The sequence below is a fragment of the Alosa pseudoharengus genome, unplaced genomic scaffold, assembly GCF_046254945.1.
Source record: "Alosa pseudoharengus isolate Yale_2024_CS ecotype anadromous, Long Island Sound unplaced genomic scaffold, YU_APseudo_1.1 YU_APseudo_1.1_scf_12, whole genome shotgun sequence".
Taxonomy (NCBI): Eukaryota; Metazoa; Chordata; class Actinopteri; order Clupeiformes; family Clupeidae; genus Alosa; species Alosa pseudoharengus.
The window spans coordinates 5,301,558-5,372,773 of record NW_027468587.1 but is presented as its reverse complement, the minus strand read 5'-3'; the positions used below and the strand labels follow the sequence as shown (position 1 = coordinate 5,372,773).

At 41.7% G+C, this 71,216-nt stretch overlaps 5 protein-coding genes across 7 annotated transcripts in view; all 5 read right to left on the bottom strand.

Annotated features, from left to right (window-relative positions):
• Positions 1-14,014, bottom strand: part of tbrg4 (transforming growth factor beta regulator 4) — a 14,691-nt gene extending 677 nt beyond the window's left edge. The window contains exons 1-11 of the mRNA XM_076279852.1: positions 13,951-14,014; positions 12,750-13,234; positions 12,062-12,409; positions 11,422-11,596; positions 10,136-10,293; positions 9,502-9,612; positions 8,789-8,933; positions 6,435-6,665; positions 5,578-5,689; positions 5,178-5,292; positions 1-1,681 (exon numbers count right to left, since the gene is read on the bottom strand). The exon at positions 1-1,681 is cut by the window's left edge and continues 677 nt beyond it. Of these exons, the coding sequence (XP_076135967.1) occupies positions 1,580-1,681; positions 5,178-5,292; positions 5,578-5,689; positions 6,435-6,665; positions 8,789-8,933; positions 9,502-9,612; positions 10,136-10,293; positions 11,422-11,596; positions 12,062-12,409; positions 12,750-13,166 (1,914 nt within the window). The 5' untranslated portion in view covers positions 13,167-13,234; positions 13,951-14,014 and the 3' untranslated portion in view covers positions 1-1,579. The remainder of the gene's footprint in view (positions 1,682-5,177; positions 5,293-5,577; positions 5,690-6,434; positions 6,666-8,788; positions 8,934-9,501; positions 9,613-10,135; positions 10,294-11,421; positions 11,597-12,061; positions 12,410-12,749; positions 13,235-13,950) is intronic.
• A 6,418-nt stretch (positions 14,015-20,432) lies between these two features.
• Positions 20,433-28,947, bottom strand: LOC143118754 (fatty acyl-CoA hydrolase precursor, medium chain-like). The gene is made up of 13 exons (XM_076279844.1): positions 28,807-28,947; positions 27,982-28,171; positions 26,792-26,930; positions 26,561-26,694; positions 26,332-26,485; positions 24,961-25,065; positions 24,759-24,857; positions 24,480-24,623; positions 23,841-23,918; positions 23,222-23,366; positions 22,693-22,842; positions 21,352-21,424; positions 20,433-21,140 (listed from the first exon to the last, which is right to left on the bottom strand). Exons 1-13 carry the CDS (start codon positions 28,877-28,879, stop codon positions 20,951-20,953), a joined length of 1,674 nt encoding a protein of 557 aa, XP_076135959.1. The 5' UTR covers positions 28,880-28,947; the 3' UTR covers positions 20,433-20,950.
• Positions 28,948-29,690: 743 nt separating this feature from the next.
• Positions 29,691-42,622, bottom strand: LOC143118756 (cocaine esterase-like). Of its 2 annotated transcripts, XM_076279847.1 has the most exons (13): positions 42,466-42,622; positions 38,385-38,574; positions 35,047-35,185; positions 34,567-34,700; positions 34,099-34,252; positions 33,503-33,607; positions 33,311-33,409; positions 32,793-32,936; positions 32,534-32,611; positions 32,285-32,429; positions 30,848-30,997; positions 30,533-30,605; positions 29,691-30,008 (listed from the first exon to the last, which is right to left on the bottom strand). In XM_076279847.1, exons 1-13 carry the CDS (start codon positions 42,536-42,538, stop codon positions 29,819-29,821), a joined length of 1,674 nt encoding a protein of 557 aa, XP_076135962.1. In that variant the 5' UTR covers positions 42,539-42,622; the 3' UTR covers positions 29,691-29,818. The 2 variants fall into 2 exon arrangements, with proteins under 2 accessions (XP_076135962.1, XP_076135963.1); XM_076279848.1 differs by lacking the exons at positions 29,691-30,008; positions 30,533-30,605; positions 30,848-30,997 and adding an exon at positions 31,007-31,217.
• Positions 42,623-43,349: 727 nt separating this feature from the next.
• LOC143118755 (cocaine esterase-like) lies at positions 43,350-55,614 on the bottom strand. 2 transcript variants are annotated; one of them, XM_076279845.1, is made up of 13 exons: positions 55,509-55,614; positions 52,044-52,233; positions 48,706-48,844; positions 48,226-48,359; positions 47,758-47,911; positions 47,162-47,266; positions 46,970-47,068; positions 46,452-46,595; positions 46,193-46,270; positions 45,944-46,088; positions 44,507-44,656; positions 44,192-44,264; positions 43,350-43,667 (listed from the first exon to the last, which is right to left on the bottom strand). In XM_076279845.1, exons 1-13 carry the CDS (start codon positions 55,579-55,581, stop codon positions 43,478-43,480), a joined length of 1,674 nt encoding a protein of 557 aa, XP_076135960.1. In that variant the 5' UTR covers positions 55,582-55,614; the 3' UTR covers positions 43,350-43,477. The 2 variants fall into 2 exon arrangements, with proteins under 2 accessions (XP_076135960.1, XP_076135961.1); XM_076279846.1 differs by lacking the exons at positions 43,350-43,667; positions 44,192-44,264; positions 44,507-44,656 and adding an exon at positions 44,666-44,876.
• A 12,723-nt stretch (positions 55,615-68,337) lies between these two features.
• Positions 68,338-71,216, bottom strand: part of LOC143118579 (fatty acyl-CoA hydrolase precursor, medium chain-like) — a gene marked incomplete at its 5' end in the record, with an annotated part of 8,876 nt that continues 5,997 nt past the window's right edge. Inside the window, 4 exons of the mRNA XM_076279610.1 lie at positions 68,338-68,507; positions 70,366-70,513; positions 70,705-70,782; positions 70,973-71,116. Coding sequence (XP_076135725.1) covers positions 68,338-68,507; positions 70,366-70,513; positions 70,705-70,782; positions 70,973-71,116 — 540 coding nt within the window. The remainder of the gene's footprint in view (positions 68,508-70,365; positions 70,514-70,704; positions 70,783-70,972; positions 71,117-71,216) is intronic.

The window sequence follows — 71,216 nt, the reverse complement described above, 5'->3', positions numbered from 1 at the left end:
GAAGATGTGAATGTCAAGCCGAGCATACTAGAACCTAGAGTTCCCTGCTGGACATCAGGCCTCAGAAATCAGAAAATGAATTTTAATTTGCTTGAAGCGTTTCATGACAGATTGAGATGAGACTTTCTCTCATCATCGCCGCTCTACTGGTCATCTGTGATATTGCTCAATACGGGATAGTGCAAGTGTGGGTGGGGTAATTCCTTAAACGTCAATATTAAAGAGAGAAGCTTCTTTCCTTACATATATGCGCGCAGTCGCGCGCACACACACACACACACACACACACACATTGGATTTTATACTGCAAAAATACTGATGCACAAGGCTTCTGTGGTCACATAACTTGAGTCTTCAAAACACTAACAAAACTCATTACTTTATCCTCAATTTAATGGGCTAGACCAGTTTTGCCAAACAGCACTGAAACAGACTGTAAGCTCAGGGCTACAGAGAGCGACTTTAGAGTGCTGAAATTCTGCCCGTCAAACCAATTCTGCCTTTCCAGACAAAATTACCTTAAACTACTGTACACACCAATATTGTCTAGTTCTGCATTCAGACCACCACATCTACATCCAACACATGTTAATTCACGCATGTTATCCAACAAATGAGATGAAGGAAAACCTAATGATAAACATTTTATTTACTCTAATTTCCATGTATCATTTTCAGTAAGTTTCAGTGAGTAAAATGTCAACATTTTTTTTAAAATACCAAGTACCACAGAGTGCATCCCAATATGAGCATGTGCTGCAGGCCACCAATGCTATTAAATACATATATTCAAATAAAACTGATGGGCATATCGACAGGATGACCAGGCACAACTGCTACCTGTGTAACCAGAACAGGTGCAGTATAAGCCAAAGTAGTTCTTGTTCTGCATCAAAATTGTGTGTCCAGTTTAAAAGTCATGTTTCCAACTTCATTATATTTTCAGAGATCAAAAGCCAGAAGCATCTGACTTTCTCCTCTCCCCAGTCCTCTTCAGTAGTTCTGTTTTTTGTTTTCAGCTCAGTTTCTCCCTGTCTTTGGGTATCCCAACATCCTTCAGCATCTTCATCGAAAGCTTCACAGCAGTCTCCTTGGTAACAGGGAAAGCCCCAGAAGTGTTGTCAAGGCAACAAGATTAAAAAATATATAAGGAGCCTTGTGTGTATCTTAACATTTCTAGAAATGTCTCTGAAATATGAATAACGGCTGTTAGAGCTTTGATAAAGCTGCTTGGGGTGTCCAGTAACTTGATTTGTTGATGATAATTTAGAGGCTCTTGGCTCTGATGAGGCTTATGACTGGAATGGTCTCACAGTTATGGTGGTTTGGTTCAATGGGTACAATAATGATGTAACACACAAAAAAAGTCCTGCTTCTGCTTCAGTGCTGTAGTATTTGGCATTCTGTTTGCTTTGTTTTTTTTAAAAAGAAAGGTTTCTGATGGAACACACTGTGGGGTCTTGTGGGCCCCTTCTGTAGATGGGGGCCTTTGATGGCGGTGCTCAGGGTCACTCCTCCGTGCTGAAGCCCTCGGGTCTGATCCCTGGTCAGGTGAAGCAGGCTCTGCGGTCACGTCCGCTCACTTGGCCATCTCTTCAGCCACGGCCTTGCCCATCTTGTCCCTCAGGTAGGCCACCCTCTGCCAATCACTTTTCAACTCCAGCCATTCATAGTATGGCACCTGCAAAATGACAAAAAAGACCCCAGTATAAGTATATATACTCTTTTGATCCCGTGAGGGAAATTTGGTCTCTGCATTTATCCCAATCCGTGAATTAGTGAAACACACTCAGTACACAGTGAACACACAGTGAGGTGAAGCACACACTAATCCCGGCGCAGTGAGATGCCTGCAACAACAGCGGCGCTTGGGGAGCAGTGAGGGGTTAGGTGCCTTGCTCAAGGGCACTTCAGCCGCTTCCTACTGGTCGGGGTTCGAACCGGCAACCCTCCGGTTACAAGTCCGAAGCGCTAACCAGTAGGCTACAGCTGCCCCGCATCTCATTTGACAGGATATTCCTAACCATTATTTCCACTGATAGAAATCTCCAAACTCTCAACTATCTTGAAATATTCAGTCATCAGATTTAACAACTAATCCTCATAATTCACTTCCTAATCCACTCAATTTAGTTCTTTATTCCGCCACATTTGATAAATGGAATGGTGCGTGTGCAGCACCATGTCTGATGTTTACTGACCCAATCAGCCCTGATGTGGGAAGGGTTTGGGAATTAGCCACGTTTGGGAAATTACAGGCAGTTCTTTCTAAGTGGCCCTGGCTGGGCCCACAGCGTAAGGAGATTGGCCTACTTACAGCGGCAGACATCACAGGACCCTGTGCAAAAACTGGCTATATATACACACAAGCTCGCCACCAAAATGAGTGTGGGGAAAAAAGCGTCTCGTTTTAGCATGGCTCACGGCTCATCTGCATTAGCAGCACGGCTAACTAAGCCGGATTAGCAACACAGATCATTAGCATGCAGACAACTCTCCGTGGCAGGCTGAGCACTTTTGACTATTAACCTAACTAGTAACCAACCAGAGACAGGGAAAAAGTGAAAAAAAATTAGGTGATTGAAACAAATTGCCCACTAAACATACATTCATCACAAAACAAAAATAGCAACCTCTCCACCTACAGACGACAAATACAAACTGTGGGCAATCACTAACAGATACATAATGCCTGTGTTTGTTAGGTGTATGGTTTGCACTGTTTTTGCTTGACAAAACTTAGTGACTAAGTGCAGTCTTGTCATACAATCAGTTTTAGAGTATTTACAACATACTATGGACTGACTAAGCATTAGTGAGACTAAGCTTCTAAGAATACCTGGGCTGCCATCTCAAGAATTAAAGACACTGAGGACTTAAGCCACTCAATTTGATTAACTTAGGAATAACAACACCATGGGGGACAATTGGAAAGTTTCCATTTGCTTAAACGTGCAGTCTACAGAGAAAGCCTACGTGCTGTCTACAGAGAATGCGTTCTTGCATGTTGCGTGCGTCACGCATGTTGTGTGCGTCACGTGTGTGCCATTATTTTGAGCATTTTCAGCATGCTGTCTCATTGCTAGTGATCTGTGAGCCTTGCAAATTTAAAGGAGAAGTCAGCGATTGCACAAGAAGCCGCAATTGTTCATGTTTATATTTAAATGTATTAGTATACTGCAAAAACTGATGAGACTCCTTAAAATAAATCAAACTCTTCTTAAATGAGGTCAAAATTATCTTTCGAGAGAGGGCTTGGTAAGACTTTTTGTACAAAAAGCAATACCAAATAGATTTAAAAAAAAGATCTTAATGAGATTAATAACACTTAGTAAGATTTGATCTTTTGCAGCGTAGACACTGTAATCCAAAACATACATTATATTTTAACCAAGGACCAAACAAAACACACTAGAGGAAGCTCACACCTCCCTTCAGTATTCCCAGAGACACTTCACACAAGGTTTTGTTTTTGTTTGAGGGACAGGCTGCCCCCACTTTAATTGTTTCCAGTTTTCGCTGGGACAAAAAATAGCAGGGGCTTGAAATCGCATACAATCGCTGACTGCACCATTAAAGTACCACATAATAGCCCAACTTGGCACCTCCTGCCATAGTTGCTACCTCCAGTTAACACTATTTCTCACTATTTTTAACCAAACCTCTCTCGCCCAGCTCAGAGGACACACAGAGAAGCATTCGATTTAAAGCCTTATTTATGTTCCCCTTTTGTATGAAAATGAGTTTGGGTTTGTTTCAAGCGTTGCTCCATTTTGACCTTATCTGCAGGCTTTCAGAAAACCTAAATACAGACAAAAATGTGTACCGGAATTTCCCGACTAATAACTGGTTAAGGTTTATTAGACTGATTTTTGGCTACACATGGGGATGCATTTCTTTTCTTCATGCTTCTTTATGATTAAAGCACAACCTGATTCTAATTCATTGGGCTGTCGAGCACTGTGGTTAAATATTTATATATTTTAATAAAACAGTGTTCTGCGATTTATACACAATGCGGCTAATACACAGGAAATTACTGTATGTACAAAAGGCATTGTCTGTGTCTGTATTTAACATTGGGAATAACGAGTCTTTCGCCATGATGTCATCACACACACACACACACACACACATACACACACACACAACACAAGCCAAAAAGAGGTTAGCAGAGACTTATCTCGGTATCTTCTGCAGGTCTCTTTATGTGCGTGTCATCAACAGGAAAGTGTTGATTGTGTGCTAAGTGCAGGCTGTAATAGGCTGTTAAGCTAATTCTATGGACAATCTACTACAGTGCTAACAACATTCGCAGAATCAGCATGTCCTGCAATGCACTGAGATCTGCTCCTACTGCTAGCAGCTAATGGGTGAAGAAGCGCAAGCTGGCTCATCATGTCTGGACTGCTACAGGACTCCAGGCCTAAAATGTGTGAGGACACACACACACACACACACACACACACACACACACACACACACACACACACACACACACACACACACACACACACACACACACACACACACACACACACACACACACACACACACACACACACACACACACACACACACACACACACACACACACACACACACACTACAGCACAGCTGTGGTCTTAAGGTGAAAATGAAAGTCACAGCAGGATACTGAGCGCCAGGTGGAAATCAGTGAGGGGCCCAGTGCTCCCTATAACTTTGAGATCGTAGAAAACAGGCAGCCGCACTAAAAATCTAACTGCAGGCAAAGAATAAGCAAAACTGTGCTGCACAGCAAAGACTGGGTACAATAAACGCAACAGCACTCTGGATCCAAAATAAGGCCTCAGGCTACTTTTCATGACTTTTGTCATTTATTTTTTTATCACACTAAGGGCCTCCGTGTAACACTGCGGTACTGTGGATGCTACAATGTTGTACTCACTGAAAAACCGTTTGCCCACGGGGACAATAAAGAATCTATCTATGATTTTCGGTTAGTATGTGTACAATTTCCATTGATTAAAGAGGTCATTTAGTGGCACTACAATCCTTCCCATTTTACTATTGCACCATCACCTTCCTATCTGCCCTGGCTGTTGTTAACCCACTCTCTCTTTCTCAATGTTCTATTAAGCATCCTTCCTCATCTCTTCTTCAATCTGTCATTCTCCCCTCTTCCCCCTACATACCTCGACAACAAGGAAACCCGCTTGCTGGAGGTGTCGTTTCTGCATAGCAAAGCGCCCAAGGAGTTCTTTGCTTCTCAGAATGAAGTTAGGGAACTCCCACGCCACAAACCCCATCCTGTATACATTGACACGAGAACAGACACAGACACAGAAACACACACACCAAAATGTTTTAAATAACATATGTCATAACATCCCTGTCAATTTCTCATAGAAGAAAGGAGAAACACTATGCACATACAGTTTGTATGAGCAGGATGTGCTTTCATTCACATTACTTTTAAATCTTCATACAGAAAGGATGAAAACAAAAAACACGATGCACGTGTAGTATGTGCCTATTATGTACTTGCATTCATGCGTGTGTGTGTGGTTACTAATTACGGTGTGAGCTTCTCACCTTCGTGCTCCATCAGGTAAAGGCTTATCCCCGCCTCCTCCAGGTAAGTGTGGGGCAGTGAGAGCATTCAGCTCGATCGGCTTATTCTCAGAATCTAAAATCAGCTCACCATCTGATCAACACACATAAACACAAACAAGAGGATGTCTTAGTCAAGAGCTAGCCTCCATACAACTACACTGTGTTAGCATTATGTGTGATGGCCTACTAGCATCTATACAACTACACTGTGTTGGCATTATTTGTGATGGCCTACTAGCATCCATACAACTACACTGTGTTAGCATTATGTGTGATGGCCTACTAGCATCTATACAACTACACTGTATTAGCATTATTTGTGATGGCCTACTAGCATCTATACAACTACACTGTGTTAGCATTATTTGTGATGGCCTACTAGCATCTATAAACGTACTGTACCCTGTTTTAACATTATTTGTGATGGCCTACTATTGGGCGCTCCAAGACTGCAGATGAACACAGTCGGTACACTAATGCAGATATCATACTATGACTAACAGGGAGCTGTGATGAGAATCAGTTTGGCAATAATTAATTAATCAAGTAATTTTTACAACAACCAATATACACCTCATTGAAACAAACAAATAGATGTGCTATGTCACATCTCATAGGCCAAGCAGACTAGCTACCTTTAAACAAATCCTACACCATAGATACAGACATCTCCCTGACAACTGGATAATATTGCGATATGAATTTAGAGCAGATTTCAAGATGAGCTGCCTATTAAGGCAGAAAAATGACATCTTGAAATGAGACATCACCATCCATCCTGAGCTTGGCCACTGCCACGATATACCATTGACCTAATTAAATCAAATGACTCTAACCTAGCGTCCAGCCATAGCAGGTGGCGACGGAGGTGCGCAGGGTGTTGGGCTTGGAGTCGGTCAGGCTTGTGAGCGCGGCGTGGAGGGCCGTCTGTAGCGGTGACGGCGGTGACGTGCGGGCGGGCTCAGAGGACGCGGTGGGGACGGAGCAGGCCAGTCCACCCAGGCTCCCCTCCATCATGATGTGCAGCAGCTTCACGCGGTAGCTCTCCACACGGGCCGCACTGCCTTCTGGTGTGTGTGTGTGTGTGTGTGTGTGTGTGTGTGTGTGTGTGTGTGTGTACACATGTTGAGGGGAGATGCGACAAATGTGGGATGAGTGAAAAAGAGAAAAAAGAATGGGGTCAAAAAATATGTTAAAACAGAATCTGTTGCCATCTGTATACTTATTTTCAGCTAATCTTACAATGGCTATCCACAAGACCAGGAAAAACAAAAAATTAAATGGGTTTCATCTACCCAGGCCCACTGAAAACAGATTTATTCAGTTGTGTATTCCTAGGTGTATATTAGATACAATACTGCCGCCCTCTGCTTGACTGATGTACTGCAGATAAAACCTAAAATGTTTTATGACAGCATGCATGTGCTCTCCATCCTTACAAACCACCACATATACTGTATATGAAGGAACATTACTACATTTGTTTTATAAAATATAATTCAAGGAAAGGACTAAGATACATTGTCACAAGGACACAGATATAATCTCACACGCACGCACACACACACACGCACACATTACTGATGCAATGGTAAAATGTCCACGGTTTGGTCTGTATCACAAACAGTTTTTGGGCCAAGGTAATGGCTTGGTTTCAGTATCTTATTTTTTATTTTTAATTATAAATTAAATTAACAAATTAAATAAATGCATCTAAAAATTACAACAACATATTTTCTATATTCAATTAGGGAAAATGGCTGTGTTACACCCATGTGTATGAAATGAGCTATATAAATAAACTTGGCTTGCCTTGAATTAGTGACTAGGCCTTTAATACTTTGTATAATAGTGGACTAGCTTCCAATGCTCTGGAGGTAAAACGATCACTTGGGAGCATAGACTGTATATATAGAACTGGACAGTGTGCCGTCTGTTAAGAGTGATGCGAGCGCTAGTCCAGAGCCCCCTGGTGTCCAGTTCTATATATACAGTCTATGCTTGGGAGAGCTAGATGGAGTCTGTGCCAATTTCTTTAATTTCTCTCACTGGTGCTTCATAGAATTCACTCAGCTGCATACATGCGTGTGAGTGGGTACGGTATTAGGCCTAACACATGTTTGTTTGTTTGTTTCCATCGTGTGACGTAATTCTGAGAGTGCCCACAAAAACACGGCACTTCTGGCTATTAACACTAGTACAGTTTTAGTATTAGTATAACCGCTGAGATATTAGGCTGTGTGTTTGGTGCAGTTTTGGTAGTTTGGTGTCTGTATGCAAGCAGGACGACACAAATGTATCAGTTCAATTTCCATGAAACTTGGGAAGTGGGAAGTAGAATTGTTTCAGTTTTGCTAACTTTGACAAACATGTGGCCTTGGTAGAGGGCAACGTTCCCTTGATTTATTTTTGTCACAAATTGTTGATGGAAAGCAGCAGGGAGAGGTTTCTCTGAGTGGACACTCCCTGATGGATACAGTGAATAAAGCTGGACGATAGCTGCATATGATGTTAGAAGCTTCCACTTGAGCCGACTGCAGTAGTAATGCTAACTATACTTCATTTGTTTACAGTGTTCTTACCCTCAGCATTGTAGCCTACTGAAATCCAAAATGTTGCCTTATAGCGGATAAAGAAGACAGCGGTACCTCTACAACATTTGCTTTTGTCTCGCTAGTCGCTAATCTTACGTTGAAGCTTTCAGTCAGCTGTGTTTTAGTTTGTTTTAACTGCTTTTATCTGCTTCTCTAACTCCTGTTAGCAGACAGAGTGCTGATAGGGTGCAGGGAAATGCTAATTGGCTCCAGCGGCGGTCTGTGAACGTATCAAACCGCAGGGGGTGTGCCGTTTGGTTCGAGAGTGTACCATGGTGCCGTGACATCCCCAACACACACCTGATAGTTTCTCCTGGAGGCTGGGCTGTGTGAGGGCGTTGATGTGCTCCAGTTTGGCCTGCTGCATCACACACAGGGACCACACCACATCCACACACACACACACACACACACACACACACACACACACACACACACACACACACACACACACACACACACACACACACACACACACACACACACACACACACACACACACACACACACACACACACACACACACACACACACACACACACACACACACACACACACACACACACACACACACACACACACACACACACACACACCTGATAGTTTCTCCTGGAGGCTGGGCTGTGTGAGGGCGGTGATGTGCTCCGGTCTGGCCTGCTGCATCACACACAGGGACCACACCACGTCCACCTGCAGGAAGGGCTCCAGATGGGGCAGGGTCGCCTTCAGAGCAGAGTGCACCTGCACCCAAAAACACAAATAAATAAACACAAACATACTCGTACACACTAGAGTTGGGAAAGTGAAATATTACAATCAAGTAGAAGCGATAAGAAAGAACTGGAGCCAGGACCGATAAGCAGAACACAAAACTGAAAAGAAAAAAAATCTATACAAAAATAACAAAAATTGCAAACAAGGACAAGTAGTTTGCCACCTACATCATACAACAAGGCCTAGCAGTTAACCAGCTGCTCTACAGTATATTGATCTGTACAGTACTGTATATGTTAAGGCCTTCATATTTTATTGCACTTCATCAGATCAATACTTCAACTAAATGTTAAGAGCATTGACTACTCCTGGAATAAAAAATAAAATATATATTTAACATTGTTGCTTTCACACTCTGGAATCAAAATGAGGAATCAATAGGAACCGGATTCAATACACAGAATCAGAACTGAAATCAGAATTGTAAAACATTTAATGATGCCCAACCCTAACACACACACCTCAATATTATCACATGATAAAAGAAACATGTGTAAGAAAGTAACTTGATCCAAGTTTAGAAGTAGACTCTGACCTTGCTGAAGAAGGCCTCTCCTTTGCTTGGCTGGAAGTTGAGCTTCGCTAGAGACATGAGTAGGTTACATAGCTGCAGTGTGCTGTACTTCTCACTGTTGGCCACGTAGTGCTGCAGCAGTGGATAGAAATCAGGAAATAAAGAGCAGGGAAAGATAAGAAAAAACAAAGGAAAATGTTATGACCAACAGATACCAATTTACTCACCACCAAAAAATATTATCGCATACATATCTTCAACATCTTCACATACATGTACTTATTACTTATAAGCTGCTACTCCCTAAATGTCTGTTAGGGTCAATCTTGGGAAAAGTGGTTTATGCACAAACATTCCAACACTATGAGTTGACTTCCTGTTGTATTCTCAGCACACGGTCAGGCCCGGGCTACACCGGGTCTACAACTAACCATTCGCATAGCATAAAAAAAATGTTTTGAGGTCTAGTTTTTTTAGAATGTGCGTGCCGCCATCATGCCTGGTGTAGCCAGTTCTTTTGATTACAGTGGATGCTAATTGTTGCAGCAGACGCTACGCAAATGGAACACTTCAGTTACATGCCCGGTTTAGCCTTCCTATCATAGTGTAGTCTTAGTATCATAGTGTAAATCATGAACAAACATCTGTGAGTCACCTCTGTGAAGGCTTCAAAAAGTGGCAGGTGGAGCCACTTCAGGAAGGCAAAGGACTTGGCGCAGCGTGTCACATCGGTTGAGCTCAGGTCAGGTGTCCTAGGCAACAGCTCGGCCGCAATGCGTTGGAATACCTGAGTTTGGTGAAAGTTGAGTTTACCTGAGACAAGACAAGACAAGACCAGTCAAATTTAGCATACCGCTATTACTGAATAGCACATTACTATTACTGAAATCAAATCTAAAAATAAATTATGTTGGGTCCACATTCCACATGCTAAAGTGTATAAAATATCTACAGCTCTGGAACAAATTAAGAGACCACTGCACATTTTTCTATTTCATTCAGCGACCATAGGATTTTTTTTCCAGAGCAGCATGTCTATTTAATTTCATTATTGATTTTGTTTGTTTGTTTATTTATTTGGCTACTTGCTAGTTTATGAAATTAAGCACAGACAAGTTGGAATGCATTAATCAACACCAGAAGCATGTTTCAGCCATCAATCTAAAAGCAGACCAGAACATCTAACAAAGACAGTTCAAGAATGACACACATCCAATAATCCCACACATTGTTTGTAACCAAAATTACGGAGATTCTAAAAATAAATCTAGAGGGGAAAGATGGAACTTTCACATTCTGTGAGTATGAGCATAATTAAAAAGGTGTATACCTACTCACTTACTGCATTTTGTTGAGCAAACTGTTCAGCATTGCAATGATATTAAACGGCAACTACTGTAATAGCCTGGAGACCAGACAAACCATTTGACTTTGCTCTGGTTAGGCCTTCTAGCCACCTCCCCATTCAGGCCAATTTCTCGATCACTAAAAACGTGGGAATCAATCACAACCACTTACCCAGCATGGAGTGGGCTTTATACAGTTGGTAACACTTTGTACACAACCAATGTCTGACTCTTTGAAATTGATTAAACAACTGGAAATAAGTATTTGTTTGCTATACTTCTGAAAGGATTCTGTAGTAAATGAAGAGAGAAGGCCCAGACATGGTCTCATTTTAAAATTGGTTCAATGCCAGCCAGGCTAGTCAGCAAAGTTTAGACGACTATTTCATAAAAGCTGTGAAAATCATTCGACCCCCATGTGTGCACACTCCAGGTGAGAATGTGAAATGCATGTTGGCGTGTGTAGAATCGGTGGCTATACCGTAAGCGTAAGAGAATGTGAAATGTATGTTGGCGTGTGTAGAATCGGTGGCTATACCGTAAGCGTAAGAGAATGTGAAATGTATGTTGGCGTGTGTAGAATCGGTGGCTATACCGTATGCGTAAGCCACGTCCAGCAGCAGGGGGGTGCTGAGCTCCTTGGAGGGTCTTTGCAGCAGGTGGTAGGAGAGTGCCCTGAGCAAGGGCACCGTCCGACGGTTCTGAGACGCCAGCGCCTGTGCCACCCTGCGGATGTCCTCCGCCACAAAGTGCTCTGCCAGCTCCAGGGCCTGCCACACCATTGAGCAGGAAGAAAAGGAGTGTTACTCTCTAAACCTCTACTTTCCTTGTGCTTCACAAGACAACACCATTTTAGTAAGGTTCAAAATCCCATAATAAACCCATAATAATGGGTTTACTCTTATAGAATTATGTGGATTAAGTGTAGAGGTTTTACTGTGAACATCAGGCAAAATCAGGCAATTGGTGGCATTTTTTCTGTTTGTGCAATGTGGATGTATGTGTGTGAATCAACGTAGTGCATAAATGTGAGCATACTTTTGTGTACATGCTTTCTCTGTGTGTGTGGGTGTGTGTTTTCTATGTGTGTGTTTGTGTGTGTGTGTGTGTGTGTGTATTTATGTGTGCATATGTTTTGAGTGTGTGTGTGTGCGTGTGTGTGTGTGTGTGTGTGTGCTTCTGTGTGAGAGAGCATATGTGTGTGTGTGTGTGTGTGTGTGTGTGTGTGCGTGCACCTTATCCTCCAGTTTCTCGATAAGCGTTGGCGGTAGGTGGGTGGCCCTGCCCATCAGCATACTGACTGTCCTCGGCTCGCTCAGCTCCGTCCAGCGCAGCTCCAGCTGCTTGGCCAGCTCGTTGGCCAGCCCCGGGGCCTCTCCCTGGCTCTGGCCCTGCCTCGCCAGCCGCGCCTGCTCCGACACCGCCCACTCCATCAGGAAGGCCAGCTGCTTGTAGGAGAAGCGGCGCACGCGCCACAGCGCCTCCGTCTGGAGAGAGCGCAGCACAGCGTCTCCGGGGGGCACGTCCAGCTGGGAGGCGGCACGGAGCGCGCTCACCAGCGTTCCGTTCCACACTGATGGAACCTGATGTAGTCCAAAACCACACAAGGTCAGCGCAGGAACCACAGTTGGACTATTAATATCAATCAACAATCTTCAATCAACAGCCGCTAATATTTACTTCAGATTACAAAATAAAATCAAAGCTACAGGCTAAACTACAAAAACCTTAAAAACGCCCATCGTCTCTTCATTGATTCCCTGATATATAGTTGCAAGTATCCTAACTTTTGCACAGGTTTCCAGATACAAAACAATGTAACACAATGTAATACAATGGTTGGCAGTAATTAGTGCTAGTGTGTTTGTGTGTGTGTGTGTTTCTCTAATTAAAGATAGAGTGAGACGATTCTGAAGCGCTTACCTGAGTGCTAACTGTATTCAGGAGCGCGGCACAGCTAGGGTCATTCACCAGCTGCCTCCTCTCCTCAGCACTCTTCTCCAGAGCCAGCCGGCTAACTTGGGCCAGACACATTGCGGCCTGGTTGGCAGAGCCACTGTGTGCCTCCCACAGTCGCAGCACTTCCTCTGGTGATTTGGCGCTGCTGACCTGCTCGTCGAGCTGGGTGCGCTTGAACGTAAAGCTGCTTTCTTCCTCTCTGGCCAAGCCATGTCGGTCACACAGGCCTCTTGCTGCCACCAGAGGCCTGGTTCCAGCCTGGGGGAACAGCAGCTCTGCAGGCTGGGCTGCAGCGGCCTGGATGAGGGCAGAGGCAACTGAGGAACCTCTGGAGGAGCGGGGCAACACTCGGGCCAAGCGACACAACATCCTCATTGTCATCTATGCAACCAGTCGGCCTAGCAAACCACTGTCAGCTCACAAGTCTTCAAGCGGCAACCACATCATCACTACATATGAGAGAGAGAGAAATAGATAGAGAGAGAGAGCGAGAGAGAAAGAGAGATTGGGAGAGGTTACAATTAGAGCATAAAATGATTTATCTTTCCAGCCTCTCAGAAATGCACATGAAAAAATGATTTATGCCTGAATAGTACTACAGCATCCTGTCTGAAGAAAGTGGTCTAGTTGCTAGGAGGGTAACAACAATCCCTGGCCAGTTGAAAAATTGAACACATATTTAATTTTATTTAACATTGAGTAAGACAATAGCTTTGTGACATCAGCATAGCTCCGTGATATCGGTAGTCAACGTTGCAACATGCTCAGTAAATTAGGAATGTTTATTTATGTTTATGATATTTATGATTATGTTAACGTTACACAAGCATAGCAAAAAACGCATGTGTTTAGTAACAAGATGGCATAGCACATACTCGCTCTTATTACTTATTTCAAATAATGGACAACATTTTTAGCAACATCTTTATGCACGTTTCACACGGATATAATGAAACTATAAATGACAAGTGACCAGCCGTACTGCTTATGACAAGCCTTTCCTGACCTTGCCCAGGCGCAGCTTGAAGCTCTTATGAAACTGTCAACGTAAACATGCAATTCCAACAGTTTTGGCAGTTGATCATTCTATACCTAACTCTTTCCAGGTATCCACGTGGATATGACTAATACATGCAAAATTCAGTGGATGCAAACATGGTATTACCTTTCAATATTATCTCGCAAGTTGAAAAAGGCGACATTCACATGGATAGCCGGTGGACGTCGCAGAGAATGTGCGTCATGGTCATGTGAGTAAAACAACTACAGTGATTGGCTGCTATTCTGCTCAATGACATTCATCGCTTTTAACATAATATAGCCTAACCAAGTTTATCTGTGAACAAATAATGTTAGGTAGAATAGTATTACTATTGATGTTGAAATACTACACGATGGCATGAATTAAAAACATTAAGAGCCATTGCAAGTGAGAGATAGACTGGCCTATTCAGACAAATGTCTTTTTCTTCATGCCTTTTTTGGTGAATGGCAAAGGAATAATAGAATAATAGAAAAACACTCTCAGGGCTAGGCCTACTTCAACAGTGTAGGCCTACACCGTGTTCCAAATTATAATGCAAATTGGATTCAAGTGTCATTAATTTTTTTGTTTTTCAATTAAACTAATGGATGGTATTGTGTAGGGCTCTTTGGGTCATTGAAATCAATCTCAGACACCTGTGATAATTAGTTTGCCAGGTGAGCCCAATCAAAGGAAAACTACTTAAGAAGGATGTTCCACATTATTAGGCATGCCACAGTATTCAGAGCACAGGTGGGTTCGTGCAGACAAAGACATAATAAGGAAGGTTTCTGCCAGACAAATTCATAGAATTAACCCATTTCACCCCATCGGTCACAATTGTGACCGAAAAAAAAAAATGTACTTATAAGCCTCTAAAACTGTAACTGGGGAATATCCCAATACTCTTTCAGTAAATATTGAAACAATAGAGTGTTTCAATGAAATGTGTGCAGTATCAAATGTTTTGAGTAAATTGTCACATGACCAGGGCTGTTTACTTTCTGGTGTGTGTTTGTAGGTGTAGAAGTATGTGTGCATCTAGATACAACATTCTATCTAGATGCACACATACTTCTACACCTACAAACACATACACATACTCATACATACACGCATACAGAGACATACACACACACATACACACACTCACACACAGATACACACACTCGCACACAGATACACACACACATACATACTCACACACAGATATACACACTCACACACACACACACACAAAGACATACACTCATACACATATTCACACACACAGACACACACACTCACAGACATACACACACACTCACATACACACTCACACATACACACAGACATACACACACACACACACACACACACACACACACACACAAATACACACATACACACACAAATACACACATACACAGACACACACAGATATACACTCACATACACAGATATACACACTCAGACATACACACTCACACACACACAGACATACACACTCACACACACAGATATACACACTCACACACACACAAATACACACACACACACACACACACACACACAGATATACACTCACACACACACAGACATACACACTCAAGGGGACTTCACATTGCACGCGACATGGACTTTGCCTGCTGCTCTCACACACCCACCTGCAGATACACACACACACACACACACACATATGTATATATATATATATATGTGTGTGTGTGTGTGTGTGTGTGTGTATGTGTGAGTGTATATGGTCTGTGTGTGTATCTGCATGGGGTGTGAGAGTTAGTGTGCATATTGTGTATGTGTGTGTGTGTGTGCGTATAACTCTCACAACTACATGCAGACACACATGCACGCACAGACATACACATTCAGGGTTCTATTTTAACGAGCCGAAGCTCCTGGTAAATAAAAAATGTTTACATATTTTTCATATTTATAATTCAGTGTTCATATCAGTTTGAAAAGTCCTGTCAGAATACCTTTATTTTAACAAAAAAGCAATTTGAGCAACCTTTAATTGAGTATACGCATATTATCCCACCGGTCACGTGACCGGTAATAAAACTCACTTTTTCATCTACTTTTCTACATTTAAAAAAAAAAAAAAATTATTGATTACTTCAAAGGGTTGCTAATAACACATGATTTGCATATTTGCATGTCTGGGAAAAAATTGGGCTTAAATGGGTTAAGAGCAGCTGCTAAAATGCCATTGCAAAGCAGCAAACAGGTATTGAAGCTGCTTGTGCCTCTGGAGTCCTGCGAACCTCAAGATGTAGGATCCTCAAGAAGTATGCGTGGGCATAAACCTACTATTCGGCCACCCCTAAACAATGCTCATAAGCAGAAACGGTGGCTCAGGAATAGGCCTACTTGAAGACTAATTTTCAAACGGATGAGTGTCATGCAACCTTAGATGGTCCAGTGATGGAGTAATGGATGGTTGGTGAATGGCCACCATGTCCCAACAAGTCTGAGATGTAAGCAAGGAGGTGGCGGAGTCATGTTTAATATATATTCACACTAAGTTCTCCATTTGGAAAATAAGTAGGCTAATGGAATCTAGTGTATGGATATGTATGCCGCCATATATGGAGACTACAAATATGTCTGCCACATATTCACACATAAAGTTCTCCATATATTTAGAAAATAAGTAGTGGAATCTAGTGTATGGATATGTATGCCACCATATATGGAGACTACATATAAGTCTGTCACATATTCACACATAAACTTCTCCATATATTTGGAAAACAAATTATTGGATCTAGTATATGAAGATATATAGCATCTTATATGGGAAATTAAAATATTTTGTATGCATGTATGGACATATAGCTTTGAATATATGTTTGACACAAATATTTGAATCACATATATGTCCATATAAGTAAAATTATAAGTCCCTGTTATTTGACATATATGTTCATATATTGCCATATATCACATTTTTATATCAATAAGGGTGTCCTATGTTAACATGTACCTTGTCCTGTTAAGATGTTTTTGATTGAGATAACTTTTGATTTAATTTATATCACCTCCTAATGCTGCAAATTCAACAAAGAGCATTTTTAGTTCTTTACGACCTATAAAATGTCTTGAAACTCTGTTGTGCATAATAATTTGGAACAGTGCATTTTGAGTTTTTTATTTTTGAAAAAAAAAAAAATACTGTTATCATTGGGAGGTTTGTTCAAAAAACTTTGAATTATACTCTTTTAACGGTTGATGGCTTGAAAATTACACTGCCTGTCATTTGCATCAACTATTTAGGAAAATCTGAGAAAAATTTATTTTGCACAATTTAAAACGCAGTTTATATGCCCTCCCCACACACTACAACTATTTATGTTCACAATCAATTGTCTCTGTGTAGGTCTATGCAATCTATTTGCAACAACAGGCGTAGGCAAACAGTTAGCGACAAAATAGTGATGTCTGAATGGTTTTCTCCCCCAACAGGAACATGAAAGTGGCCACAAAACTATGCCTAACAAAATGTATTTATCAATGTCATATTTATCCCTTTAATGCATAACCTGGGTCAAAAGTGACCCGGATGACTTAAAATGTTGAATATTTTTGCGAAACATTTATTTCATCATCCAGTATTCCATGAATTCCTCAATTAACTTGTTTTTAACCGTTACATATCTTTATTTTCATTTTTCCATTCTTTATTTTTTAGAAATAGTCGTTTATGTATCACTACCCCTTTAATGCGCAACATGGGTCAAAAATTTCCTATGGTTATTCATGCATACATGTGTTTATATTTGCAATATTTTAGGAATGTATTTATTTCATCAGTCAATATTCCAGATATAAATGTAATATCTTGTTTTTGATTATTACAAATCATAATTGTTAACTTTTTCCTTTTTTACATTAACAACAACACAGTTTTTTCATTACTTCATCCAGTTTTCAGACATGGGTCAAAAATGACCCGCATTCATTTCCTATGGTTTTTCATACTAGTCTGCGTATTCCTTTGCTATATCTAGTGTAATAATGTATGTATCATTGAATATTGCAGTTCATTTTGCAGTTGTTCAGTAAAAATCTTTTTGATTACTTCAAATAATTACAAATATAGTTTTTTCTATTACTAAATCAAGTTTACAGACATATGTCAAATGTTACACACCTGTGTGCACTTTTGATTAGAAGCAAAAACAAGATATATTAAAACAATTACTTTGATAAAAGTATTAGGTTGTAATTGTTTTAAACAAAATAACAACACATACTATAGTTAAAATATGTGAAATACACATATTTCATCTATCATATCTCACTTTGTCACACATGACATCACTTATAACCAATCACACATATTGAGATATACTATATCTGAAGTATAGAGAATTGTTGTGAATGTGTCCAAATAAACTGAAGCTGATTAAGTAAAACACATGGGTACAATAAATGGCCATTTCATGACACTTGCAAATTACCATTACATGTTTGCCCTTGTACACAGCCTTAGTGCATTGGAAACACAGCTTCCAACTTTTAGTATTCTTGGTTTCTGTGCAGCTCTAGCTCCTCTTCCACTTCACTTGTCCTTCCTCTCTGATGCCCTTTTGTGGCTCTGTTTGGTTTCCTTTTTCTACATATTTTAATTGTAAGTAATGGGTGAATCTCAATATCCCTCCCTCAGCCCTGAACCCTCAAAGACTTATCTGCCATCAGGCCAAACGTGAAATTGATTCATGTCAGTTCTGTTTTTGAGGGTTCACAACTTAGGGGGTCTTGGGATTCAGCCTATATGTGTTAGGAAGAAGGAAGTGACCTCTACACTGCTTATCCTCTGTGGCATGACAAGCTCGTTGCTTATTATCAGGGTATTGTTAGTATATGCATCAAGTGCATCCAGTACATTGGACAAGAGCTATGGACACATGGGCCATCTCTATCCCTGCTTTCATTAGTATGTCTACACATCTATGCAGATAACATAAATATTTATCATGGTTCCCTGGTCCAGAGTGCTGCATGTTGTCACCCCTCAATACCAATAGCAGTTTAACTGATCAGCATCCTGATTGTATCGGTGGAGTTACTATGGATGTTCAAAATGGAACTAGGTGAAGTATTCTCATGACACATATGAAGAAGCACAAACATGAAGGGCACATCTGACCTCCAGAGCTATATTGATATGAAAAGATGTGGGACAAAGAAACCACAGTCACAATGTGATATCAGACATGCTGGTCAAGAGAAGAGGAAGAGATCTGACCAGCTACCAATGACACTAAAAGTAATAAACTGACCTATGTGCAAGGAACAAAAACATGGTGGTCATTTGTGTGGGGCATGTAAGACATGAAATAATAGGTGGTGGGGTGCCCATGTGATGGATAATTATTTCCTATTCCCAAGTGAATTAACTACACTTTTGGTGACGTTCACTTCAGTTCACAATACTATAGACATAGTACAGTCAAACATAAGTGCTATTAGTTATCTGTGTTTTTAACGTGTGACAAATTGAGAAATAGGATTAAACCACTGGATTAAAACACTATAGTAAGTCTAAGAACATTATTCTAAGACTATTGTTTTAACAAAACATGTTGTTATAGTTTATTTTTATTAAAAACAAAACAAACTTGAATGCATGGGTCTTTTTGGCCCACACACATAAACTTGATGTAGTAATAGAAAAGCTAAGTTTGTTCAGAAAATAAGACAGGAAAAGTAAAAATAACTATATGTAGCAATCAAAAATCTTTATCTTGATAAATACAAGCAATATTGAATGATAAAATAAATCACTTTCAATAAATATAGCTAAGGAACATACACATATCTATGAAATACCATAGGAAATGAATGCGGGTCATTTTTGACCCATGTCTGAAAACTGGATGTAATAAAGCAAAAACCTTGTTTGTTCATAATGTTAAACAGGAAAAATAAAAAATATGATTTGCAGTGATCACAAACAAGTTAGTTAATGGATAGCTGACCTATTGAAGGATAAAATACATATATTTGTTAAAATATTGCAAATAAAAAGACAACTATGCATGTGTTACCATAAGAAATGAGTGCGGGTCATTTTTGACCCATGTTACGCATTAGAAGGGGTAAGCCTAGCTTGCGCATTAAAGGGTTATCATGCCATGATCAGATGACAAAGTTTATTCTTTCTTTTCAAGAATCATTTGTCATAAAAAAATAACACATTTACCCCTGACAGTAGCCTACCAGGCATATTTTTTCTGTATTCCTAAAAATACTACTGGAAATAGAAGCAGCTTTGATCACATGGTCAATATTTAATTCACTTATGATCCACATAGACTCTTTTTGGTTTTAGGGAGACTTGATTTCTGCTTTTCTCAGCTAGTATTTTAAATGTTGTGGACGGCATTTTAAAATTCCACCATTACCATTAATGGATTAAACTAAATGCAAGCCATAAATGCACCTCATGCTCATCTTGGATTTTATGTTGACTAAAAACTGTTAGCCTGACTATATTGTGCAATGGAATTTGAATGCTAAGCAGATTCAAGACGGTGCTCTTAGGTTGAGGGCTTGATCAATTGTAAAAATAAGAATATACCTAGGCACTCATCAAGTGAAAAAATGTAAAATGCCTTTATTTCATGGGCAGATCAATATTAAAAAACACTTTAATGCGTTTCGGCTCAAAAGCCTTCGTCAGGAAGTACTTAAAAGTTAATTGATTAGGACATGTTTTTTCAATCAAATGTTTTAAGGAAATAAAAGTTTCTGAAGTGTTTAGCATTGGTCCACTGAAAAAAGTGCTTTCCTTTAGGCATTCAAAAGGAGTGTTGATTATAAATAAAATAAATATTTGTTTGTATATTGAAAACTGTAGGCCTAAATTTTATTTTAAAACTTGCAGCTTTCATTTGAAACATTTTCAAGCACATACTGTATACAGTATATCAGACTGTTTAAATCACTAAAAAGAGTACAGACTTTTTCATCATAGCAGCTGTTCATCGTACCCATGAACAGAAATCTTAAACAATTCTCTGTTATAAAATTGGTAGAAAAATTGTTGCTGGTTTAAAGTAACTAAGCTAGTCTTGAATCATTCAACAAGACTGGATTTGATTCCTTTGAGAAGGGAACTGAGCTATGGCTCAGCCTTCTACAGCTCATCACTGCGCTGCTGCTTCTGCTGTTGTATCTCCTGGATCTTCTTGGGAAGAGTCTCCGTCATGAAGGTGAAGCGGTTGGCCCTCAGGTGGCTTCCCACCTGCTGCTTCAGCCCGATCCCCAAGTACTCTTCTCCAGCACCGTACATCGGCCAGTGGGTCAACCCAGGACCATTGGGGGATCTGAAAAAGGACAACACACACACACACACACACACACATAAACACCAGATAAGGTGTATCAAGGTTTCAAAAACTGAAAATGAACTGGGGAATAAATTCTACTAACTCACTAGGACAAGGAAAAATACTTAATATTAGAGCTGTGTCAGAAATACCTATAAGCTGTGCTACACTTCACAGTCTCCTTCTCAAACGTGTTAAGTAACATTACCCAGTGCGGGCGAAGTTGCCCCAGTATGACATCATTGTTCTACAAAGCTCGTCTTCTTCCTCTGTGAAGGTGCCTGAATTTAAAGAGACATATGCATGTGTATACTGTAGGTTTACAACATTTTATGTTCCATGAAATAATCATTTTGCACTCAAACAAATAGATGTGTAAACAGAGCATCAGCATTGCAAATAACTTGACCACTCATCTGGATTTTTTCCGGATGGTCCGGCTTTTACATGTGCCTGTATGACATGTACAACAGCGAACAACACCTAATTATGAATACATTGTTTTGTCCACTGGGTTTTAGAACAACATACACTCTTAAAACAAATGTGTTGAATAAAACAGAACTCGCGTTGTTTTTATGTAACACATCTCCGTGTCCAGGAAGGGACAACACAGTATGTGTTGCTTCCTTTTTTCATTTGTTACACAATATGAGTTGAATAACATCTCTATGTCCAGAATCAGATAGGGATAACACATCTCTATGTCCAGAATCAGATAGGGATAACACATCTCTATGTCCAGAATCAGATAGGGATAACACATCTCTATGTCCAGAATCAGATAGGGATAACACATCTCTATGTCCAGAATCAGATAGGGATAACACATGTCTATGTCCAGAATCAGATAGGGATAACACATCTCTATGTCCAGAATCAGATAGGGACAACACATTCGTTTTAAGAGTGTAGGCAACACTAAGCACCCAACAACCCCTCTGCCCCTCAACATCTTTTTGGAGAAATTGAGTTTGGGGTGTCCAGCTTTTTGCCCCTTTGCCCTCCTATTTTGGAGTCTCGTCCGTGATCAACTAACTACTAATGAACAATTTATATAATTTTCCAAAGAGGGGGCTACCCATTACATAACAGCAATATATTTCCAATGCCATGGCAGAGATTTTTCTTTTTGGGGGGAGATAGCAATCTTAGCAGGTTTTACATTGATGAAAAGCTCTTTAGCTTGGGTCATGTGCATTACCGGTATTCTGAACCAATCAAATCAATTCTCCAACAACACCTTGCCTTATCTTAGCATAAACGCTTATCATAAACGGCATTCACTTATATGGAGAAAAAGTGCCTCTCATCTGAAAAACGTTATATTTAACGTCATAATTTAACAAAATGAATCTAATGAAAAAGACCTGAACATTTTTACAATATAGGAGTTTGTTAATATCACTTTAACCACTTCCTCCATAGTATTCCGTAAAAAAACCTATCCTTTGAAGTCCCGAACCTGACCCGGCTTTTTCTGCGTACGTCCGTACGATTGAAATCTCCCTTCTCAGATTATCTCTGGTTATGGACACAAAACACTTACCATTAATCTTGACATGACTTTTCATGAATGGGCCTCCAAACACAAATGCAATATCGTCTGCATGGTTCACCTTTACAAAGCTTGGACGCTTGTCCGTGAGTATGCTTGGAGGATGCTGCAACTCATACATGTAAACTGGTGCTCCAGAATCTGTGGGAGGGATTGTGATAGTCAGGGATTGTGATAGGTAAGTGTTTTGTGTGTGTGTGTGTGTGTGTGTGTGTGTGTGTGTGTATGTACAGTATGTGTGTGTGTGTGTGTGTGTATGTGTGTGTGAATGCATTGAAAGCACTGGTACTGCTCCAAGTCTGCATTCTCCTCTGGTAGTAGTTACTGTTAGGTAGCCCAGATCTACTTTGCAATGTAGGTTGAATGTTAATCTTCTTTTTGCAATTCCTTACGTTAAGTAAAAATATCTGCTAAGTGGATAAATATTCATGTGAACAAAGAGGCTTTTATGTTCAGTATCTGTCACAGTTTATCCAACAACTCGGTCCTTGTTGGCCTCTCTCGTCCACTTGATTCTTACCTCTGTGAGCCTTCGACAGCTTGATGGCAGGAATAAGGAAGATTAGATCTGCTAAGAGCTCTGTGAATCCATCTCTGTTTTTGATGCGGTCCTCCCCACTCCCCAGGTACTTATCCAAAACCAAGTCAATGGCCCAGTCTTCTGTCTAGAAACAGATATTTGTATCAAGCCCCAAACTATGACACATCAAGTCATCAATGTTCAACAAACAAAGCTGGTTGCATTGGATAATATATATATATTGACTTTATACATTGACTTTATTCTTGCACTGTTGCACTGTTGGACTTACTCATTTGCACCATCACCATGACACTCACTCACACAGAGCACCTTACCTTACCTTACTATGCACAGAGAATCACAGGCTCAGTCCCTGCCTCAGTCACTGTCCTTATTGCTTAGTTGTGTTTTTAACATACTTTTAATTACTTTTTTCTGCTGTTAGTGAATGTGTGTGTGATGTCTGTATGCTACTGAGACCTTGAATTTCCCCTGGGGATCAATAAAGTATGTATCTATCTATCTATCTATCTATATCTATCTATCTATCTATCTATCTATCTATCTATCTATCTATCTAGCTATCTAATGATGAGTATAACAAGTTAATGCTTACGTTTGGGAAGAAGGCGGTTATTAACTTTTGGACTGTCTCAAAATCCATTCCCTCTTCCCAACCAGGTGGAGCCATTGACTGATAAGAAAACACAATTACAAAACACAAATGACAACCTTAATTCAATCTACACATTAAAACAAGACAATATTCTCAATATAATGCAGATCAGAACAGACCAAATGATGCACATAGTTAAGCAATAAGCCCCGAGAGGCTCGCTTTGTGCCTAACAACACCCCTCAGCTGTGCTATATTCACCATATCGAACAGCCTCAAGGGGCTTATTGTTTTTATAAAACGGCTACCACATATAGGACATTAAAATTGATACAAAATAAACAAATACTGGTAATCATGAAATTTAAAAGCTATTTCGTCTACAAATGTCCATTCTTCCACGGAGTCCCCATATAATAGATTCTTATCGGAATTGTTGCTCAGCAACTTTGAACTTGCTGTTAACCGTTATGCATTCTAAGCGCATTAATATAGAACAAAATGCAGTCTCAGCCGTGCTATATCAGGGAAATATACAACGGCATCGAAAGCGATTCAACCAATCATAATCAAGGACCGGAACTATCCGTTTTATAATGACCTATATCTCCAATGCAAAAGGTGTATATGCCTACTCACCGCAACCACTGGCCATCCACATTCATCATTGTTGATACCATTAATTAATGGCACTTTGTTGAATTCCTGAGACTCAAAAATGTCCCCCACTTTCTTTGGTAAAAAATGTCCATCCAGGGCCGGCCCATAGATCCAACCTGTATTCTGGGTTTGGGTCATTGCAAACAATGTTTTAGATGCATGTGGAGATTACAGCAAGATCTTGGTTTGTTCTAATTGACTGGAAGTGCCCAATGAAGTTAAAGAAAAATGCTTGAAAAAAAGTGACTTAATGCTCACCATCGTAACATTTAAAACATCCTCAGTCGACATTTGCATCACACAGTCAACAATTTGCTGTGGTTTGGTGCCAATACAGTTCGATATGTCTGCCACAGTCTAAGGAAAAATAATCCAAAGTACATGGGTGAAATTTTAGTCAACTACCAAACACTTTGGCCTCCTAATGCAAAACAGGGTGAAGATGGTGCAAGATGACAACCTTGGCTGTGCCCATAGGCTGAATGCCAGTGAGGACATCCATGGCTGCAGTACCACTTTCTGCAATGGCACGGTGGAAAAGCCCAGTGCTCAGTGGGGAGAGAATCTAAATCAGAAGACAGATAATGTCAAGGTCTTATTATGCTTATTAGTGTGAAATGTTTATATCCCATTTAGCATACATACATTAAGCCTATAGTCCTAGACTAGCTTTTTTCAAAGAAGATGTTCACTAAAGCTTTCTTTTACTCAAGGGCTAAGCTAAATCCATACGGGAAACCAGGTCGCTGAGTACACAGTTTACTAAAAGAAAGGTTTTGGACAACTCACTCATTGACTGGCAAGATGGCCGCGAGCAGAAAAATCAAGGGAGTTGTTCAAAACTTTTCTTTTAGTAAACTCTGTGTACTCAGCGACCTGGTTTCCCATATGGATTTAGCTTAGCCCTAGAGTAAAAGAAAGCTTTAGTGAACATCTCACTTGGTTTTTCTGCTCGCGGCCATCTTGCCAGTCAAGGAGTGAGTTGTCCAAAACCTTTCTTTTTAGTAAACTATGTGTACACAAACAATGTTCTCAATGCTCGAGTTCATGTGTAGACACTGATGATACTTTGATCAAAGTTTCATGTTGTGTCGAGCCCTCTTAGTGTTTTAAAAATAGCGATTTTGACGCAATCATGTGTCAAAATATTAGTGCCCCTACGATTCCCATCCAAAAGTAGCCTAGAAATCTAGACGCACCCTAGCGGCAGCAAATTACATTTGCTTCCAGGGCTAGTCTAACAACTCTCCGTTGGCTTGTGAGCTCGAAAAATTTAACTTCTATCAGGCCAATCAAATCGTGTATAGTCGTTAGGTGGGCTTAACATAATGATTGATGGCAGAGTTGCAACGGTTTGGCTTGAATTCCCTGCTACTTGAAAACAAAGAAGATGGATGTTGCTGTTGGCCAACAGTGTGACACGAGTTAAGCTTGTTTTAAGTTGGCAAAAGTTTGAACTAGCCAACTAGCTCCGCTGGTGGGAAAACGCATGGGACTCAGCGCTGTCCTATTGCGTGCAGAGGGAATTTGAAAGACAACCTATTATCCCGCCCCTCGGACTGAGCACTGCGAACGGTGAGTGCCCAGACCCTACATTTTAATGTGGGTCTGGCTCGTCAGGCTAATTCAAAAGGCCATTTGACCTAAAAATGACAACACGGTCAAGCTTAAAAGTGGCGCTTCAGACGTAATTATGTTTTTAAACGAAAGTTTGACTCAGGTACATTCACACCCTATGATGCATTTTGGCGAGAGTTACGCTTTAACGGCTCCTCTAAATGAGACTCAGGTTTTTGTTGCAAATACCGAACACTGGAATACAGAAGCCCACCTGCAGTGACACGCTCACCCCCCCTGCGGACTCTCCAAATATGGTGACAGACGAGGGGTCCCCTCCAAAGCTCTGGATGTTCTCCTGGACCCACTGCAGTGCAGCCACCTGGTCCAAGAGTCCCCAGTTTCCAGGGGCGTTATCATCCCCAGTGCTTACAGGAGACAGAAGTGGAAAACATGTTATGTCTGTGAAATATATTTGTCATATGTCATAACTGCAATCTCACCTGAAGAAGCCTAGCAATCCAAGCCTGTACTGAATCAGCACCACCACCACATTCTGATAGGCTGCCAGGACAGATCCATCATAAAAGGAGGCGGAGCCCATGACTAGCGCTCCACCATGGATCCACACCATGACCTAATTGACGGTAAGCCAGAGGCATAAAATATGGAGGTGTGGGTGGATTTGCACCGTAAAGCTATGGATTGTGTGTCCACGCCACACTGGAACTTACAGGTAATTTTGCATCATCAGCAGGTTTCGCTGGAGTGTAAACATTCAGATAGAGACAATCCTCAGACACCTCAGGAATCTCCATAACCATGTTGTATTCTTTTGCAAAGAACAGAGATATCTGTCGATCTTGTAGACACCTAAAAGACAACTGGATGTTAGGCTGTGCTCATCATGGGCCAGTATGGACATAATAAATAATAATAAAAACAAAAGACTCTGTACGGCCAAATTAGAGTAAGAACTTGTTTATACTGTATCATAGTTCCACACATAATTCAATGATCCCCCTTAGATTGTTCATTAGGTGTTTAGGCCTATGGCCCCACAGCTGACATAATGGACTTTAATAAAGGCATCCAGTGAAGTTTCGGGTTTTATGGGCTCCCCCTACAGTCGCGGAATACTTATAAGGTATATTTACCTTGCCATTTTAAATACTTTTAAATACTTCTTATGGCTTGAGCCCTTCCCATAATACATGTATTTGTTTTGGAGCCGAGTGACTAGCAACAGGCGATGACAATCACCAAAGAGATATCTGACCAGGTAAAGAGATATCTGACCAGGCAAAGAGATATCTGACCAGGTAAAGAGATATCTGACCAGGTAAAGAGATATCTGACCAGATAAAGAGATATCTGACCAGGTAAAGAGAAATGTTTCACGATTCTCACAGGATGCCACTGGCGCGCCATGCAGGCAAAATCGCAAGGCTGGTTCTCTACCTGGGGGTGTTGCCAGCTATGCTAGGTGCACGATTCTCCCTATTACAAGTGTGTTTACAGTGTCTTTAAATGACTTTAAAGCTGTTATATATACAGTAAGGTCAAATATGTGCATGGGGCTGCATGACGCACAGGAAATTGCTTTTGTATGCACTCCTGTAAAGGGATGTTTTTCTTCTGATTCTGATTTGTCTTCTCAAACCATTGGATTAGTTTAGATGTCATTTCAATCTGGTCTCATGAGACCTTGTATTATAGATTCTTGTATTATATCTATAGATCTGCACCACTATTCCTGTTGCAACTAGGATTATGTCCTATACTGCATAGTTTACAAAGCTGTAATTAGAGGCAAAAACTTGGGGTCTAAAACATTAAAATAAAATCATTACAGGCAAAATTCTGACACCCTACTTTGGCCCCTGAGAAGCAGGCTACTGAGAGTGTAACATGATGATCTTACATGGGTGGTTGCTTGGTGGCATCCCTGACTCCCTCCCATCCCTGCACAGGTTGGGGTGGGGCCAACCTGAGGGGTCCCACAGGTGGCTTAGCAAAGGGCACGCCCAGGTACGAGTGCACCACTGTCGTCTTTCCCCTCACTCGCAAGTACTCGCCTCTGAGGGCTCCCAGCTTGGTGTGGATCAGTGGTCCTGTAGTTGTCCAGACCACAACAGGGCAGGCAAATATCGGTTATAGCTACTCTCACAAACTACAAAGTTATATTATGATAAGTATCAGAGAAATTATTTGCATGTATTATACACTTATTTGTAGAAATGGGTGCGCACATCCAAAATATGTTTTAACAGGTGCCAGACAAAACGTCTCAGAGAGAGAGGAGATGGTCTGCACACTGTGGACTTCATTTCATTACTTCATTTGTTCTCAAAAGGCAACGTTTCAATGTCAACAGATGACACCTGCCTTAGCCAGGCAGGGTGCACCCATGGGTGGCAATCAGCACAGACATGCAAGTCACTAGGCCCAAATATCTCATTACATTGAAAGCTTTTTTTGCAGAAACAACATTATACAAAATATGTGGAATAGCAATACTTAAAAACAGTTTCCCGTACAGTGTGCAGACCTTCTCCTTCTCTCATACTGTATATACACTTCCATCCATTCTTTTTCTCTTTTAGGCTTAAATGAATGTGGCATGTTAGTCAGAGAAAGCAACACAATCTTGATGTGGGGCCGTAATAAGCAGTTGCATTTTCAAAACAGATGCGATCAGAATTTCCTACCGTTTATTTTTTTTCTCCAACTTCCAGGCCACACTTACCATCATGAGCGGTCGATGAACTTGTATATACAACACTTGCAGAGAAAAGTAGTAGTAAGACGCTTATCATCATGGTAACTAGCCTCCCAAGCGTCAATGCACTGCAGTCGACTACGGTCGTACTGTAACTGTGCTCGCCTAGGAAGTTGAAACATGAATAGTGCTCCGCCCTTTACTCTTTAACCTACATAACAGTGCATTCAACTGTTGGAAAACTTCGACGTGCAGTCATAGTGAATAAGGTTAAAACACCAATCGAAATCCCTTCAGTCCGATATGCGTCCGTTAGATTGCGGATTGGTCAAGTTCTCAAGCCAATTTGCGCACCACCTTTTTATTTACAACCACTGTCACTAACTGTAGCCTAGCCTATAACCTAAAAAAGCTTGTTGTATTCTACAAGCCTACGAACAGTTGCACTATTAGCTACATCAAAAGTTTTCAACCTGTTTACTTTCATTAATTTGTTTAGTCTTTTATTAATAGACTGAATCACTGAAATCTATAATAACTACACTAGAACAGTTACACTTTCATGTGACAGGCCTATCAAAATTGTCATTACAATATAAAAGCAAACCTGTAGGCCTAAAAGCGGTTCATGTATGATATTTTATGTGCTAGTATACCTCTCATAGGGAGCATAAGATATACAAAAATATGTTAATATATTGATTTATCATTAATCCAGTGGTTATGATTAGAAGTCCACAACTTGTTGTCAATATGTTTCAAGAAACTGTTTATCAACTATACAGCTGTTTAATTCTCAATAACATCACAAAATATTTTTTGTATATGATAGGTCTATTGTCTGAATATACAGAATGTAACTCCTTTAAAAACATATATATTCATTAAATCATTCATCAGACACTGAAGACTAATAGAAGCATTAGTTTAATGTGAGGAGAGAGGGGATCTGAGGTTCAGCATTCTACAGCTCATCACAGCGCTGCTGCTTCTGCTGTTGTATCTCCTGGATCTTCTTGGGGGTCTGAGGCTCAGCCTTCTACAGCTCATCACAGCGCTGCTGCTTCTGCTGTTGTATCTCCTGGATCTTCTTGGGAAGAGTCTCCGTCATGAAGGTGAAGCGGTTGGCCCTCAGGTGGCTTCCCACCTGCTGCTTCAGCCCGATCCCCAAGTACTCTTCCCCAGCACCGTACATCGGCCAGTGGGTCAACCCAGGACCATTGGGGGATCTGAAAAAGGACAACACACGTACCAGAATAATTATACACATATCCATACAATCCAAAATTGTAATAAACATTTTTTTGTCAAATTCAGCAAATTACTCTTCATTACAGTTGCCAAGTAGGAGCAAACAAGGGTCATTTCATGTCATGACTCATTGTGTTCTAGTCACCACCTCTTCTTTACTGGCTAATGCTTAGGTACAGATTCTATTTTTTCTCAGCGGTGACACCTAGGGCAAGTTCAAAATGAAAAGGTTTTGCACCATTTTGCTATGTTTTCCTGATGGCACAACATGTGGGGGTAGTTATCTCTTTATTGTCTAGGAGATATGCTGTCTCAATCACACTGAGTAGACGAGACAGAGACACCTGAGTTCTCTCTCTGGTTTGCAGTGTATGTATTCTATTCCATAGAAAGTAACTAAGGTTTGTCTAAAAAATAATTAGATTAGTTGCTAGACAAAATGTAATAAAGGTCTTTACTGTTATACAAGGAATGTCCCCCTTAAACAGTACAGAAACATTACCCAGTTCGAGCAAAGTTTCCCCAGTATGACATAACTCTTCTACAAAGCTCATCTTCCTCTTCCGTGCCGGTGGCTGCAAGAAAACAGAAATAACTACAAAGATACCGAAGAATCTTTACATACATAACCTAACTTAATAAACACATATTCAAATGTGGTACTGTTAAACAATGCTAAAGTAATTTACATTCACAATGATAAAGTCTGCTGTAAGCAATGTAGGCTACTGTATGCATGAAAATAATGGGATTATCTAAGAGCCAGTCAAGCATAGGGCAACAGCACTACATAGCTGTAGCTGTAATAGAGTATTACCGTTAATCTTGACGTGGCTTTTCATGAAGCAGCTCCCAAAGACATACACAATGTCATCTCCATGGTCCACTTTAACGAAACTTGGACGTCTGTCATACACTGTGCTTGGACGGTGCTGCAACTCGTACATGTAAACTGGTGCACCAGAGTCTTTGGGGAAAAAATAAGAGATGAGTATGACATATATCTCTGTGTCTCTCACTGAGGCACAGATCCAGCTCCAAATACTTCATTTCTTAAGAAACTGTCCCTTTCAAAATAAAGCCCTCTAATATTGAAATGAAGATGCAGCACAGCCCTTCACTGTTATCTGCCTTGATCATCCAGATTCGGAGAATGAATACAGCTCTTGCAATCCTTCTGTTAACTTCTTTGGAAAAGAAAAAAGAAAACACAGTGTAGTAAGACATTTTGGCCTTAAAGGTGTTTCCATTTAAGTGCAGGCTATATTCAACCATTTACTCTTTTGGTATGGTCTGTGCAAAGCTGAAGAAAGAGACGCTGCTGTAAGCAGAAAGTGAAGGAGAGATTTATGTGTTAACAACTGTGGAATTCCCTGTTCAAGGTGTTTGCGCAGCCATGCTGAGTGTGTGAGTGTGCAGTCCTGCTGTGTGTGTGTGTGCCTCCATGGTGAGCGCATGGTTGCAGCCTTGCTGTATGTGTGTGCGAATGCCATGATGTCTGGATGTATGTGCGTGTGTCAATGCTGTGTATGTGTGTATCATGACTGAGTGTGTGTGTGTCTTCAAGGGAGGCTGGGTAGGCCTCTTCTCGACGGCTGGCGCCCTAAGACCTTATTTACTGTCTTGGGGTCAATCTTGACTGAATTCCATGGCCCTTGGTCGTTATGGGATACAGCCTTATAGATATGGTTGACTCTTTGGGTAACTATGTCGTAAACAAGTTTGCGTACCATTAATGGAGATGTCATGTCTTGTCTGAACTGTCAGTGAAGTATAAAAAGTGTTTCCCTGTTTGTAACATCAGACTGCGTCTGTTAGCAACACGACGTAGGTCTCCGGATTCGTGAATAAAGCTCTCTGAGATTTCTGACTTGACTCCTGGCTGACTGAAACTTCATTTCTGAAACAATCCCTAGACAATTTTAAGTTCCTACAACAGCCCATAGACATGCTGAGAGGTTAACACACATGGATGAGAGTCTCATGCCCGGTCTACACCGGCTCCTCGACTGAAGTGCTCCGTTTGCGTAGTGTGAAAGTAGTTTTAGAAGACTGGACAAATGCGCCGCTATCACGCCTGGTGTAGCCAGTTCTATTGGTTACAGTGGAAGCTAATTGTTGCAGCAGACGCGACGCTGCGGGCACAACACTTCAGTTACGTGCCAGGTGTAGCACCCCTGTCAGTGATTGTATAGGATCCCTGTAAGCTGCCCAGGTCAGTACTCCCTGGCCTATATATTCATTTATGTCTTACCTCTATGAAAATTTGATAGCTTGATGATAGGAATGATGAAGAGAATATCTCCACAGAGCTCTAAGAATCCATCTCTGTTTTTGATCCGATTCTCTCCACTACCCAAATACTCATTTACAATCAAGTCGATAATCCAGTCTTCTGTCTGTAAACACAAATTTGCATTGTTCACAAAGCATCTAAGGACATCAGGGTAGAGTCACGGTGTCATCAATAATAGATTAGGCAAGTTGGTATCAGTGCGCTCACATTTGGGAAGAAGTGGATGATGCCTTCTTTGGCTACCTCACGATCCATTCCCTCCACCCACCCAGGTGGAGCATTAAACTGAGAAAAAATATACAGTGTGCACAGTATATTCATTTTTAATTCATTAAATTCATTCAATTAATTTAATTCACTGATGAACACCCAGCCAACACCCCCCCCAACACACACACACACACAGACTACACAATCCCTGGCTTAAAATGCACATACAGTTAAATATCACAGTGAGTTTACTCACAAAAGGCACCATCCAACCACACTCATCATTGGTCACACCACTGATTAATGGGACTTTGCTGAACTCATGAGACTCAAAAAGGTCCTTCACATTTTTTGGCATGAAATTTCCATCTTTAGTCACTCCAAAGAGCCATCCCTTAATCTGTGAAATAGAGAATATAATAAAATATATTTTGTAAATATATATTTTTTTCTGAATATGAATATGTGAATGTTAGGTGTTCCGAGATTTAGGTGTTTATGGCTACACAATGTAAACCATAGTTCTGGTGTTGTTGTTGTTACTGCCTGCACTTTTTATATTGTTTTAGTCTATGTCATCAAATCTCTCCTAAATACATCATGTCTATGTATCTGTAGCTAAGGTATTTAGCACCTGTGGACAAGTTTAAATCAACAATCAAGCAATATATTGAGATCATCACTTGAAACGATGTGATTTTCAAAGTGCTTGAAAAATCTACTGGAGAAAAAAAATGAGATATGGATCTTCTGTCAGATACTAAAGCATCTCACCTCTGCAACCTTTAAGATGTCTTCTGTCGACATCTTCATCACACAGTCAGCAATCTGGTGTGGCTTGGTGCCAGTACATTTCACAGCATTGGCCACAATCTAACGGAACAGTGAAACACATCTAGGGGTATTATAACCACTCAACATTTCAGAATAGAAAACAGATGATATGATATAATGTGAGGTGGTGACCTTAGCTGTACGCATAGGCTCTAGGCTGACGAAGGTTTCTATTGTGGCGGCACCACTCCCTGTAATTGCATGGTGGAAAAGGCCATTGCTCAATGGTGAAAGGACCTATGGAATGACAATAACGCATCGAGGTAATAAATCATGAGTTCAGTTAAATAGTACAGCTGCAGCATTGGCATACAGATGAGAAGAAATACAATACAGTATAACAGTAAACAGTTGAGGAAAGCATCAGTTAAATGAATAGGTTAACCAGCTTGTATGAAATGCACATTGATAAACAGATACCATATTTGTTACCTCTGAAAATATTTTATTGAAGTTGGTTTACTAGCTTTAACTTTTTAAGGGTTGTTTTTTTGGACTTTACAAAACTGTATTTGACAGGACAGTGAAGAGTTCACAGGAAATGACGAGGAAAGAGCGAGACAGGAAGTGAGCTCTGAGGAAAATGACCTCAGGAAAGACTGTGCTTCAAATTGGGGTGTGCCACTGCTCCCCCCAAAGTCTATGTTTTTGTTGTATGAAGTCTGTCCTCTTTTTGAACATGGCTGGGAATGGTATTCCCTAGTATTAGGGTTAGCTCAGAACCCCACCTGCATTGAGACGCTCACTGCTCCTGCCGACTCTCCGAATATGGTGACAGAAGAGGGGTCCCCTCCAAAGCTCTGGATGTTCTCCTGGACCCACCGCAGTGCAGCCACCTGGTCCAGGAAACCCATGTTTCCAGGGGCGTTATCATCGCCAGTGCTTACAGGAGACAGAAGTGGAAAGCATAAAGAGTCTGGACACATACCAACTCCCCAAGACTGCATACTATACACAGCTGACTATCACCAACATGCCTTTCTATTTATATTGTAGCATAGTTGGGTCTGACCCTCTGATTGGTCAGTGTGGTGAGAGCAATTCGGTCCACATTTCTATAAACTTCATATTGATAATATTTATATTCACAATGAACACAATGTAAATAGTGAGTATGTCTTGTAAATCGCGATAAATAGCAATAGTAAGAGTGTCAGGGATGATGAAACTTTCAAAAGCACAAACCACAATCTAACCTGAAAAAGCCCATCAATCCCAGCCTATACTGAATCAGCACCACCACCACGTTCTGATAGGCTGCCAGGACAGATCCATCATAGAAGGAGGCGGAGCCCATGATTAACGCTCCCCCATGGATCCACACCATGACCTGCATGACAGCAGCACATGACCTCAGACAAACTGAAAATCTGACTCATTTGCAATAGTGCAAAAACAAATCTTCTCTATGTATTTAATAAGTAAATTACACAGTCCAAACCACATGTAGCACATTTAAGCCAAACCTCCACAGATTTATTATTCAGATGCGTAATACAGTACATCTCTTCTATGATTACTGTTTCTGCTTAGGATTGTGTTCCTCAGTTAAATTAAACTACTGTATAACTTTCCAGTAGGCCTGAAAGTAACAGTGGAGTGGTCTGTCAGTATACAGTGGAGTGGTCTGTCAGTAGTGGTCTGTACGTAACAGTCAAGTAAGTGGTTGAACTCACCGGTAACTTGGCATCTTCAGCAGGTTTGGCAGGAGTGTAAACATTCAGATAGAGACAGTCCTCAGAAACTTCAGGAAGCTCCATAACCATGTTAAGCATTGCTGCAAAGTCTATAGATATCTGTCGATTCTGTAGACACCTAAAAACAAACAGGCTCATTACCTCAAACAGGCTGCACTCTCTCAGGCTGTTATGATGATAATAATATTGTACATAACTTTAGTTGCAACTTCTCTGTTAGCACATGACTGTACTATCATAAGCATTATAATTAGAGGTTTGCACGGACGTCACGTTTTGGCCGGTAACCATGGTAACCCAGCACGCGCGGCCATATTGGCGGTACTCGGTGAATGAAGTACAATGGAGTATTATGCACTTTGGATATCTTACGTGATTGTAGCCGTGTCTAAACAGAAAAGCTCATCAAAATGCGTCTAAGATGCAAAGGCATATAGGGAAGGACTTGGACCACAAGAAAAGGCGCGATGTTTCGAGAAATTACAGTTTATTGGCAGCCCAGATCCATATGAGTTGGGTGAGGGAGACAAAGTACCAAGTTCAACCACAAGCGCCCCCCTTCTTCTGATAACTTCTGGCATTATTCTCCTTTCTCCCTGGTTTTTTAATAACTTTTGGAAGTCGATACCTACACCAGATGTTTTTCTTAGTCTGACCTATTGGTACAACCTAAAACACGGCAATAATTAACCATTTTCCTTGACGATGTTAGGGATTTACTTCAGTGCCTAATGCTTTCTAATGAGGCGAGTATCTCCAATATGGCAACGTCCAGATCTGATGACACGCCGTGCAAACCGCTAATGCACATACAGGTTAAATACTGTATATGTCACACACCCTTATGGCAAGCCCACTTAGAGCATGTGCACTGATAGTAACACAAGTCTTTAAAGGTGCAATCAGGGATTTCGTAGGAAGTCACATTTGTTTGTGTTTATGTTTATATTTAAATTTATTAGCAGACGCTTTTGTGCAAAAACAAATTACATTATGCTTTAACCAAGGACCAAACTAAACACACCAGAGAGGCAACTCATCCCTTTCCTTCAGTATTCCCAGAGAAATTCCACGCAGGGTTTCATTTTTGTTTGGGGGACAGGTTGCCCCCACTTGGTTTGTGTCACAGCCCCTGTAGGGTGCCAGCTGCCATAGATATATATATATATATATATATATATCTAATAAAGGCTAGATGTCTCGTCCGCGCTGCTGGCCAATGGAGGTCTACGTCCGCACCTCGCGGCCATCCAGCCACAGTCAGCTCGCTAGCTCAACATTGTGTCAATGGTGCACTGTAATGCCAGGTAGTGACCTAAAGGTGTCATTGTTATAGCGCGGGAGGAGAAGAGATATACCTTACATCAGGTACCACAGAACCCACCAGATAGCTTGCCTGTGACAAGATGGCAGCCGGTGATGCCGTTAGAGACTCCGCCATAAGACATCTAGCCTTTATTATGTATATCTATGCCTGCTGCCACTACTCGGTCTATAGTGTTCCACCAGGCCACTAGGGGTCCCTGAGTTGCGTTGTGCTGCGTGTGTATGTCTTGCAGGGCTGCTTGCAGCAGTACTCAGCCGGATGGGTTACACCTAGGCCCGGTGTAACCTACCTTTAAGAACTCCACCTGTTGCAGCATTTCTTTCTCTCTTTTTGAGCTGGCTTGGAGCTTGGGCGCTTCCTGTGTACTCGTTCTGTCTTGCTGTTCACAGTTAGAGCCAAACTGTGACATTTGTTTCAAGTTTTCGGAGCCTGGGCTGCCTACAGAGAGTTTTTTACAGTGTACTCACGGAAAGGGCAGCTAGCGGTCGTGATGAGATGATTGCTGAATGTGACAAAAAATGGTATGGACTTGAAATTGCATTAAATCCCTGACTGCACCTTTAACTCTGGTCTCATGGATGTTATACCCTTTGAGCATACATGCTGATACCCTTACACAACATGATATCATATCTGTTATCTTGCTATACCATGACCAAAGTGGACTTTCTCACTTTGGGCCGAGACTACAAACAACATGGGCAAGACTTTGACCCTCCCAAACAAGTGTTGGCTGTTACTGTTAGCAGTTGACTCCTTCTCATAATGGTTACCCATTGAGCATACAGTACATCAGTGTTTCCCATACATTGACTTATTTGTGGCGGCCCACCACAATATCAACATTGACCACCACATAATGATTTTCCAGGTTGTACTAAATTGTGCTTAAATCTGGTTAGTATCATAACCACGCTGCGGTAATTTGTTAAAAACTTTTGCATTCAAGTTAATTCTGCAAACTACCACCACAAATAGAATTTTGTGGGAAACACTGCTGATACCCTTACACAACATGATATCATATCTGTTATTGCTATCACATGACTCTACTATGCATAAGAGTCAGTTATGGCTGGGTGATCTCATTAATCTGCTTATTAGACATTTACACTCTCCTAGGTTCACAACGGACACTGCAGTGGACTGCAATGAACCAAGACTTTGACCCTACCAAACAAGTGTTGGCTACTGTTTGCAGTTGGGTCCTACTCATAATTTAGTTTGCTTTATGCCACACTCCGAGTGAACCAGAGTGCTAAAGGTAACAATTACAGTTAAGTCAAATCAAGTTAAAGGTGCTCTAAGCGATGTCATACATTTTTTAGGCTAAAACATTTTTTGTCACTTACAGCAAACATCACCTCACCATCCGCTAGCTGCCTGTGTTCTGAATACACTGTAAAAATGTGATTTCTGTGGACAACCCAGGCTCCAAAAACAGCTACAAAACAACTTGGGCAAACCTTGCCCATAAAAACACAACAAACTGTTCCAGCAAATCACCGACGAGATGTGCGTTTAGGAGAGTTTCAATTGCACGGGAGGGAGGGGGAGAAAGTAGCGAGCTACCTTTCTGTTTTGTTTGAATGTCAACAGAAGTGACATTACCCAGCATAGCTTAGAGCGCCTTTAAGTTTATTTATATAGCGCATTTCATACACAGAGGTCATTCAATGTGCTTTACATAAACAAAGGCAAACAGTAATAGCAAATAATCATAGAAGGGCAATAGTCAAAGAATTGTTTAAAAAGTAAAAATCATAATAAAAAAGAAAACATAAAATACACAAGGTAAAATCATTATTATTATCATTATAATATATTATAATTATAATCATTATTTTTCAGATGTATAATTCCTCTATGATGGATTGTGCTCCTCAGTTGAATTGAACTACAATAACTTTCCAGTAGGCAAATTAGGGAGCATTTCAGAAGGAACTTTTTGCGCCTAATAATGATTAAGAGTATGACCTGATTAACTTACATAAATGGTTGCTTGGTGGCATCCCTGACTCCCTCCCATCCCTGCACAGGTTGGGGTGGGGCCAACCTGAGGGGTCCCACAGGTGGCTTAGCAAAGGGCACGCCCAGGTAGGAGTGCACCACTGTCGTCTTTCCCCTCACTCGCAAGTACTCGCCTCTGAGGGCTCCCAGCTTGGTGTGGATCAGTGGTCCTGTAGTTGTCCAGACCACGAGATAGAGGTGTTAACTCATATGGGCATACAGTAAATCCATTATTCTAAAGCACACACAAGTTAATTCACTATTGAATGCTGTGACAATAGATCTATTGCTGATGCTGAGGTTTCCTTCACTTCCTTTTCTTCTATAGCCAACAAGTCACCTGCAGATCGCTCTAAAAACATCCTCCATTGTAATAGATATTTAATTGTAGACCAGAGGTGTCTTCATAACTTAGGGTGGTGTTGGTGATTGCTATTGAAATGTTAAAACCGAATTGTCCACTGAAATCAGAACTTAAACAGCCTCTGAGTTCTTAATGGTGGGTAATGCTAAAAATTGTAACCTAAATTATTAATTGCACAATTTTCTTTTAAATAGATTAGATTCCCCATGCAAACTTTGAAATGAACAAACTGAACAAAAGTGTGTGTATTGCATATTGATATTGAAGTTTTGAAGAATCAGACGACAATACCGTTGCTTAAAGGCTTGTAGGCCTACATAATATTGATAATTTAAATGTAAAAATCACATAGGCCTATTATTTAGGAGGATTACGGAAAAAAGGGGTGAGGGTCTGTTTGTTTCAAATGAGCAGCCTTCCATATGATTTCGGGTCCTTCAGGTAGCCATCATTCCAAAAAAGATTGGAGACCCCTGTTCCATAGTCTACATAAAATGTATGGGTTTTATGCATAATAGAACCATATAGGTCCCATATAGGAGGATAATGATTCTGCATTGATTTGGAATCAGTAGGGAAGCGCGGGGCACAAAGTAACACTTTTTGGTTATGGCTAAATAATTCTAAAATAATTTGAGTTTCACTAGTTATACTTTTTCACAAGCAACATACATATCTCTGTTACACATATGCACTGGAAGTTTGTTTGTAGGAGCAACTGTTCTTTTACAATTCCACCGAGAGTGGCGATAGGTGAAATGTTACAACCTGCCCCATATGCGGGGTTAGTTGTAACACTCATCCCAAAGGCTGTTTTTAATTAAATTAATTCAATAAATGTATCTGAATGTGTATGATAGAATAGGATCTGACTATTTACGATACATAAGTCATGAACTAACAACAGACGTGTGTCGAAAATTGACTTTATTTTCTATACGGAGAAATAACATGAGAAATATGCGCCAATAGAAGCAAAGAGTCTAACCAAGGTCAATCCTGCCAAGAAAAGCCCTCAAACCTGAAAACACATGAGGCAAAATGCAAAACATCACAAAAACTAACTAAACTAACACTAATATGCGCATATTTTTGTATTGCAACATCATTGTACTGCATGAGTGGCTTAGTTGTAACAGCCATGGAGGTATTATATATAACTGGAGAGAGTGACTAAGTCCCGCCCTCCATACAAATGAATGGTGGAGGCTAGGCTAGTAAATCCGGCCAATTCATAGTCAACGCCATCTTGAACACTGGGGTTCGGATTCAGCGCCAGTCGGCTCTGACCATGCGCCAAGTTACAAAGCTGGAAATGACACATGGACCAACGTTGATTTTTATTGGATATTCTGTAAAAAGAGAGTCGTCCTCCAGTAAGAGGGTGGCGATAATGCACATAAAGTCCTTGCCTCATAAGTAAGGGATAATGTATAGAACGCCGGTCATTATGGAGAAAATAAGTCCCGACAGGGCGAACCGGACCCCGACGCGCCAGCGGAGGGGTCTTGTTTCGCCCTGAAGGGGCTTATTTTCCCATAATGACCGGCGTTCTATACATTATCCCGCTTATTATACGGCTACTTGCCAAAACGAAAAAATAAACTCCATGATATGTCTCTTTACACTTATTTGTTACCGTTTCGTCGTGGCTTTTGCTGAGAAACAAATAGTTCGCAAAACACGCTGAACTTGAATCAAACATTCTTTAGAACACAGCTGATCAACCGTCTGCTTTCACTTTTGAATGAAGTTCCAAGCGCAAACTCCGTTGCCATTGACAGCGGTCATTCTTGTTTTCAGAGGTCCTTTCCCAAGAAATAATGACCGCTAGAACTTTCGGAAATCCCATTCAAGTCAATGGAGCGTTCTCCTTGCATTGTGAAGAGCCGTATAATAACAAGTAGAAAAAGTTGCTCGGGAACGCGCATGGAGTCCGAGTGGAGTCGCCCTGAAGCGCAACTTAATTTCATTGGATAACACAGCGGCTCTAACTAAGAGCGGTCGGCCAGCTGTCCTGCTGCAAATATGCATTCGAACATGACGTGAAATATCCATAGTCGAACTATAAATAAACTATTCGTTAGTAGTATTAGTGCCAAGTGTAGTGCATTTTTACAGTCTATAATTAGTTTGTTTTTTATTTTATTGTTTGCCATCTCATAGCGGGTGCTCTAAACGTATTCTAGCGTTGGCCCATGACCAAATCAAGTCAATAATAGCCAGTAGCCACAATAATGACTAGAGCCAGAGCCCTCAATAGCCACCCTGTTTTGAAAATAATATTGAAGATATTCAATATTATTGAAGATAGTATTGAAGATAACGCACAGAACGGTCAGCCTGAGTGGACAATTACGTCCCCAACTCATCTAAAATGTGGTGTCTTTACTTTGAGTTGTACACCGCAGATGGTAAAGTAACGGTTAAAGAGAATGTTGTCTGCGGACTGCAAAAAACAGTTTACTTACGCATCCACGACATCCAATCTTCGCGCTCACCTGTGGAGTTACCATCCAAATGAGGCAGCGGTGTCAGAGGCACAGTCCAACATCGTATTGCATTTCCGTAAATCCTAAATTATGTCCATGGTCTGCTATTTACTTAGGCTGCAAAGCACAGGTATTTATTTGAGGTAGGCTTATTCGAGGCAGACCTTTATTTCTTACATTGTACGTTATTGTGAGACATGCGTTTTGTTTGGAGCGGCATACCAGGCTATCAAATGCAGACGATTTTCGGTTTTGGTATGGGACTTAATTTACTTTTTGTTATATAGTTAAATGTTGAGGCTGATGGGCATTTAAATCTAGAGGGTATTTGATGATCACTGTAAAGTTTCGTGTAGTTGAAAAAGTGTTGGAATTTCCAGCTGTTTATTGCGAGACAAGGCCTTTTTCATTCATTGAACGTGCGCTGTGCTCTAATGGAAACCTTATTTCATAGCGAAGTAGCCTAAATTGAGTTTTTTTTTTAAATTATGCATGGTTTACTTTTTATTAAATTCGTAGGCTGGAATGCCTCGCGGCAATAATTGTGTTTAAATGTAGTAGCCTAGTGCTTCAGCCTCTGACAAGCTCCAAAGGGGGCGGCTATAGGTTGAGAGCAACGTGTTGGAGACCCATGGTGTAACGAGACAAGGTCTTTATGCCGCTGTTGTGTAATTTATTGCCTTTAATCATGTTTAGGCTACGTTTGTTCGGGACAAACAACAACGAAACAAGATCAATACAATTTTCTTTTAGTAGCCCCGCGCTCACCTAGGTCACACATCACATCTTCATACTTCATTTGTTCTCAAAAGGCAACGTTTCAATGTCAACAGATGACACCTGCCTTAGCCAGGCAGGGTGCACCCATGGGTGGCAATCAGCACAGACATGCAAGTCACTAGGCCCAAATATCTCATTACATTGAAAGCTATTTTTGCAGAAACAACATTATACAAAATATGTGGAATAGCAATACATAAAAACAGTTTCCCGTACAGTGTGCAGACCTTCTCCTTCTCTCATACTGTATATACACTTCCATCCATTCTTTTTCTCTTTTAGGCTTAAATGAATGTGGCATGTTAGTCAGAGAAAGCAACACAATCTTGATGTGGGGCCGTAATAAGCAGTTGCATTTTCAAAACAGATGCGATCAGAATTTCCTACCGTTTATTTTTTTTCTCCAACTTCCAGGCCACACTTACCATCATGAGCGGTCGATGAACTTGTATATACAACACTTGCAGAGAAAAGTAGTAGTAAGACGCTTATCATCATGGTAACTAGCCTCCCAAGCGTCAATGCACTGCAGTCGACTACGGTCGTACTGTAACTGTGCTCGCCTAGGAAGTTGAAACATGAATAGTGCTCCGCCCTTTACTCTTCAACCTACATAACAGTGCATTCAACTGTTGGAAAACTTCGACGTGCAGTCATAGTGAATAAGGTTAAAACACCAATCGAAATCCCTTCAGTCCGATATGCGTCCGTTAGATTGCGGATTGGTCAAGTTCTCAAGCCAATTTGCGCACCACCTTTTTATTTACAACCACTGTCACTAACTGTAGCCTAGCCTATAACCTAAAAAAGCTTGTTGTATTCTACAAGCCTACGAACAGTTGCACTATTAGCTACATCAAAAGTTTTCAACCTGTTTACTTTCATTAATTTGTTTAGTCTTTTATTAATAGACTGAATCACTGAAATCTATAATAACTACACTAGAACAGTTACACTTTCATGTGACAGGCCTATCAAAATTGTCATTACAATATAAAAGCAAACCTGTAGGCCTAAAAGCGGTTCATGTATGATATTTTATGTGCTAGTATACCTCTCATAGGGAGCATAAGATATACAAAAATATGTTAATATATTGATTTATCATTAATCCAGTGGTTATGATTAGAAGTCCACAACTTGTTGTCAATATGTTTCAAGAAACTGTTTATCAACTATACAGCTGTTTAATTCTCAATAACATCACAAAATATTTTTTGTATATGATAGGTCTATTGTCTGAATATACAGAATGTAACTCCTTTAAAAACATATATATTCATTAAATCATTCATCAGACACTGAAGACTAATAGAAGCATTAGTTTAATGTGAGGAGAGAGGGGATCTGAGGTTCAGCATTCTACAGCTCATCACAGCGCTGCTGCTTCTGCTGTTGTATCTCCTGGATCTTCTTGGGGGTCTGAGGCTCAGCCTTCTACAGCTCATCACAGCGCTGCTGCTTCTGCTGTTGTATCTCCTGGATCTTCTTGGGAAGAGTCTCCGTCATGAAGGTGAAGCGGTTGGCCCTCAGGTGGCTTCCCACCTGCTGCTTCAGCCCGATCCCCAAGTACTCTTCCCCAGCACCGTACATCGGCCAGTGGGTCAACCCAGGACCATTGGGGGATCTGAAAAAGGACAACACACGTACCAGAATAATTATACACATATCCATACAATCCAAAATTGTAATAAACATTTTTTTGTCAAATTCAGCAAATTACTCTTCATTACAGTTGCCAAGTAGGAGCAAACAAGGGTCATTTCATGTCATGACTCATTGTGTTCTAGTCACCACCTCTTCTTTACTGGCTAATGCTTAGGTACAGATTCTATTTTTTCTCAGCGGTGACACCTAGGGCAAGTTCAAAATGAAAAGGTTTTGCACCATTTTGCTATGTTTTCCTGATGGCACAACATGTGGGGGTAGTTATCTCTTTATTGTCTAGGAGATATGCTGTCTCAATCACACTGAGTAGACGAGACAGAGACACCTGAGTTCTCTCTCTGGTTTGCAGTGTATGTATTCTATTCCATAGAAAGTAACTAAGGTTTGTCTAAAAAATAATTAGATTAGTTGCTAGACAAAATGTAATAAAGGTCTTTACTGTTATACAAGGAATGTCCCCCTTAAACAGTACAGAAACATTACCCAGTTCGAGCAAAGTTTCCCCAGTATGACATAACTCTTCTACAAAGCTCATCTTCCTCTTCCGTGCCGGTGGCTGCAAGAAAACAGAAATAACTACAAAGATACCGAAGAATCTTTACATACATAACCTAACTTAATAAACACATATTCAAATGTGGTACTGTTAAACAATGCTAAAGTAATTTACATTCACAATGATAAAGTCTGCTGTAAGCAATGTAGGCTACTGTATGCATGAAAATAATGTGATTATCTAAGAGCCAGTCAAGCATAGGGCAACAGCACTACATAGCTGTAGCTGTAATAGAGTATTACCGTTAATCTTGACGTGGCTTTTCATGAAGCAGCTCCCAAAGACATACACAATGTCATCTCCATGGTCCACTTTAACGAAACTTGGACGTCTGTCATACACTGTGCTTGGACGGTGCTGCAACTCGTACATGTAAACTGGTGCACCAGAGTCTTTGGGGAAAAAATAAGAGATGAGTATGACATATATCTCTGTGTCTCTCACTGAGGCACAGATCCAGCTCCAAATACTTCATTTCTTAAGAAACTGTCCCTTTCAAAATAAAGCCCTCTAATATTGAAATGAAGATGCAGCACAGCCCTTCACTGTTATCTGCCTTGATCATCCAGATTCGGAGAATGAATACAGCTCTTGCAATCCTTCTGTTAACTTCTTTGGAAAAGAAAAAAGAAAACACAGTGTAGTAAGACATTTTGGCCTTAAAGGTGTTTCCATTTAAGTGCAGGCTATATTCAACCATTTACTCTTTTGGTATGGTCTGTGCAAAGCTGAAGAAAGAGACGCTGCTGTAAGCAGAAAGTGAAGGAGAGATTTATGTGTTAACAACTGTGGAATTCCCTGTTCAAGGTGTTTGCGCAGCCATGCTGAGTGTGTGAGTGTGCAGTCCTGCTGTGTGTGTGTGTGCCTCCATGGTGAGCGCATGGTTGCAGCCTTGCTGTATGTGTGTGCGAATGCCATGATGTCTGGATGTATGTGCGTGTGTCAATGCTGTGTATGTGTGTATCATGACTGAGTGTGTGTGTGTCTTCAAGGGAGGCTGGGTAGGCCTCTTCTCGACGGCTGGCGCCCTAAGACCTTATTTACTGTCTTGGGGTCAATCTTGACTGAATTCCATGGCCCTTGGTCGTTATGGGATACAGCCTTATAGATATGGTTGACTCTTTGGGTAACTATGTCGTAAACAAGTTTGCGTACCATTAATGGAGATGTCATGTCTTGTCTGAACTGTCAGTGAAGTATAAAAAGTGTTTCCCTGTTTGTAACATCAGACTGCGTCTGTTAGCAACACGACGTAGGTCTCCGGATTCGTGAATAAAGCTCTCTGAGATTTCTGACTTGACTCCTGGCTGACTGAAACTTCATTTCTGAAACAATCCCTAGACAATTTTAAGTTCCTACAACAGCCCATAGACATGCTGAGAGGTTAACACACATGGATGAGAGTCTCATGCCCGGTCTACACCGGCTCCTCGACTGAAGTGCTCCGTTTGCGTAGTGTGAAAGTAGTTTTAGAAGACTGGACAAATGCGCCGCTATCACGCCTGGTGTAGCCAGTTCTATTGGTTACAGTGGAAGCTAATTGTTGCAGCAGACGCGACGCTGCGGGCACAACACTTCAGTTACGTGCCAGGTGTAGCACCCCTGTCAGTGATTGTATAGGATCCCTGTAAGCTGCCCAGGTCAGTACTCCCTGGCCTATATATTCATTTATGTCTTACCTCTATGAAAATTTGATAGCTTGATGATAGGAATGATGAAGAGAATATCTCCACAGAGCTCTAAGAATCCATCTCTGTTTTTGATCCGATTCTCTCCACTACCCAAATACTCATTTACAATCAAGTCGATAATCCAGTCTTCTGTCTGTAAACACAAATTTGCATTGTTCACAAAGCATCTAAGGACATCAGGGTAGAGTCACGGTGTCATCAATAATAGATTAGGCAAGTTGGTATCAGTGCGCTCACATTTGGGAAGAAGTGGATGATGCCTTCTTTGGCTACCTCACGATCCATTCCCTCCACCCACCCAGGTGGAGCATTAAACTGAGAAAAAATATACAGTGTGCACAGTATATTCATTTTTAATTCATTAAATTCATTCAATTAATTTAATTCACTGATGAACACCCAGCCAACACCCCCCCCAACACACACACACACACAGACTACACAATCCCTGGCTTAAAATGCACATACAGTTAAATATCACAGTGAGTTTACTCACAAAAGGCACCATCCAACCACACTCATCATTGGTCACACCACTGATTAATGGGACTTTGCTGAACTCATGAGACTCAAAAAGGTCCTTCACATTTTTTGGCATGAAATTTCCATCTTTAGTCACTCCAAAGAGCCATCCCTTAATCTGTGAAATAGAGAATATAATAAAATATATTTTGTAAATATATATTTTTTTCTGAATATGAATATGTGAATGTTAGGTGTTCCGAGATTTAGGTGTTTATGGCTACACAATGTAAACCATAGTTCTGGTGTTGTTGTTGTTACTGCCTGCACTTTTTATATTGTTTTAGTCTATGTCATCAAATCTCTCCTAAATACATCATGTCTATGTATCTGTAGCTAAGGTATTTAGCACCTGTGGACAAGTTTAAATCAACAATCAAGCAATATATTGAGATCATCACTTGAAACGATGTGATTTTCAAAGTGCTTGAAAAATCTACTGGAGAAAAAAAATGAGATATGGATCTTCTGTCAGATACTAAAGCATCTCACCTCTGCAACCTTTAAGATGTCTTCTGTCGACATCTTCATCACACAGTCAGCAATCTGGTGTGGCTTGGTGCCAGTACATTTCACAGCATTGGCCACAATCTAACGGAACAGTGAAACACATCTAGGGGTATTATAACCACTCAACATTTCAGAATAGAAAACAGATGATATGATATAATGTGAGGTGGTGACCTTAGCTGTACGCATAGGCTCTAGGCTGACGAAGGTTTCTATTGTGGCGGCACCACTCCCTGTAATTGCATGGTGGAAAAGGCCATTGCTCAATGGTGAAAGGACCTATGGAATGACAATAACGCATCGAGGTAATAAATCATGAGTTCAGTTAAATAGTACAGCTGCAGCATTGGCATACAGATGAGAAGAAATACAATACAGTATAACAGTAAACAGTTGAGGAAAGCATCAGTTAAATGAATAGGTTAACCAGCTTGTATGAAATGCACATTGATAAACAGATACCATATTTGTTACCTCTGAAAATATTTTATTGAAGTTGGTTTACTAGCTTTAACTTTTTAAGGGTTGTTTTTTTGGACTTTACAAAACTGTATTTGACAGGACAGTGAAGAGTTCACAGGAAATGACGAGGAAAGAGCGAGACAGGAAGTGAGCTCTGAGGAAAATGACCTCAGGAAAGACTGTGCTTCAAATTGGGGTGTGCCACTGCTCCCCCCAAAGTCTATGTTTTTGTTGTATGAAGTCTGTCCTCTTTTTGAACATGGCTGGGAATGGTATTCCCTAGTATTAGGGTTAGCTCAGAACCCCACCTGCATTGAGACGCTCACTGCTCCTGCCGACTCTCCGAATATGGTGACAGAAGAGGGGTCCCCTCCAAAGCTCTGGATGTTCTCCTGGACCCACCGCAGTGCAGCCACCTGGTCCAGGAAACCCATGTTTCCAGGGGCGTTATCATCGCCAGTGCTTACAGGAGACAGAAGTGGAAAGCATAAAGAGTCTGGACACATACCAACTCCCCAAGACTGCATACTATACACAGCTGACTATCACCAACATGCCTTTCTATTTATATTGTAGCATAGTTGGGTCTGACCCTCTGATTGGTCAGTGTGGTGAGAGCAATTCGGTCCACATTTCTATAAACTTCATATTGATAATATTTATATTCACAATGAACACAATGTAAATAGTGAGTATGTCTTGTAAATCGCGATAAATAGCAATAGTAAGAGTGTCAGGGATGATGAAACTTTCAAAAGCACAAACCACAATCTAACCTGAAAAAGCCCATCAATCCCAGCCTATACTGAATCAGCACCACCACCACGTTCTGATAGGCTGCCAGGACAGATCCATCATAGAAGGAGGCGGAGCCCATGATTAACGCTCCCCCATGGATCCACACCATGACCTGCATGACAGCAGCACATGACCTCAGACAAACTGAAAATCTGACTCATTTGCAATAGTGCAAAAACAAATCTTCTCTATGTATTTAATAAGTAAATTACACAGTCCAAACCACATGTAGCACATTTAAGCCAAACCTCCACAGATTTATTATTCAGATGCGTAATACAGTACATCTCTTCTATGATTACTGTTTCTGCTTAGGATTGTGTTCCTCAGTTAAATTAAACTACTGTATAACTTTCCAGTAGGCCTGAAAGTAACAGTGGAGTGGTCTGTCAGTATACAGTGGAGTGGTCTGTCAGTAGTGGTCTGTACGTAACAGTCAAGTAAGTGGTTGAACTCACCGGTAACTTGGCATCTTCAGCAGGTTTGGCAGGAGTGTAAACATTCAGATAGAGACAGTCCTCAGAAACTTCAGGAAGCTCCATAACCATGTTAAGCATTGCTGCAAAGTCTATAGATATCTGTCGATTCTGTAGACACCTAAAAACAAACAGGCTCATTACCTCAAACAGGCTGCACTCTCTCAGGCTGTTATGATGATAATAATATTGTACATAACTTTAGTTGCAACTTCTCTGTTAGCACATGACTGTACTATCATAAGCATTATAATTAGAGGTTTGCACGGACGTCACGTTTTGGCCGGTAACCATGGTAACCCAGCACGCGCGGCCATATTGGCGGTACTCGGTGAATGAAGTACAATGGAGTATTATGCACTTTGGATATCTTACGTGATTGTAGCCGTGTCTAAACAGAAAAGCTCATCAAAATGCGTCTAAGATGCAAAGGCATATAGGGAAGGACTTGGACCACAAGAAAAGGCGCGATGTTTCGAGAAATTACAGTTTATTGGCAGCCCAGATCCATATGAGTTGGGTGAGGGAGACAAAGTACCAAGTTCAACCACAAGCGCCCCCCTTCTTCTGATAACTTCTGGCATTATTCTCCTTTCTCCCTGGTTTTTTAATAACTTTTGGAAGTCGATACCTACACCAGATGTTTTTCTTAGTCTGACCTATTGGTACAACCTAAAACACGGCAATAATTAACCATTTTCCTTGACGATGTTAGGGATTTACTTCAGTGCCTAATGCTTTCTAATGAGGCGAGTATCTCCAATATGGCAACGTCCAGATCTGATGACACGCCGTGCAAACCGCTAATGCACATACAGGTTAAATACTGTATATGTCACACACCCTTATGGCAAGCCCACTTAGAGCATGTGCACTGATAGTAACACAAGTCTTTAAAGGTGCAATCAGGGATTTCGTAGGAAGTCACATTTGTTTGTGTTTATGTTTATATTTAAATTTATTAGCAGACGCTTTTGTGCAAAAACAAATTACATTATGCTTTAACCAAGGACCAAACTAAACACACCAGAGAGGCAACTCATCCCTTTCCTTCAGTATTCCCAGAGAAATTCCACGCAGGGTTTCATTTTTGTTTGGGGGACAGGTTGCCCCCACTTGGTTTGTGTCACAGCCCCTGTAGGGTGCCAGCTGCCATAGATATATATATATATATATATATATATCTAATAAAGGCTAGATGTCTCGTCCGCGCTGCTGGCCAATGGAGGTCTACGTCCGCACCTCGCGGCCATCCAGCCACAGTCAGCTCGCTAGCTCAACATTGTGTCAATGGTGCACTGTAATGCCAGGTAGTGACCTAAAGGTGTCATTGTTATAGCGCGGGAGGAGAAGAGATATACCTTACATCAGGTACCACAGAACCCACCAGATAGCTTGCCTGTGACAAGATGGCAGCCGGTGATGCCGTTAGAGACTCCGCCATAAGACATCTAGCCTTTATTATGTATATCTATGCCTGCTGCCACTACTCGGTCTATAGTGTTCCACCAGGCCACTAGGGGTCCCTGAGTTGCGTTGTGCTGCGTGTGTATGTCTTGCAGGGCTGCTTGCAGCAGTACTCAGCCGGATGGGTTACACCTAGGCCCGGTGTAACCTACCTTTAAGAACTCCACCTGTTGCAGCATTTCTTTCTCTCTTTTTGAGCTGGCTTGGAGCTTGGGCGCTTCCTGTGTACTCGTTCTGTCTTGCTGTTCACAGTTAGAGCCAAACTGTGACATTTGTTTCAAGTTTTCGGAGCCTGGGCTGCCTACAGAGAGTTTTTTACAGTGTACTCACGGAAAGGGCAGCTAGCGGTCGTGATGAGATGATTGCTGAATGTGACAAAAAATTTTATGGACTTGAAATTGCATTAAATCCCTGACTGCACCTTTAACTCTGGTCTCATGGATGTTATACCCTTTGAGCATACATGCTGATACCCTTACACAACATGATATCATATCTGTTATCTTGCTATACCATGACCAAAGTGGACTTTCTCACTTTGGGCCGAGACTACAAACAACATGGGCAAGACTTTGACCCTCCCAAACAAGTGTTGGCTGTTACTGTTAGCAGTTGACTCCTTCTCATAATGGTTACCCATTGAGCATACAGTACATCAGTGTTTCCCATACATTGACTTATTTGTGGCGGCCCACCACAATATCAACATTGACCACCACATAATGATTTTCCAGGTTGTACTAAATTGTGCTTAAATCTGGTTAGTATCATAACCACGCTGCGGTAATTTGTTAAAAACTTTTGCATTCAAGTTAATTCTGCAAACTACCACCACAAATAGAATTTTGTGGGAAACACTGCTGATACCCTTACACAACATGATATCATATCTGTTATTGCTATCACATGACTCTACTATGCATACGAGTCAGTTATGGCTGGGTGATCTCATTAATCTGCTTATTAGACGTTTACACTCTCCTAGGTTCACAACGGACACTGCAGTGGACTGCAATGAACCAAGACTTTGACCCTACCAAACAAGTGTTGGCTACTGTTTGCAGTTGGGTCCTACTCATAATTTAGTTTGCTTTATGCCACACTCCGAGTGAACCAGAGTGCTAAAGGTAACAATTACAGTTAAGTCAAATCAAGTTAAAGGTGCTCTAAGCGATGTCATACATTTTTTAGGCTAAAACATTTTTTGTCACTTACAGCAAACATCACCTCACCATCCGCTAGCTGCCTGTGTTCTGAATACACTGTAAAAATGTGATTTCTGTGGACAACCCAGGCTCCAAAAACAGCTACAAAACAACTTGGGCAAACCTTGCCCATAAAAACACAACAAACTGTTCCAGCAAATCACCGACGAGATGTGCGTTTAGGAGAGTTTCAATTGCACGGGAGGGAGGGGGAGAAAGTAGCGAGCTACCTTTCTGTTTTGTTTGAATGTCAACAGAAGTGACATTACCCAGCATAGCTTAGAGCGCCTTTAAGTTTATTTATATAGCGCATTTCATACACAGAGGTCATTCAATGTGCTTTACATAAACAAAGGCAAACAGTAATAGCAAATAATCATAGAAGGGCAATAGTCAAAGAATTGTTTAAAAAGTAAAAATCATAATAAAAAAGAAAACATAAAATACACAAGGTAAAATCATTATTATTATCATTATAATATATTATAATTATAATCATTATTTTTCAGATGTATAATTCCTCTATGATGGATTGTGCTCCTCAGTTGAATTGAACTACAATAACTTTCCAGTAGGCAAATTAGGGAGCATTTCAGAAGGAACTTTTTGCGCCTAATAATGATTAAGAGTATGACCTGATTAACTTACATAAATGGTTGCTTGGTGGCATCCCTGACTCCCTCCCATCCCTGCACAGGTTGGGGTGGGGCCAACCTGAGGGGTCCCACAGGTGGCTTAGCAAAGGGCACGCCCAGGTAGGAGTGCACCACTGTCGTCTTTCCCCTCACTCGCAAGTACTCGCCTCTGAGGGCTCCCAGCTTGGTGTGGATCAGTGGTCCTGTAGTTGTCCAGACCACGAGATAGAGGTGTTAACTCATATGGGCATACAGTAAATCCATTATTCTAAAGCACACACAAGTTAATTCACTATTGAATGCTGTGACAATAGATCTATTGCTGATGCTGAGGTTTCCTTCACTTCCTTTTCTTCTATAGCCAACAAGTCACCTGCAGATCGCTCTAAAAACATCCTCCATTGTAATAGATATTTAATTGTAGACCAGAGGTGTCTTCATAACTTAGGGTGGTGTTGGTGATTGCTATTGAAATGTTAAAACCGAATTGTCCACTGAAATCAGAACTTAAACAGCCTCTGAGTTCTTAATGGTGGGTAATGCTAAAAATTGTAACCTAAATTATTAATTGCACAATTTTCTTTTAAATAGATTAGATTCCCCATGCAAACTTTGAAATGAACAAACTGAACAAAAGTGTGTGTATTGCATATTGATATTGAAGTTTTGAAGAATCAGACGACAATACCGTTGCTTAAAGGCTTGTAGGCCTACATAATATTGATAATTTAAATGTAAAAATCACATAGGCCTATTATTTAGGAGGATTACGGAAAAAAGGGGTGAGGGTCTGTTTGTTTCAAATGAGCAGCCTTCCATATGATTTCGGGTCCTTCAGGTAGCCATCATTCCAAAAAAGATTGGAGACCCCTGTTCCATAGTCTACATAAAATGTATGGGTTTTATGCATAATAGAACCATATAGGTCCCATATAGGAGGATAATGATTCTGCATTGATTTGGAATCAGTAGGGAAGCGCGGGGCACAAAGTAACACTTTTTGGTTATGGCTAAATAATTCTAAAATCATTTGAGTTTCACTAGTTATACTTTTTCACAAGCAACATACATATCTCTGTTACACATATGCACTGGAAGTTTGTTTGTAGGAGCAACTGTTCTTTTACAATTCCACCGAGAGTGGCGATAGGTGAAATGTTACAACCTGCCCCATATGCGGGGTTAGTTGTAACACTCATCCCAAAGGCTTTTTTTAATTAAATTAATTCAATAAATGTATCTGAATGTGTATGATAGAATAGGATCTGACTATTTACGATACATAAGTCATGAACTAACAACAGACGTGTGTCGAAAATTGACTTTATTTTCTATACGGAGAAATAACATGAGAAATATGCGCCAATAGAAGCAAAGAGTCTAACCAAGGTCAATCCTGCCAAGAAAAGCCCTCAAACCTGAAAACACATGAGGCAAAATGCAAAACATCACAAAAACTAACTAAACTAACACTAATACGCGCATATTTTTGTATTGCAACATCATTGTACTGCATGAGTGGCTTAGTTGTAACAGCCATGGAGGTATTATATATAACTGGAGAGAGTGACTAAGTCCCGCCCTCCATACAAATGAATGGTGGAGGCTAGGCTAGTAAATCCGGCCAATTCATAGTCAACGCCATCTTGAACACTGGGGTTCGGATTCAGCGCCAGTCGGCTCTGACCATGCGCCAAGTTACAAAGCTGGAAATGACACATGGACCAACGTTGATTTTTATTGGATATTCTGTAAAAAGAGAGTCGTCCTCCAGTAAGAGGGTGGCGATAATGCACATAAAGTCCTTGCCTCATAACAAGAAGAAGAAAAAGTTGCTCGGGAACGCGCATGGAGTCCGAGTGGAGTCGCCCTGAAGCGCAACTTAATTTCATTGGATAACACAGCGGCTCTAACTAAGAGCGGTCTGCCAGCTGTCCTGCTGCAAATATGCATTCGAACATGACGTGAAATATCCATAGTCGAACTATAAATAAACTATTCGTTAGTAGTATTAGTGCCAAGTGTAGTGCATTTTTACAGTCTATAATTAGTTTGTTTTTTATTTTATTGTTTGCCATCTTATAGCGGGTGCTCTAAACGTATTCTAGCGTTGGCCCATGACCAAATCAAGTCAATAATAGCCAGTAGCCACAATAATGACTAGAGCCAGAGCCCTCAATAGCCACCCTGTTTTGAAAATAATATTGAAGATATTCAATATTATTGAAGATAGTATTGAAGATAACGCACAGAACGGTCAGCCTGAGTGGACAATTACGTCCCCAACTCATCTAAAATGTGGTGTCTTTACTTTGAGTTGTACACCGCAGATGGTAAAGTAACGGTTAAAGAGAATGTTGTCTGCGGACTGCAAAAAACAGTTTACTTACGCATCCACGACATCCAATCTTCGCGCTCACCTGTGGAGTTACCATCCAAATGAGGCAGCGGTGTCAGAGGCACAGTCCAACATCGTATTGCATTTCCGTAAATCCTAAATTATGTCCATGGTCTGCTATTTACTTAGGCTGCAAAGCACAGGTATTTATTTGAGGTAGGCTTATTCGAGGCAGACCTTTATTTCTTACATTGTACGTTATTGTGAGACATGCGTTTTGTTTGGAGCGGCATACCAGGCTATCAAATGCAGACGATTTTCGGTTTTGGTATGGGACTTAATTTACTTTTTGTTATATAGCTAAATGTTGAGGCTGATGGGCATTTAAATCTAGAGGGTATTTGATGATCACTGTAAAGTTTCGTGTAGTTGAAAAAGTGTTGGAATTTCCAGCTGTTTATTGCGAGACAAGGCCTTTTTCATTCATTGAACGTGCGCTGTGCTCTAATGGAAACCTTATTTCATAGCGAAGTAGCCTAAATTGAGTTTTTTTTTAATTATGCATGGTTTACTTTTTATTAAATTCGTAGGCTGGAATGCCTCGCGGCAATAATTGTGTTTAAATGTAGTAGCCTAGTGCTTCAGCCTCTGGCAAGCTCCAAAGGGGGCGGCTATAGGTTGAGAGCAACGTGTTGGAGACCCATGGTGTAACGAGACAAGGTCTTTATGCCGCTGTTGTGTAATTTATTGTCTTTAATCATGTTTAGGCTACGTTTGTTCGGGACAAACAACAACGAAACAAGATCAATACAATTTTCTTTTAGTAGCCCCGCGCTCACCTAGGTCACACATCACATCTTCATACTTCATTTGTTCTCAAAAGGCAACGTTTCAATGTCAACAGATGATACTTAAAAACAGTTTCCCGTACAGTGTGCAGACCTTCTCCTTCTCTCATACTGTATATACACTTCCATCCATTCTTTTTCTCTTTTAGGCTTAAATGAATGTGGCATGTTAGTCAGAGAAAGCAACACAATCTTGTTGTGGGGCCGTAATAAGCAGTTGCATTTTCAAAACAGATGCGATCAGAATTTCCTACCGTTTATTTTTTTTCTCCAACTTCCAGGCCACACTTACCATCATGAGCGGTCGATGAACTTGTATATACAACACTTGCAGAGAAAAGTAGTAGTAAGACGCTTTTCATCATGGTAACTAGCCTCCCAAGCGTCAATGCACTGCAGTCGACTACGGTCGTACTGTAAGTGTGCTCGCCTAGGAAGTGGAAACATGAATAGTGATCCGCCCTTTACTCTTTAACCTACATAACAGTGCATTCAACTGTTGGAAAAATTCGACGTGCAGTCATAGTGAATAAGGTTAAAACACCAATCGAAATCCCTTCAGTCCGATATGCGTCCGTTGGATTGCGGATTGGTCAAGTTCTCAAGCCAATTTGCGCACCACCTTTTTATTTACAACCACTGTCACTAACTGTAGCCTAGCCTATAACCTAAAAAAGCTTGTTGTATTCTACAAGCCTACGAATAACAGTTGCACTATTAGCTACATCAAAAGTTTTCAACCTGTTTACTTTCATTCATTTGTTTAGTCTTTTATTAATAGACTGAATCACTGAAATCTATAATAACTACACTAGAACAGTTACACTTTCATGTGACAGGCCTATCAAAATTGTCATTACAATATAAAAGCAAACCTGTAGGCCTAAAAGCGGTTCATGTATGATATTTTATGTGCTAGTATACCTCTCATAGGGAGCATAAGATATACAAAAATATGTTAATATATTGATTTATCATTAATCCAGTGGTTATGATTAGAAGTCCACAACTTGTTGTCAATATGTTTCAAGAAACTGTTTATCAACTATACAGCTGTTTAATTCTCAATAACATCACAAAATATTTTTGTATATGTAAGGCAGTGTATTTGTAGCGCCACTAGGTGTCACTGCAGGACCATGTATTATTTATATTTTCGTTAGTTTAACTCTAATTGTTCCTTTTGATACACCATAGGGTTGATGCGTGTTTAGCCTAGAACGCCATCTTTTCTTTAGGTAAGTCACGTTATTTTCATGAGTTTATAAAATAGAAATTATCTTGGGTAATACTACGTAGAAAGTTCGTTTTGTTGAGCTATTGTTTATACCTAGTTATTGAAGACTTAAATGCTGAGTCATTTTGAGAAAAAGCACTTTTTATTTTCGTTATAAGATCGAGTGTAATGTGGCCACTAATACAGTGCTAAGCTATGTGTTACTGTGCTAGTTAGTGTTTTGGTATGCATTAGCACTTGAATGTAATATGGGGATTAACATTTGAATGTACAACTGAAGTGCATTAGGATTTTTTCATACTGGTTATAAATGGAGTATATGCCATCAACCTTATAGATGCTATTTATGAAGCCCAGTAAACTACGGTCTGCCACAATTCCGAACCCTTCTGTGTCCGTGTCTCCCTTCATACCGGATGCACCCTCACGTTCACAATAATAACACAACGCAGAGTAGCAGTGGAGGTGCTGGAAGCCGGCGGCGTGCGCAGATGGAGAGCTAGAGGGTTACATCTTTGGTGCCGTGACCCGGATTGTGGCACTTCAAGACCCAAGCGGGCGAAAATTCTACAGCCAGGCCTGTGTTTTGAATGCTGAACTGTATCACCTTAAATGAGCGGACTGACATTCTCAACTGGATTTGTGATTCTGGGTATTACATTCATCATCGTCACTATATCCTTTACAGACTGTTTTGAATTTTGATTGTTTGACTGTTGCTATTGGAGGAATTTTCAATGATGTCAAATGTATTTGACTGTTAGTTAAATTATATTAGGGAATATTTTTGAATAATAAGGTTTTGGTGATTTATGTGATTATTGTGCATATAATTGATGTCCAGAGAAATACTCAGGTCGAAATTTAAGTTTGAACTGACATCCTTTTCAGTTATGTTTTTTTGCTAAACTGCATAATTCACTATTAGGCTTATTCGATCTACGTAATAATCAGGTAATAACGTTCGCAGCGGCCATTTTGTTGATATAGAAAATGCATAGGTGGGTCTATTTAATGCAGCTGTCAATTGACAAGCGCGACAGCGCCGGTATGATCGCTGTATGGCTATTTATTTATTTGTACAAAATTTAACGTGATGGTAGGCCTATGTTGCAATAGGCTTAGGCTACAGGGCAGGCCCTTCTAACAACAGCAATACAGGCCGTTCTAAAAACAGCAAATAGCCCTAGAGTCACTGTCTTCCTGTTTTAATATTTTCCCGTAAAATATCCCATATTTTATTACTTTCGTAACATTAGCCCCATCGGACTTGGCCGTCTCTGTACTGTTGTCCTGTACCCCCTGCCCTTCCAGCGAAAATATGTTTTTAAAGCATCGTTTTGCTTGCCTGAAGGCGACAGAGTGATCAGAACAGTGTGGGAGAGAGCACGATTTGACGCCAATCTCATTCGACCTAGCTTAGCTTCACACCTCGTTTAATTAGTGCAGCAGTTTTGTAGTAGGTCTACGAATTCTTGCTCTCAGCAGAGGGATAGCAACAGAAAGACGAATGTTGAAATTTAACCCGGAAAATCTCCCTTATATTCGTTGCTCAATGTTGACATGGTCCGAAAACGAGAAAAGAATGAGACTGAGAAGTAGTCAGCGCAGGAGAGACTTGTGGCTCCGCTCCGCTGGGGCGTCCAGCCTCCAACCACCCGCAGGGCCTGCAGAAGGCGGAACCCTACCGCCCCTGGAACGACATACGCCACCACCCGCAATGCATGCGCCCGATGCTGACCAGTACTACACTCCAGCCCATGCAGCAAGACAGCCAGGCTCTGGAGCTTCAGGGCAGGTACCACCACTTCGCTTTGACACTAGCCCAGACCTAAAACAAGGCTACCAGGCAAACAGGTTGGTGGACACCTCTGTTCCCAAACACGGTGGACATGGGCCTGTAGCTGCCCTGCCTCAACAGAGCTCCCCACAACATGTCTTTATAGGAATGCCAGCTGTCCAGCAGCCTGCCATGACTTACCCAGTTACCACCCCCTATCCATCCCAGCCTCTTAGGCCTAGTCCCCAGGTCTATTCAAGCTATACACATTCCACCCCTGTCCCCCACATGCCCATACCAAATTTTCAGACACCACCAGCGGCAAACTTTACAAGTAGGCCCGCTGTTGCTGGGCAGACCCCCCAAGTGCATTTTTCTGATGACCCATTTCCCAGTGCTCAGGATCCAGGCTATAGTGGAGCCACATCAGTGCCTTTATCGGTTGCCAATGGAGTACCCCATACTACCGCAGACAGCCCTCACGTAGCATTTCCTGATCCAGTTCCTGAATTGCTGCATCCACAGACCTCAGTTCCAGGTCCCCACCTGAACAGGTATGCGGGTGTTCTTTCTCAAGCAGCCCCTCCACCCACCTCTTCTAGCCTGCATATGTTCACCCACCCATATGTGGCACAATCTCAGACTCCTGTTCGAGCCAGCCCAAGCCTTCCAATGACAGCCTATGGTGGTTTCATGCAAACTCATCAGGTAAAAAATGTTCAGGTCTTCACTGGAAATCCAGACTGTAAGATACTGGTGGAGGACTGGATTCGTGACATGCAGTACCTTCTCGAGGCGATAGAGCTCCCCACACACCTTCGTTTTTCCACAGTGGTGCGACACCTAAGTGGAGAAGCTAGAAAGCTGATCCTTAATCTACCTCCCCATGACCAGACCCCAGAGAAAGCATTCAAGGAATTAAGGTCAGAGTACAGTGACACACGGGGCTCCTTAGACCCATTAGCAGACTTTTACGAGCGGAGCCAGAATTCAGGAGAGTCCGCCTGCTCTTACGCTATAGCACTGGAGGCGAAATTGCGAGCGGTGGAGGAGAAACAAAGGGGAGGTAAGCCTTTCCTTGATCGAGATGGCAAACTTACCCGGCAGTTCATGAGGGGCCTTACCGATGAAGACGTGTATATGCGAATCGCACCAATGACACCCAGGCTCTTGAGCTTCCGTGAGCTGCAGGCTGAACTACGAAACCTAGCTAGGGAAAACAAAAAGTTCCAGCCCCAAAACAAAGTGAAAAAAACATATGCACAGGTACATGTAACCTCAGAGGGTGGTGGAAATGTGAAAACAGAGAAGGCAAAGCACACATCTGAATTATCAGAGCTGACTGAGATGGTCAAGAGATTAGCCCTCAATCAGGAGGAACAAATGGCCAAGTTGTCCCACCTAGAGTTGAGAATCACTGCTCCACCACTTATCTCCTCACCAACGGTCCAGCCATCACTGGGAAAGGCAAACCAAAGCTTTACCTGTTACCGGTGTGGAAAGTTAGGACACACAGCCCGAGTTTGCAGAGCACTGTTTCCAGTTCCCAGCCCAGCTGAAGCCTCCCAGACCCCTGCTGAGAGGCACACACCCCCTTCCGCTCAATCTTTAAACGCTTAAAGCCCATGGTAGCTGGGGCAACCATGGGCATGCAGCAAGGGCCCCACCCACCGGTAAATCAGATTAATACTGATGGAGATGAAACACCCCTAGTGGGTCCCAGGAATGAAGGAGTGGTGGAAGTCAATGGCAAGGAGTGCAGAGCTCTCATTGATTCTGGCTCCCAGATAACTAGTGTCACTCACAGCTACTGGTGAGGCCACCCTGTCCTGCACAAGCAGAAACTACGCTCTTCTAAAATACCCATTGAGGGTGCAGCAGGTCAGACCGTGCCCTATCACGGTGTCCTGCACGTGGACCTGAAAGTTCTTGGGAAAGAGTATAAGGCTGTGCCTACCTTCGTCGTTCCTGATTCTGACTATCGCTCCTCAGTCCCCCTGCTGGTGGGAACCAATGTCATTCGAGCCTCCCATTGCCATCTTCGAGAAGCATATGGCCAGCCGTTTCTGCATCAGGTCAAAAAGGAACATCCTGAATGGTATACGGCTTTACTGAAGGTGGGGAGCGCTGAGCAAAGTGAAATGCATGACGTTGTAGGTCCTGCTGTTTACACCGGCCGTAAGATACATATCCCTGGTGGAAAAGAGATGGATTTAAGGTGTAAAATTAAAGCTGGCCCTCGAAGGAAGACCTACACCGCCCTGATAGAAGGCCATGCCTCCTTGCAGCTCCCCCAAGATCTCTTGGTCGCCAAAGTCCTTGTGGATGTAAAAAGGGGCTGTACTCCAGTCAGGGTGATGAATCTTTCCCAACGTGGCATTACAATTAAACCACAGACATGTCTGGCCAATGCTGTTCTCGTTAACAATGTGGTGGAGTTCTCTGCCAAAAAGCAGGGTGAAGCTGGGAAGAAAGAGGCATGTCTCAGTCTGGACCAAGTGGTGGCTAGTTGTAGTGTTGACCTAAGTGCAGCGGCAGTGGAAGACGAGAACCAGCGTGCTCTTCTCAAGGAGCTGCTGGACAATAACGCATGTGTGTTCTCTCAGACTCCCCTGGATTATGGTCACACAACAACCATACAGCATGAGATTCCTCTGGTCGACTCGAGGCCCTTTCGACTGCCATATCGCAAGATAGCCCCTTCCCAGTGGCAAGACGTGAGGCAGTTGTTGACAGAGATGGAGGCAGCAGGAGTCATCCGCCCTAGTAAGAGTCCGTATGCCTCTCCAGTGGTCGTTGTGACCAAGAAAGATGGGTCACTAAGACTCTGCATCGACTACAGGAAACTGAACTCCTGCAGCACCAGAGATGCGTTTCCCCTGCCGAGAATAGAGGAGGCTCTAGAGGCTTTAGGGCAAGCAAAGTACTTTTCTACCCTCGACCTTACGTCTGGTTATTGGCAGGTGGAAGTCGCGGAACATGACAAGCACAAGACAGCATTCAGTACCCCCATGGGGCTGTTTGAGGCCAACAGAATGCCTTTTGGGTTGCAGAATGCGCCCTCCACCTTTCAAAGGCTTATGACCTGCTGTTTTGGGGACTTGAATTTCACCCATCTCCTTATTTATCTGGACGATATAATTATTTTCTCTAAGTCCTTTAATGAACATTTAGAAAGACTGCAACTGGTGTTTGACAGGCTTCGGGAACATGGCTTGAAGCTGAAGCCCTCCAAGTGCCAACTTGTGAGGAAGGAAATCCAGTACTTGGGTCACTTGGTGTCTGCAGAGGGGATCAGGACGGACCCAGAGAAGATCAGCAGGGTTAAGGACTGGGTGAGGCCCACTAATCGGAAGGAAGTCCTTCAGTTTTTAGGATTCGCGGGCTATTATAGGCGGTATGTGAAAGGCTACTCCAGTATGGCTGCCCCTTTATACCGTCTTACCTCGGGTGACCCTAGAAAGAAGAAGAGAGGGGCCCAGAAAAGACCAGGCCCTGACCAACCCTTTTTATGGACGACTGAATGCGAGGAGGCCTTTCAGTCGTTAAAAGAAAAGTTGGTAGATGCACCAGTGCTAGGCTATCCAGACTACAGTTTGCCTTTCCTGCTGCAGACTGATGCGTCAGGAGAGGGGCTCGGCGCTGTGTTGGCACAGATCCAAGGAGGAATGGAAAGGGTTATTGCATACGCCAGCAGAGGCTTGAGCCCACCTGAGACGAGGTATCCTGCACACAAGCTTGAGTTCCTCGCTCTTAAGTGGGCCGCCTGCGACAAGTTCCATGACCATCTCTATGGACGCAAGTTCTCTGTTCTGATGGACAATAATCCCTTAAAGTATGTGATGACCACAGCCAAACTCGACGCCACCTGCCAGCGGTGGGTTTCTCATCTGTCCATATTTGACTTTGACATCCAGTATCGGAGGGGACAGGACAATTCCAATGCCGATGCACTCTCACGCATGTCCAATCAGGAGGTGTCGGAGGCCCTACAAACCTGCCCTCAGCAAGTCAGAGAGAGTGGACAGATACAGGATGAGACGCAAACCACCCAGGAAGCCGAGGAGGCCTCAGGGGAGAGCACGGCTGTCATGGAGGAGTCTGAAAGTGACCAGCTGCTGGTGACCATATGGAGATGTGGGGATGGAGGCACTGCCTGCTATGACCACACAGGAGATTCGGGCAGGGCAAAAGGAAGACCCAGTCATCAGCCCCATCTTACACTACAGGAGCAGGAACCAAAAGCCGAGCCGTAGTGAGAGGATGGAAGTGGGCGTGAATGGGGGCCTTCTTTTAAAAGAGTGGAGGAGGTTAGTGGTGAGGAAAGGCATCATATACCGCCGTGTCAGAGACTGTCATAGAGGGTTGGTGGAGCAGTTAATACTGCCTGAGAGGTTTCGTGCAGCTGTCAAAACAGCTCTCCATGACGATTCAGGGCATTTAGGATTTGAGCGAACACTGCAGCTGATAAGAGAGAGATTTTACTGGCCAAGATTGTTTCAGGAGATCAAAGCCTGGTGCGAACAGTGTGAGAGATGCTGCCTTAGAAAGACCCCCACAACCAATGTCAGGGCTCCCCTTGTCAGTATCCATACCAGTGCCCCCATGGAACTGGTTTGTGTGGACTTTTTGTCACTAGAAAAGTCAAAAGGTGGTATAGAGAATGTGCTCATTGTTACTGACCACTTTTCTCGTTACGCACAGGCCTACCCCACCAAGGACCAAAAGGCGGGCACAGTGGCTCGGGTACTGTGGAAGAATTTCTTCTGTCGGTTTGGCTTCCCTGCCAAATGACATGCCGATCAAGGACGCAATTTTGAGAGTGCGATTGTAAAGGAATTGTGTAAGTGCATTGGCATCACTAAAACACACACAACGCCCTACCACCCCCAGGGTAACGGGACCACCGAAAGGTTCAACCGTACCCTGATGAACATGCTGGGAACACTACAGCCGCACTTGAAGCCCCGGTGGCATGAGCATGTTGATGCCATGACACATGCCTATAACTGCTCACAACATGAGTCCACGGGATACAGCCCATACTACCTAATGTTCGGTAGACACCCCAGGCTCCCAGTGGACCTAGTCTTTGGGTCCCCTACCACCAGCGAGGCATGTGAATACAGTGAGTATGTTCAGACTCTCTGTCGCAGGCCTATGCCCTGGCTAATCAGAAGTCTCAGCAGGCGAAGGAACAACAGAAAAAGTATCACGACCGAAATGCCAGGAGTGAAGACTTTAGTGCGGGAGATAGAGTCTTAGTTAAAGTTTGTCATGTGGAGGGGAGGCAGAAACTGGGAGATCGATGGGAGGCACGTCCGTATGTAGTGGTAAAGAAGCAACCCGGCTTGCCTGTGTACGTTGTGCGACCAGAAAACGGAGGAGCAGAGAGAGTGGTTGACCGGAACCTCCTTACTCAGTGCATGTTTCTTCCGGTCGAGCAAGAGGCTGGAGTTGCCATGGAAGAAAGCCAGTCAGATAGCGAGATGAAGCAGATATTGAGTTGGGCACAGAAGAGGAAACCGAGGGTGAGAGTACCGAGGACATGGTGGAAAGAGTTATGCCTGAAACAGTAAATGGAGAAGAGGAACACGTGGGTACAGAGGAGGCTGATGTGGGGACAGAAGACATGAATGGAAGAGAGGAAGTGCTTGTGACTGGTGGTGCCACCTCCACTCAAGGAATCGTCATCCCCCCGTAAAACTCACCTTCGAGTCCCATGTCATGGAGCTAGAAAATGACCAGCAAAAGATAGAAAGAGGAAGAAAGTTGTGGCTTAGGGCCAAAGCAAAAAGAGCTGCAGGACATTTGTAGAGCCATAATGAATGCACCTTGATAACAGTCATTTGCACACACTTCATATCACACATGCATTCACAACATGTTTATTGTTTTCATTTTCTTAGATAATGCTGTAAAGGTGTTTTTGGGTTGATCTGATGGCTGGGACGCCATCAATTAAAGAAGGGGTGGATGTAAGGCAGTGTATTTGTAGCGCCACTAGGTGTCACTGCAGGACCATGTATTATTTATATTTTCGTTAGTTTAACTCTAATTGTTCCTTTTGATACACCGTAGGGTTGATGCGTGTTTAGCCTAGAACGCCATCTTTTCTTTAGTATATGCCATCAACCTTATAGGTAAGTCACGTTATTTTCATGAGTTTATAAAATAGAAATTATCTTGGGTAATACTACGTAGAAAGTTCGTTTTGTTGAGCTATTGTTTATACCTAGTTATTGAAGACTTAAATGCTTAAATGAGTCATTTTGAGAAAAAGCACTTTTTATTTTCGTTATAAGATCGAGTGTAATGTGGCCACTAATACAGTGCTAAGCTATGTGTTACTGTGCTAGTTAGTGTTTTGGTATGCGTTAGCACTTGAATGTAATATGGGGATTAACATTTGAATGTACAACTGAAGTGCATTAGGATTTTTTCATACTGGTTATAAATGGAGTATATGCCATCAACCTTATAGATGCTGTTTATGAAGCCCAGTAAACTACGGTCTGCCACAATCCCGGACCCTTCTGTGTCCGTGTCTCCCTTCATACCGGATGCACCCTCACGTTCACAATAATAACACAACGCAGAGTAGCAGTGGAGGTGCTGGAAGCCGGCGGCGTGCGCGGATGGAGAGCTAGAGGGTTACATATATGATAGGTCTATTGTCTGAATATACAGAATGTAACTCCTTTAAAAACATATATCTTCATTAAATCATTCATCAGACACTGAAGACTAATGGAAGCATTAGTTTAATGTGAGGAGAGAGGGGATCTGAGGCTCAGCCTTCTACAGCTCATCACAGCGCTGCTGCTTCTGCTGTTGTATCTCCTGGATCTTCTTGGGGATCTGAGGCTCAGCCTTCTACAGCTCATCACTGCACTGCTGCTTCTGCTGTTGTATCTCCTGGATCTTCTTGGGGATCTGAGGTTCAGCCTTCTACAGCTCATCACTGGGCTGCTTCTTCTTCTCCTGGATCTTCTTGGGAAGAGTCTCCGTCATGAAGGTGAAGCGGTTGGCCCTCAGGTGGCTTCCCACCTGCTGCTTCAGCCCGATCCCCAAGTACTCTTCCCCAGCACCGTACATCGGCCAGTGGGTCAACCCAGGACCATTGGGAGATCTGAAAAAGGACAACACACACACACACACACACACGTACCACATTAAGCATATATTAAAGCAGGGAATACACATATACACACACATCTAGGACTTTAAGCACTTAAAAGGGAAGGTAACATTATGCCAAGTCACTGATAGCGTCACACAGTCATTCTGCAAGTTAGCTAAAAGTAATGTTTCCCACAGTTTCTGACTAGGAAAAGGTAGACAGATTTTCAGTTAAAGGTGCTGTTATAGCAATATCTGTCATATTGCTTGTTTTAAACTCACAAAAGCACATTGAATATTGTTAAATGTAATTATTATACGACTCTTCAGAATGCAGCAGGGGGGTGAGGCCCGCCGGCCAACTTTAAAAACCCAATGTGGCCCTTGAGCCAAAAAGTTTGCCCACCCCTGTTCTAGGCTGTATGGTTCTCGAGATATTCACAGAAAACTATGTCCAGCCATCCTTAGGCCGATTTGGTGTACAGTAGTGATGCATGGGTCGGGGTGTTTTATAACTTGCTCCCGCCCAACCCATTTTGGAGATCCAATCCGCCCCGCCGGAACCGACAACATATATGCGTTTAACATCGACCCGAACCCGACCCGCAAATTACTAATTTTAAGTAAGTAGGCTAGGTAAGTGGTTGCATCAATATCATGTAGCCATGACAATGTTACTTTACTTCACAAGACATTCATGTACAGTAGGCTAGCAAATAAATAAATGCAGGACTTAAAATCTGGACTTAAAAACAAAGTAGCCTAAGACAACCCTTCATCTCTCTTTCTCTCTCTCTCTCTCTCCCTCCCTCGTATTAATAAAAAGACCGGGATGATTTTGGCTGCACAATATTAAGCCATGCTATACACTAATTAAACTAAACCTAATTAGCCTACAGGCTGTGGAGTGTAAAAAAAAAAACATGCTTGTAAATCAGGCTTGTGCAAAATTCCGAATTTTAGAATGGGTCTCCATTGAATTAATGAATTGGAATTTGAATTGAATCGGCTCCGCCCCACCGGAAGTTGAATTTGAATTTGAATTGGAATGGCAGTGTAGTAAAAATTATTTGTAAGAACATACTGTATACAAATGTGACTAACTTCATCAGTCTGTCTGCCTCATATTTTGCATTAACTGATGATTGTGCCTGGTGAAGACACGCCTCGACCATTTGCAAATCAAGTCTTTTGTCATGTACAACGGCCCAGCTTTTGTCTTATGCCAGACTTCACCATAGGTGGTCGGCACCAATTAAGCATGCATATGTCCAGGGCGTGTCTGAACTTTTCCACTGGAGCAGACAAAGAACCTGCTAACAGAATAAAAGGCAGTGCCTTACGACAATCGGGAGGTGACTTGAGGCAACTTGTTTCATGTTTCTCCTCCAAGCCGGCTTGTAATAAACCTGGGAACGTTTCCCTTTCTTAACACATCTCAGTTCGGTTTTGCTTCCACGTCATTTGTAATTCTCAACACAGCAGGAAGTGGAATAAAATTCATGGCAATTCAAAGCAATTCCACAGTCACACAACAGAAAGAATGTGTTGAATCTCACATACATTCAGTTTTGGGAAGGTTACTTTGAAAATGTAATTTGTTAGTGTTTTAAGTTATAAGTTGTGTGTTTGATGCGATCATAACTGACATATACTGTGAAGCTTAATTTTTAAACACACCGTTTGCTTACATCAGGTGTTTTATGAAATAGAAGCTAATTTAGGCTATCATTTGGATAATTACAAAACAACAGTTTAAGTTTATTATATGGATAGGCGTTGTCCCCTCCAATGGGAGGAGAGAGGAACAGAAGAGGGGAAATCTCACTTTCGCCTACCGCAAACGCACATGAATATGTTAACCCATAGCGTTGTTATCTAGCGAATTTGACCCGACCCACCTCCAACCCGCAATCACCTGTAAATCTCACCCACACCCACCCGACCCGCGGGTGCCCTCAGGTCGTAAGCCCGCAACACTAGTGTACAGTCACTAAATATTAATTTATTGTATGGCCTCCCATGCAGGGAAATCCACAAAACTTGGCATGCCTTCAGAGGGTGTTATAATGATCCTGCACTTCAAATTTTGTGTAGTTTTGAACATGTCAGCCAGAGACACCTGCGATTACAACGCCTCAGTTTTACTTTTTCATTTTTAACTAGGTGGCGCTATACCTCAAATGACTGGATATGGGATGGGTTGACATGGACCCTTGAGACCAACATACGAAAAACGTTAGTCATCCTAGACCCTACGGTTCTTGAGATATTCACAGAAAACTGTGTCCGGCCTACCCTCCTTTCGGGTGGGCCTACCCTACCCTCGGCGGGTGGGCAATGGATCAAAACGAAAAAAATATGGTTCTGTGTCATCCTTGTGGGGCTACATGTCCACCAAGTTTTGTGCAGCCCTGTCTTTCAGTGTCCGGGGAATTGTTGACACAAGATTACTGAAGAAAAAACCTAAACCTATATCATCTGGACTACCCCTTTTTTAATGTTGTGTGTTGTACTCATTGTCATTTAATGTACTTGTATCTACATTTGCAAGCATTTGCAGTTTCATCATAATCTTGGCATCAGTTGTAGCCTAGAAATCTAGACGCACCCTAGCGGCAGCAAGTAATTTGAAGCCAGGGTAGTCTAGCAACTCTCCGTTGGCTTGCGAGCTGGAAAAATTAAGAGAGTTCCCAGACCCTACATCTTGATGTGGGTCTGGCTCGTCAGGCTACATCAGTTGGTCATACAGAGTGGCTTTTATTTCTTAAAGAAATATTTGATACATAAATATTTGACTGAAAATATTTTGCTGACATACCCAGTGCGAGCGAAGTTGCCCCAGTATGACATCACTGTCGTACAAAGCTCGTCTTCCTCCTCAGTGAACGAGCCTGATACAGCACAAAGAAGACCAAAAGTTTGTGTGAACGTTTTGAAGATGAACCTGAGACCAAACGGTCAAGCGGTATGTGGCAAGTGTCAGAATGAATATATCTTACCATTTATCTTGACATGGGCTTTCATGAAGCAGCCTCCAAAGACAAAGGCAAGTTCGTCTCCGTGGTCCACTTTGACAAAGCTTGGGCGCTTGTACGAAAGGAATCTTGGAGGATGCTGGAACTCATACATGTAAACAGGTGCACCAGAATCTGTAGACAATAATATGATGACATAAGGGTTTATGTGTGTGTGTGTGTGTGGGGGGGGGGGGGGTGCAGAGAGAGAGAGAGAGATCGGTCATATTCTCAGCAATACATGACTGAAGCCACTAGATGATGCCAATGAGATGCAACTATTCTTTGTCAAATCCTTCACTGATTATTTAAAGAAGCCCTATGCAGGTCTGGTTATTCCTTCGCTGTTTCTGGGTTTTCGCTAGCCTGGCGAGCCAGACCCACATTAAAATGTAGGGTCTGGGCACTCACCGTTCGCAGTGCTCAGTCCGAGGGGCGGGATAATCAGTTGTCTTTCAAATTCCCTCTGCACGCAATAGGACAGCGGCAGCGCTATGAGTCCCATGCGTTTCCCACCAGCGGAGCTAGTTGGCTAGTTCAAACGTTTGCCAACATAATAAAAGCTTAACTCGTGTCACACTGTTCGCCAGCAGCAACATCCATCTTATTTGTTTTCAAGTAGCAGGGAATTCAGGCCAAACCGTTGCAACTCTGCCATCAATCATTATGTTAAGCCCACCTAACGACTCTATACACGATTTCAATGGCCTGATTAAGTTTCGATTTCTGGAGCTCACAAGCCAACGGAGAGTTGCTAGACTAGCCCTGGCAGCAAATTAATTTGCTGCCGCTAGGGGCGCGTCTAGATTTCTAGGCTATAGTCTGAGCGAATTAGCCTAGAAAAGGGTCAAAGGTGGAAGTAAATACAACAAAAGCATATTTGGTATCATTTGAATCGTAATTTTCTGTAGATTAAGAATTTGTGGTGCCTACAGCGCAGATTTGTACCGAAAAAAAATATATAGGGCTTTGAATGGAGCATGGCACAATGATTTTTGGGCCAAAAACGTATGTTAGTACATCTTGATATTAGCTGATATCTCTTAAGCCAATTGAAAGATATTCATCAAACTTGGTCTACTTACCCACTACAAGTTGTCAAAGAGCTGGCCAGACAATTTAGGTCTTGAGGTCAAAGGTCAAGGTTACAAGGGGTCACACAACTCACATGCAGTATTTGTTCATATCTCCAAAGCAGACTGATGGATCTTCATTAACTCTAGTACATTTATTGTCTAGTTAGATGAACTTAGGGACTCAGGGCCATGGGGTCAAAGGTTAAGGTCAGTTGCATCCCCTGACATACAAGGTTATAGATGGTGGAGACATGCTAATCAACATGCCATGTTCAATTCAATTACTGTAAATATAGTGAACTTTTTTTTATGTTGCACAACATAGACTTGGTTGTTTTTGACATGGGGAGTCCCTATCTAAAAATAATTCAGTGGAAATGCATGGATTCCACTACTACTGGAAGAAACTGGAATCCATGCATTTCCACTGAATTATTTTTGGAATCTGATCCCTTATCATACCTGTTCATTCTTACTCGTCGCTCGACTTATCGTGTCTAAATTCAAGATGGCTGCAAACGCTAAACTTCGTGAAGATACTGTCTGTATAAATCGTCTTGTAAGTAAACTACCAGTGCTTTTTCAAAGTTCTCAATGTCTCGTTTTAAATGTCAGGGCCCTCGGAAGTCTACCAATGAAGTGTGGAGATACATTGAGCCTCGTAAATGGTGTAAAACAGTGATTTATTTGCATGGCTAGCCCGATGCCGAAGCACCACAATTGAAAAAGCTGTTGGTAGCATCGGCTAACTAGCGCCAGATTTTGGAGTGCAGGGGACAAGCCGAGATGGGCTATGAGACATACGTTCACACTCGGTATCATATTTCAATACACTTTAGGTCAATATCACACCGGAATTCTCCTTTAACCCTCTGCACAGCTTGGTATGTGTTGCATGGCCTAGGTTGCACTCTTACCTCTGTGAGCTTTTGATAGCTTGATGGCAGCCATATTGAAGACTATATCCGCAGCGAGTTCTGTAAATGCGTCCCTGTTTTTCAACATGTCCTCTCCATTCCCCAGATACTGTTCCAAAATGAAGTCAACGACGTCGCTGTCTACAAACTACAAAGACACATTTAAATTATTTCAGTTTCAATAAAAAACATTTTAGATAATAGACTTTCAAAGTCATAACCACTGCAGTTGCCTGATTTAGAGGTTCATGATGACAAAATAACAAAAATAATAATAAAATAATAATTTGGACAAAAGCGTCTGCCAAATCCCATAACCATAACCATGATGAGGCATACATAAAGGAGGAAGGGGGTGATCGTCTGTTTGGCAGTCTCTAGATCCATCCCATCTATCCAGCCAGGTGGCGCCATGCTCTTGAAGAATAAATGAACAAAAGGCATGTCAACAAAGACCATCTTCCTCTCCCAAGACAACAGTTATAATGCAAATTAGCAACACAGTGAATGATGAGCGTGTGCAAACTGTGTTACGTTTTGTTTTGTATGTGTTCGAAAAATATAATTGGCCACACTATCTACAGTAGGCCTATCAGACTCTACTCACCGCGGGCATTAACCATCCACATTCATCATTGGTAATGCCATTAATTAATGGCACTTTGCTGAATTCGTGAGATTTGAAAAGGTCCTTCACAGGTTTGGGTAAAAAATGTCCATCAACTGTCACCATGAATATGAATTCTTGACTCTGTGAAATTTGGAACATTATAACATTTTTTAGCAAAACCAATTTTTTGTGCATTCCGGCCAAGGCTTTTAGGTAACACAATGTAGCCTATCCATCTAAC

Bases quoted from the DNA above. Each gene is read 5' to 3' on its own strand.
- LOC143118754 (XM_076279844.1), bottom strand. From the start codon at position 28,879: ATGATGATAAGCGTCTTACTACTACTTTTCTCTGCAAGTGTTGTATAT. The intron at 24,858-24,960 runs GTTGTCATCTTG...ATTTTTCCTTAG, and splicing joins AGCCTATGGGCACAGCCAAG to ACTGTGGCAGACATATCGAA. The intron at 23,367-23,840 runs GTAAGCATTAAC...ATCTGTTTCTAG, and splicing joins TAACCGCCTTCTTCCCAAAC to ACAGAAGACTGGGCCATTGA.
- LOC143118756 (XM_076279847.1), bottom strand. From the start codon at position 42,538: ATGATGATAAGCGTCTTACTACTACTTTTCTCTGCAAGTGTTGTATAT. The intron at 34,253-34,566 runs GTTAGATTGTGG...GTCTCCTGTAAG, and splicing joins GGATTGATGGGCTTTTTCAG to CACTGGCGATGATAACGCCC. The intron at 32,430-32,533 runs GTGAGCGCACTG...TTGTGTTTACAG, and splicing joins TCATCCACTTCTTCCCAAAT to ACAGAAGACTGGATTATCGA.
- LOC143118755 (XM_076279845.1), bottom strand. From the start codon at position 55,581: ATGATGAAAAGCGTCTTACTACTACTTTTCTCTGCAAGTGTTGTATAT. The intron at 47,912-48,225 runs GTTAGATTGTGG...GTCTCCTGTAAG, and splicing joins GGATTGATGGGCTTTTTCAG to CACTGGCGATGATAACGCCC. The intron at 46,089-46,192 runs GTGAGCGCACTG...TTGTGTTTACAG, and splicing joins TCATCCACTTCTTCCCAAAT to ACAGAAGACTGGATTATCGA.